Source organism: Megalops cyprinoides, chromosome 10 (genome assembly GCF_013368585.1).
Source record: "Megalops cyprinoides isolate fMegCyp1 chromosome 10, fMegCyp1.pri, whole genome shotgun sequence".
Classification (NCBI taxonomy): domain Eukaryota; kingdom Metazoa; phylum Chordata; class Actinopteri; order Elopiformes; family Megalopidae; genus Megalops; species Megalops cyprinoides.
Genome location: NC_050592.1, coordinates 28,978,970 through 29,051,058, shown reverse-complemented (window position 1 = coordinate 29,051,058; position 72,089 = coordinate 28,978,970). Strand labels below are relative to the sequence as shown.

The 72,089-nt window shown below is 42.8% G+C and overlaps 2 protein-coding genes across 2 annotated transcripts; one reads left to right on the top strand and one right to left on the bottom strand.

Moving 5' to 3' along the window:
• Positions 1-10,508: 10,508 nt before the first annotated feature.
• Positions 10,509-11,679, bottom strand: LOC118785048 (beta-2 adrenergic receptor). Its single transcript, XM_036539573.1, has one exon. It carries the CDS (start codon positions 11,677-11,679, stop codon positions 10,672-10,674), a length of 1,008 nt encoding a protein of 335 aa, XP_036395466.1. The 3' UTR covers positions 10,509-10,671.
• An 11,023-nt stretch (positions 11,680-22,702) lies between these two features.
• On the top strand, positions 22,703-42,519 carry plekhf2 (pleckstrin homology domain containing, family F (with FYVE domain) member 2). The gene is made up of 2 exons (XM_036537884.1): positions 22,703-22,839; positions 41,666-42,519. Exon 2 carries the CDS (start codon positions 41,679-41,681, stop codon positions 42,429-42,431), a length of 753 nt encoding a protein of 250 aa, XP_036393777.1. The 5' UTR covers positions 22,703-22,839; positions 41,666-41,678; the 3' UTR covers positions 42,432-42,519.
• The last annotated feature ends 29,570 nt before the right edge of the window (positions 42,520-72,089 follow it).

The window sequence follows — 72,089 nt, the reverse complement described above, 5'->3', positions numbered from 1 at the left end:
ATGCAAATAAAAGTTTCATTTGACAGATTAAGCAGCCTACACTAGTATCGCTTTCAGGCGGGCCAGGTGCCACGAGATACTTCTGCACAATGCTGTTTGGGTCTGGACCCTACAGAGCAGCTCCTCTGTTGTTTCTATTATGTACAGCCTCTTAAACCATCTCGCTCCTTTCTTCCATCTCAGCGAGCAGCAGAATTAATCAGCCAGCGCTGCTGAGGAGGGCAAGCCAGAACACAGGCAACTGAGGAGACTACACACAGAGTCACGGTGTGGGAGTGTGTTTGCTGAAGCAGCGGACAGCTCCACGCCCACAGTAAACACTCAGCCGGTATTATGGAAAGTTAATTAGCCCTCTCTTCCACTTAGGGAGACAGGCCAAATCTGCCGTGTGACACAGAAAACAGCTTTTAGTAACCTTTAATGGGGATGGAGTGGAGATGTGCTCTTCCTTGGACGAAAGGCCCCGCTGAATAATATTTACCAGCCTCCCTTTGAGACAGGGTGAGGGCCTCAGCCCTGTGGGATGCTGAGGTCTTATACGTACCTGATTCAGGACTGGGGAGTGTGTGTGTGTGTGTGTTGATACAGTGTTTAATGACCACAAACAAGGACACACGTGACAGCGAGGTGCAGGAACGCTCTCTGCCGCACGCCGGGGCAGCGGATGGAAACAAAGATGAGTGATGTGAAATTGAAAAACACCGTCACCTGCCAAATGCAATAATCCATTTTGCTGTCACTCAATACAGCCCCCCGACACCCCCCGAGTCATCTGACTCCATTCCAAAATACAAATAATCCAGGTCCTAAATGGCTTCTCACCATCTGGTTGCCATGGAGCCCATTTCTCAGCATGTGGATTTCATAACAGGGAACGTTAATGAAGATTTTACCTGGAAAAAAGGTTAATGTTTGCTTGACTGCCTTTTCAGCATGACATGCATTTGTAAAAAAAAATTGTAAGGCCAGGCAGGAAAGAAAGAAAGAAGGTAACATTTACCAGAGGCTTACTGAGGTTCAAGCCTTGATGCTACATCCAGAAATAAGGGAGATAATAGCATGCTCTTTATGCTAGAAGGGATCCCCATCAGAGCTCAAGCACCTATATGATGATAACTCTAGAATGGTCAAAATTGCAGAAAATCAGTGAGACAGATGCATATTGCTACTGGAATGATAAACCTTTCAGTTCATCATTAAGTTCAGTTAATTATTTCAGTTCATTGTCCTTTGACATATGAAATTTCAACAGAAGGAACATTTTCATGCCCAAACATTTAATCTCATTGCCAATACAGATAAAGCAGCTAACACTGCAGATAATTTTCTCCTTCCAATTTATGTGTTTTGTATCTATGTCAAGAGCCCTGCATTTTTCAGGATGTTGGGTTGGAGCCTTGTGTGAGCAGAGACATGAACCAAACTGCAAAAGCTGCAGCCAAATCCACAGCCGGACCCTCTGGGCTGCAGCACACTGCTTTTCTGTTGTTGCGCGCAAAAAAGTTTTCCAACATGAAACGAGTCTATGCACCACGGAGGCTCGGTCCACAAGAAAGCTAAATATAAATGTTCGCCATTTACATGACACATTCTCTCAACAGTCAGATGGATTTTTAGACTGCAGCATGTATGAGTCACAGACGAGCTAGCTTGTCACACAAAGTAATGTGCTAAATGCTGCGCTGTCATTTTCTCTGTGGGTCACTCTGAAGGAGGAGGTTAAGTCTTACATGGCACATCGAGTGCATAGTCATTGCATAAGGAATATGGACCTCACATATACTAATGCTATTCAAAGCTGGAAATTTTGAGACTTTCTTCTGTTGGGAGGGGAGAGGCTTAGGGTGACTTCAGCAGTTCAGATTCAAACCAAGCAACAAGTCTGAATCTGGGATGGACTTTGTGTTCTGCCCGAACCAATGCACACATGTCACTGAGAGCTATTAATTCTCCTACACACACGAGAAGTTGGCCTGTTGGTTCCCAGCAGTGCAGAGCAGTGTCCAGGAGAGAGACAGTCAGTGAGGTGTGTTCACACCATGTTTGATCTGAATCAGAGACATCTGCCTCCACACGCCCTGAACTTTTATTCTTTATTTGGTTGAATTCTCTTGATGGAAGATTTAGCCTACGATTGAGTGCCAGTGTCTGTGTCCTGAGGGTAGTTTCAGGGGAAAAACCTAAACTAACCAACCTCATCCCTGACTACTACTACCTACTAAAGGACCAGCCAGTGCTTTTTCATCAGAGTACACTCAGTGCGGCCAGAAGGCCTCACAATCCTACTGCCTGAGCACTCGGTTCCACACTGAGCAAAAGAGCCCGCTTGAGAAAGCAGGATCTTACAGTGAACCAGCTGGAGACTGAAGACTGCATCCAGTAATCCTCTATGACAGATTGAGCATTACAACTAATTCATTTAAGCCCTGACAGTTTACAATGACTTTGTGTGTGTATAAAACATGAGGCGGATTCACGATCAATACTAATACTACCAGAAGTACGTATTGGTATTGTGATACTATTAATCATTAACATTGACTTTCATCTTAGCTGCATACAAAGTAATTCATTCAAAGTGATTCGGCTGTCATCCAGCGCTGTCAGACTATTAAACAAAGTAATCTTACTGACATCTGTGATCTCTGTGATCATGATTGTCAGCTGGTTCTGTGACAGCTACTCTCTAACAAAAGGAAACCCTTGATCCCATTTTTGATGTTCATCTTGCAAAAGGACAGAGTCATATTTAACTCCTATTCTCTGTACACCCCTATTAATCCCTCATCCTTCCTGCATGCCTATGAAATGCAAAACACATTCTCAGAAAGACAGAATTAGTTTGTTAGTGGAGAGTAGGGTAAGAGTATTGGAGAATCTTTGAAAGTCTATGGGAATCTGGCATGTCAAGGAGCCAGGCTGTATGATCAAACAGTAGAGACACACAACATGGTTTCACTGGGAGACTGCTTCATTTTGAGGAAGCCTTAAAGTCAGTTTAAATACCAATGTGCAATCATAGCTGGTGCTGAGTGCTTCAGTATTAATGAAGCACATGCTCCCACAGGGCTGTAGCTCATACTTGGAGTGGCATGTTCCTCTAATCTCAAAATTAGAATGATGTTTCACATGTCGAAGTGTTACTTGCTAAACTTGTACGTGTCAAAGTGTGCCCTAACGCGGTTGCGGGCTGTCCTCAGATCATCTGCGGATGAGCAGAAGTGAGGTGGCAAGGCCTTCACATCAAGTCAAGGTACATCTCGAAACGCCTCCTTTGGAGTTTTAGCCAAAAGCAGAAGACACCCTCGCTTTTGCAGGCGTGGGAGACGGGGTGGTTACCCAAGCTGATGAAATGCAATGTAACGAAAGTAGCTCTTCAGCAAGTATGGCGATTTCCTCTTCAAGGCAGGACTTAGATGTGCAAGAATGTGCCGAACAAAGCAAGCGCGTGTGAATGTCATGCCACTGAACCGCATATTAAAATCCAAACTGTCCCGCTTTCCATTCATAAACCAAAACATGTTCACTACAAGCTGCAGGAACACCCGCCCCCCCACACACACACACATTGCGCTTTATAGTATAAAGATGTACTGTGAAATCATAGCTCTATTTACAGCATGAACATGCCTCTGACGGGCAGGGAGGTGTCTTTTAAGTATTAGAACTGATCATTATTACCGCTGAACATCTAAAAAAATCAACCTGTCAGCGATAATCACACCCCGGTACTCAAATGAAAACTATTAATGTGTCTAAACAAAATTTTTACTGGCTGCCTCAAATGAGCTGCATCGTGGATTTTCTTTGCCAGTGAGCCCAGCCAACCATTTGCATGTCACTTTCTCAGAAAATTTGCATTTGAAGATTTAGCTTCATAGCCCACACTGATGAGTATATTGCTGTTGTGAACCTTATTGGTCGTACAGTATCGGCTCATTGATGATGACTGTTTTTGTAGCTTGGCTGGTGAAATTAGTTGTCAGGTGCCCTCAGTGCAAATTGAGCTGGAACGATGCCCAGTGACCTGCTTTTTAATGCCTTAAGTTTGATTCTCAGGTCCTCCCATCACTGTCTCTGGTTCTAAGGTGAGCTATCTAGCCTTCCGCATCCTCAGTGAAACTGGTGGCCACGACTATTTCACGACTATTTGAAACGCAAGGCAATCGCACAGGTGACACTGGAGATTTTCCTTAAACTGAAAAAGAGCGCTTCTGTTTTTTTTTTTTTTTTTTTGGAGAATCAGCCATGGTTTCACATGTAAAGCCTCCCCACCCCCCTGTGTGTACAACGCCTGCAGAGCTGTGTATTACTTCCTCATGTAGCAGCGGGCTCTCCGTCTGTGGCCGTGATCAACCAAAACATAGAGTGAGCACAGTAAACACAAACAGGTGCTAATTAAGGAGTACCATTCGGAGGTGTTAAATACAAGGAAGCGGTACAGGTTCTCTGTAAAATGCTTTTCATTAAAAGGAGGGAGAAGAAAAAAAAAGCAACTGTGAATAATTGGCAGCAGATGCACCCATTATGTTTTCCAGTCTTTTTTTTTTCGAGTGTATTTGAAAAACTGTTCATGCCAGTTAAAACGATGTTTCACATCCGTCCTTGTGTGAAATTACAGCATGATTGTGCCTATGAAAAGAACATGCTAGTGACCTTGATGTAAGGCTATGCTTTCATGGACGCCTGGCTTCACAACGAACATGATGATCAGATAACACAAGATATACTGTATATATATAACACAAGATCTATCTTATCTGTCTTATCTTGTTATATATCTTGTTGCTCAGCAAAGCGACAATAAAATGATAATAATGACAAAATGACAACATTGTCTATCCAAAAAATTCTTTATTCTCAGCAACACAGTGTATTTCCTTTCCAGGGGTTAAAGTATGTGTAGTGTATTGTCTTGCCACAGTTAAGGGGTTAAGGGGTTACGGTGTGCTTTGTTGCTCTGTTGCTAGTTCCCCCCTCCCGTATGTACAGGTAATGCTTCCCATTCAAGATCAATTCTGCTTTATGATTGGATAATTCTGCTCAGCAAGAATGAAAGGTCTGAGAAATCCAGAATCTCCACTTGCCAATGAGCCAATTGTACAAAATGTAAAATAAGGGACTCCGGCAGTGTTTATGGGTGGGAGTGACACTTTTGGGGGGATGGGGGTTATATGTATGACCTTTGACCTTCACCACTGAATGCATAAATGTCACTATTGCAAAAATAAATCAAGTCTTTGTTTTACCACAGCCTCCTCCAGCTTCAGGTCTTCTGCCTGAATTGTCCACTGCTTTCTCCATGACCTCCATTATGATGTCAGACACAGTGCGGAGGGTCACAATCAAAAGTCAGTCCATCCCAGCGCAGCACCTCCTTGTCTGTACTTTTCCATGGCAACGTTTGAGTCAAGTGCCTGTGACTCAAACGTCTGTCACATTACAAGCTGACAGCAACCTTTTGCTTTGGTTACATCATTTTCTATAACATTACAGTGTTTCATAAGGCTCACAAGGTCATTTACCGCTACCTCAGAGAGAAGGAACATCTCAGTGGCATTTGAGTGGCAGCGCACACTGCCATTGCACTCAAATCTCCATTAACAATAACTACTTATGTAAAATTAGACTTGCCGCTTAACTTGAGTGGCTTTAGTAAATATCCAGCATGTTTGATGAATAAAATGTCAGACTTAATTTCTACTGTACATAAACATTCACAAACAGTATGTATTTTAGGAGCAAGTTGACTAAATATAAAATAACTTCTGACATTCTGAAATAATGGACCCATGCATGGCCTTTACCTGCATAACCATTAATTGTCCCACGGCTAGAAAAAGGGCATGAACGTGTTTGAGAAGAGCAATGAAGACAAAACACCTGGAATGTCTAGCACATGAATGCACACAAGAATAGAAGCTGTACGGGAGGGTGGCAGCTGTGATTTGAAGAGCACCTTTTCATAATCTGGTCTGTGATGCATGTCCCAGTTTCTGCGGTACTTTCTGTTCTCACACATCTCCACTCTGATCTTTATACCACCTTTGATGCCTTATACAGTGAACAAATATGCATGTATTCTCTCTCTCCCTCTTTTTTTTTGCTGTTTTTTGTACCCCCATTGGGGCAAATCTCAAACCCAGCTCCACCCGTACATTCCCAGCATCTCCAAACCTCCCAGTGCAGCGCTATGACATCGGGGCAGGGCATTTTGATATTAGCGCTTTGAGGCCGTCGGGCCGAATCTGAAGGCGGCGCATCACCCCTGCCACATGTGTCTCACCTGCCTGCAGCTTGTCCATGTTCTGATCCACTCTGTGAGATGCACAACGCTCAGGCCCTGCTGGGGATGTGACTTTCAACATCTTGCATCCCTCTGCCACTAGTTTCAACCCCCGGGGCAGCGGTGTGGTGTAATGGTAAAGGATCAGGGCTCGTAACAGAAAGGTTGTCGGTTCCATTCTTTGCTGTTGTACCCTTGAGAAAGGTGCTCAACCCACAACCTCAGTGAATATCCAGCTGAATAAATGGATAAAATTCTTATTCATGTAAGTCGCTCTGGAAAAGAGCTTCTGTTAAATGCCGATGTAATATAACGTAACCCTGCCAGCTCGGCCCCCTCATTACCATCACATCCCTCTTTATATGTAACACTGTGTGTTCCAACACAAGGGTTCTTCACAACGCTGTACGCTGTTGCTGAGCAGCCACCCAGAATTTTAACTTAAGGGCCCGCAACCATTCTCATTTTTGAAGATTTTAAATGTCTGATGATTCATGTGAAATCAAGGGGTCGTTTCTTTTCTCAAGGGAGCCTTCGGTTTTGGGGTTTGATAAACTCACAGAATTGATAACCTCATAAAGTAGAAACCTTTAACTAGAGGAACAGTACCGGTTCGAAGGATTTGAGAAGCAGCTGTTTGTCACTGTTAACAGCATGCATGGTGAATATTGATTGTCCAAAACAATACACAGCAGAACACCCTGTTTGGAGGAATATAATATTGGCATTCAGCACTGCAGCACAGGCCTAATGAACAAAAAACAATGCTTTCATCACTTTGTGTTTGACAAAACGGAAACAAAATGCAGGGAAATTAGTGGTGGATGCCTTTCAGTGCTTTCACCCTTTGAATCATTTTAAGTAAGATCACAATTTGACTGTGCTGAGGGAGAGCTGAGTACAATAGGCAACTGATTATGCCACAGAGAACTCTGAATGTATGTGTGTGTGTGTTTTAAAAATGAATAAATTTCATCTGTCCCTCATACATGTTTCCCAGCAATTTATGTGTAGATATCCCAGCAATATCACGTCATCTGGATATCCCAGCAAATCTCGTCTGCGCAGGAACGTGGCAGGGACATTTTCCGTAGGGTTCCCCTTGTTGCCTCAGGTCTTGGTTTATGAGGGTCCTGCTTCGAAAGGCAGATGTTGCGGTTTTGGGGGTTACACACATCAATCCCGCGTTAAGCGTGCGGAGAAGAAATAGTGGAATTAAGAAAAGCAATAGCTAGGCCATCTGCCTCGGTCGTCGCGCCCACTCTGTGGCCGCTGGCGAGGGTCGAGCCCGCGCGCCGGGAGAGCCACGTATTAGGCAGGGGCCGAAAGATTGGAGGCTCAGCGGCACATAATCCTCAAAACGAGATTAAGACGGGCTCAGAAAATTCAAACTGAAGATTACCATCAGCAACATTCGTGTTCTGATATTTCTGTGTATGTGTGTGCGCTCGCACGTGTCTGAGGATGTGTGTGTGTGTGTATGTGTGTGAGCATGCGTGCATGTGCATGTCTGCATGTGTTTATATGCATGTGCATGTGAATGTGGGGGTTTGTGTGTGTGTGTGTGTGTGTGTCTGTCTGTCTGTCTGTGTGTATGAGTGAGAGAGAACAAGAGGGAGTATGGGCTGTGAGTGTGTGCTCTTCGGCAAATACATCTTAAATCTTAAAGCTTTTGTATGAAGGCATGGTTTTGTTGGTAGGAAAAATGAAAAGCTTTATAAACATACACAGAGGTTCTGTACAGCATCTCTGCTCTTTTCCAGCTCTTTTCATGGCCCAGCGACAGGGTGTTGCACATTTAATTGGATTTGGCTACTATCTGTGAATAAATGGCAATTACACCGAACATGTGGAGCCTGTTTAAGAGAAGCAAAGATGTGACTTTAAAACTTTTAAACTTTGTTGAAATCTTCTCCAAGAGAATTTACTACTAATAAAAATCCAATACATGATGCCACCCCCAAAGTGGATCTGCTTGGAATAATAAGATGCCAGCCTGCTGATAACACTTTTAGGCTAGTTGCATGAGCTAGGGATAAAGGGATGTGTTAAAGAGAAACATACCTTCTAATTGAACTTCAGTATGCATCCTGTATAAAAAGAACTTTGCATTTGAACATCAACTTAAAACCCGGAGCGAAAAGATTTTCACAGGCCCATACATGTGTTGAGTCTTATATGTAAAGCTTAGCTGAGGAGTGAGTATTTGGTATTGTCTCTAAGAATGCACGTTTTATGGGCCTGAAGTCATCATTATCAACTGCATTGCGAGCAAACACAATGGGATGGAGTGACCAGCAGATGCACATATTTCTAGTGAACGGGATTGCCACTACATACAATACAGGAAGCAAACCATCAAAATCAAAAATAATGGTGCCGTCTCTGCCTGGGGCCATGAATCATGTGTGTTGGAGATCTTTTTAATGCACTGTAAAGGTTCCTGGCTTGAATTTGGCTAGGACCCTGTCCTTCTTTCATATAGGCCCTGGATACTCTGTATCTGTACTTTTATTACTGTTTTATTTTAAATTTACTTTTTCGTGGCTAGCACAGCAACTGGACATGTTGTTTACCTAAGATGTCTCTGAATGCTTGTGATTATTTGAACTGTTCTATATTGTATGACTGACAATATATGTAATTTTGTGATTGTATGGGTGCTGATCATAACAAAGCAAGTTTCCACAATTGTGGGCGATAAAGACTATCTATCTATCTATCAATCTATCTATCTGTCTGTCTGTCTGTCTGTCTTTCAATCTACCTATCTGTTTGTCTGTATGTCTGTCTAGCTAGCAGAAGATACTTAGATGTTTATTAGTTGGACATGTACCTGATAATTATTTTTAAGATCCTGTTGAATAGCATGATATTGCTTGAAGAGAAGTAAATTACCTTTCATTTTCATGGGCTTTGCAGATGATAGGTCTGTGTGTATTTGCGTGCTTGGTGAAAGTGGGTGTGCCTGCGGTTGTGTTTGCACTTTAAATAGGTGACATACTGGCGAAGCACGGAGGGATAAATATAATTTGGAGGCAATTTATCCTGTGTGTATTTTGATTTGAAGAGTGCCTTTTATGATTACCAGAAAGCCGTTGTTTCTCAGCGTGACAGAACAACTGAATCAATTATGCTTTGACATTCCCAGAGCAATTAGACTTTACCTTTATCATTTCCGGCCAATTTGGAGGGCGGTAAAATTTTCTGGTGTTCAGCTGAGAGGATTCCAGGTAGCTGAGGAGTATAGACAGCTGGCAGCAACTTAACAGAAATAAACTCTCCAAACTCACATAAGAACATACCAAACTCAACAAAAAGAGCTGTTGTTCAGTTGTCTCTTCATCAATAGACTCTCTTCATAAATATTTTTGTTTTCCTACAACCATACATTTCAGAATATGGTTAGATAAAACTGAAGCATATAAGTATGGCAATATTATCATGACTGTCACCCCTAAGATAGCAGTGTTGTCAGTGTCGTCTCAGTATTATCCCATGCCCTGTTTGTTCCTGGGTATGCTTTTGCAGATCTGCATCACAGAACACACTTGCTCAAAATGTATGCCTGTGTGGTTGTGTGATTTACACAACCTTGCCACCCGAATCTCCTTTTTCAAATGGATATTTTTCTGTTCGTGTCTTTGAACAGTGTTACTCATCTTGCTTGACCCTGGTATATAAGTGCAGAAGCAATAGTTCGTTCATTGCTGTAAAAGTGGTCTGTCTAATGTCCTCTGGCACTCTGTGCACATAGAAAGCACCCCCCCCCCCCCCCCCCCCCCCCACCCCCACCCCCAAACACACATAACAAACGCATTCACGTAGCAAATTGCCTGTTTTTATTAGACAGCACGCACATTTGGAACCAAGTAACATTTCTGATGTTTATGCATTAGCAATACAGACTCATAACATCAAGTCTTCGGGGAAAAAAAATCACAAACTGAAATATTCGTTCGTGGAAACCAACATTTAAATATACATGTCGTTTGACGACTGTACTGAAGCGAGTCATGTAATCGTAGCAACAAAAGGTGGTATTAATTATCTAATAATAATGTTTATTTTTCTTCTCAGTAAAGGCAATTTCACGACACCAACCGTTCAATTACTTTGTTCATGCAAATGGACGATGTGGCATTTTGCGTTCTTCCTCTTTTTTTCTCAAAAAAGAAAAAAAAAAACATTCCGAAAGCTCTGACACTTAGTAGAAGCCCTGACATTTTCCTTACTTTAATTCATGCATACTTTGTACATCTTTGTACACCTTTTTAATTTTCCCATTGCAAGAGCGATATTCAGTCCAAGCAAGGCATTCGGACGATATTCTTGGTCAAAATGTCTGTTGTTTTTGTAAACGTTAAAAAAAACTGCCACCCCAGCTATGTTTTTGATACATTCTTGATTTGTGAAGATATTAGCAGCTGCTGGGCGCGGTGTCTGAACTTCTGATCTCTTACGCTGTAAATGATCACATTCCAGCAACTGTTGGTTGTCAGTATCCAAAAAGCAAAAAATGAAAAATTGCACCATTCGTTTCCAATCACGTTTCCAACAACAAAGACGGCAATGGGAGTGAATGACGCGGTAAAGGCCAATGTCAGAGTTCCTATGGTCTTTGCAGCTTTGACGTCGGAAAAAGTAGGTCTGGTGATATTCTGACAGTCCGTTTCGGCTAAATCTTTCCTTCGTTTGGAATGCTGACGGATTGTGGAGAGCGACAAGATGTTAATAACCACTGTTGCCCCAAGCAGAGTGAAATCGAAGGCAGGAAACAACAAAAGAATGTTGCATGCTTGAGTCGGAAACTCGCTGGCTCTTAACGCGTAGTTGCACATTCTGCTGCAAGAGTTGTATTCCAAGACAATGTCATTGCTGTAAAGGATAGGAGACACTGCCAGAAAGAAACTTCCCACCCATGACAGAACGATGAGGATGGTTGTTCGTTTCCTGGTGATCACAGACTCCTTGTGCAGAGGTTTCAAAACGGCGATGCTGCGCTCAATGGTGAGGAGGAAAATAGTTGTGATGGAAACAAGAGTGCATCCAGCAAATATCGGACCGATGAAATTGCACGGGTGAAATGGGGTGGTCAGCGAGTTGTTCATTGTCCATTCTGGCTTGTAGTCAGTAATCATAAGCGACACCTCGGCATAAACGGAGAGGGGCACCACAAAGATACCCACAGCCAGGTCAGCGACCGCCAAAGAGGCTTTCAGGTAGCCCTGTGGCGTTTTGAAGTGTCTTGTACCAAGGACTACGGTGAGAGTCACCGAGTTTCCAAACAATATAGCGAAGATCAACAGGATCATGAAAACTACCATCAGTATTTTGTTGGTCAGCGTGCAGCAACACACCGTGCAGTCTGTCTGTGCGGACTCGTCCAGCATCCTTGGAGAACAGCGCGTAAATTGCAGCAGTGTTAAATAACTTGTCAAAGAATTATATTGTTTCCCTCTACCATGTTACGTAAAAGCCTCGGTAACGGATACCTTTGCTTCAGGGTAACATCGGAGCTTGGCTGCACCGCGTTCTTGTCCGTGCCAGGGAAATCACAACTTCTTTCAGTCCTGAGCGAAGAGAACCGCAAACGCATTGAAGTGGAAGTGCAACCCTATGAATCAGACGGAATATTAATACTTGAATTGTTAATGCTTCCAACATAACTTACAGTAGCGCATATTATTATATTAGCATATGAGTTATGAGTAAAATTTAGTTTTTCGAGCACCCTCCTCATTTGTAATGTTAAACTAAATTAAAGTGTTGCTATTATTGCTAGGCTACTACTAGTAGCCTCTACATTCTAACACTGATTATGATGAAAACCAATACCAATGGTAACAACACAAACAACAACAACAACAACAACAACAATAATAATAGTAATAATAATAATAATAATAGTAATAATAATAATAATAATAGTAATAATAATAATAGTAATAATAATAATAATAATAATAATAATGCCTTAGAAGGTTTAACTGACCTCATCCCGCAGCTGACATCGGACAATCATCCAGAGATCCAGCTATTCATTACAGCTCGAGGGGACTAACCACAGAACCCAGTTAATGCTGATGCACGGGTACGGTGTGCTGGCGTCTTCAGCCGAATAATTTATGTTCTTGGCAGCGCATTTCCGAGTTTTGAATTTAATTCCTTTACGAATGATCCAAAGAAGCTAGACGTGTTTCCATCAGTGTCCACAAGCTGAAAGACGCCTGACTGAACCTAACTAGCTAGCTGCGGTCGCGCTCAGCCTCAAGTCAGGACGGAATGAGCGCTACTACTGTATGAGTCAGAAGTAGCTGGCAAATCGCCCAAAGGAGTATGAAGATGGGGCTACGTAGTTTCTGGACAACGTCATGAGCTCCCCTGCAAGTTATGTGGCATGTTTTTACTCATACATTTTGCTTTGTTTGTTGTCTACAATACTGCAGCCGACAGAGGTATTTATTTAGTTGCTCACGTCATCAATTTCCAGTACACCTTGTATCAGAAGAGCCTTTATTTCAACTGCTGGACCCATTTAAGATGTGTGATGCCCCATTGTGGATAGCCAAGCTAATCATCAGTTATTTTGGCTTTAAAAGTTGCGCTTCCGTAAGACATGAGACAACGACAAACCATCTTCGCCAGTTTGATATAATACCAACCGCTTTCTTTCAAATAAGAACAGAAAATTACAGCTTGTAACAATGCATCTATCCACATTTTATAAGGGAAAGCATTAGGATGTAAATAGGCGGGGATGTAGTTCTTTGTATGACGACGTTAATTACACTACAGCAACTGTACCCTATAGCAGTTAATTTTATGGTAGCTCGCGTGGGTGGTGGGGGAGAGCTGGAGATGGAGGGCACATGGAATAGCGTGCCCAGCGGTTTCTACTCGAGGTGGACCGTCGACGATAATGACATCGGTGTGCTGGTAGTCAGGGCATCGTAATTCAGCACCATCGTTTCTTTCCCACACTCTGCTCTAGCTACGAATCAACGCTACTTAGTATCCCCGGTGTGTTTCATTAGTTATCCATATGAGCGCCAATTAGTGTTTTTGATGTCTTCCTGTTAGTGTTGAACACTTAAGGAAATACAAGTGGGACGGGGCCATCCTTCATTTATTTGATTGTTTTGACCTGTATTTATTTACGAAAGAAATAATATGTCCAAACGTGGACTCCCAAAATGTAAGGGATATATTTAAATTATATCAGATAATAATGCATATCTGAACATACTGCGGTTACTGAAAATATGTAGACATAAAATTAAAAAGGAAATGGTAATTTACCTATTTTTCAATACATGGTATACAATTTATGTGTGTAGACATAGGCCTATTTATTCTTACCAATTCTTGACTTTGCATTTTTGTATAAACTTACATATTTATGCATATAGAGCTATAGCATACTGTGGGCCACAAACTAGAGCTCAATAACTCTTTCTCCGTGTTTTTATCATACCATTTTTCAGTGTGAATGAAATGAAGGCGTCTGAGCAGGGCACCAGTTTGCTGTGGCGTTTAACGCCATGCAATGTGGACCAGAGCGTGAAGAGCTTGTTACTAGCTGGTGGGTTGATCTTTTAATCTTGGGTGCAGTATCAGTCAAATCCCACTGAATAAGTGGGCGATACTGCACGCAGAGCGTAAACTTGTGAATTTCCATGGATGAAGGTGTGTGCTTAGCAAACCGCAGGTTACCACTGAAGAATGACTGTGTCATGATTGGTGCATTTGCCAGATGCCAGGACACATGCAAAGCAAGTTAAAGGGTATTATGAAGGCGCTATGTAGCACGTACCTCTTTAACCATGTGCTATGTGTTGAACGCGTAATGTGAAGAGCTACTGAACACTACACTTACTGATAAAATTAATTACAATTTGATCATTTATCTGCATTACAGATAACAACACAACCCACAGCATATTTGAATAGCGCATTGCGTCATAATATTTTGATGTCCTACCTCGGTGTGCTAGCTTTAATTTTTTAGCTGGAATGCAAATGAAACGCATACGTTTTCCATCTTTAATATTCAATAGATATATCAAAGCATTTTCCACCAAATGAAAATGAACTTGCTCCAATTACACCAACGTCCAATTAAACAGGTCAAGAAGGCTTTCTGATTTTTTATGAGTGCACTTTTGAATAAAACACCATCTGAACCTTCTCTCGTTCCGATTGTGAATTTCTCTGTCGTCGCTATATTTTTCATAGGAAGCCTCGAATAATGGACGACGGGGGGCAAAGTGCTTGCAGATGGGAGTTCGTGTGTACATTCTTGCGGACAAATCGCGCTAAAATTATTTCAACGAGTAGACGAAGAGGTTATATCTACACATATGGACTAGCCAAAGTCAGATGTGATCAGGTGTGTCTACTCATGTCTTCCCGCGCCATATCGATGGTGTTAAGATGAGTCTTTGAGCCGGAACACTCCAGTTCTACTCCGTGCGTCACACATGTCCCTTGCAGCTCTCCAAGATACTGAATGTGGAGGAAATCATTTCCCCTCTGTATAAAAGACATAACGTATTGTACTGTAGAAGCCGCATGCTGAGAAGAAAACAGACTTCCAAATCAAATGCATTGTTTGGGCGAAAGGAATCCAGGCAATGTGCTGGATTGGAGTCATTTTCACAGAGGGGAGAATTGATGGTTCATGAGTCTGCAGGCATAATCTTAAGGTTGAAAAGGTGGTGGCAGACTGATAACCCTGTAATTGAACCAATCACATTTCTTTGAATAGGTATAACGGAAGACAATTTGAAAAAAGTTCACTGTTAACGATTCTGATATGCAAAATATATAATTCGAGAAAATACATTTATGACATCCCAAATGTAATGTTTTGGTTTGATTCAATTGACCAAGGCCAATGAGATAACCTCCTACCCGTTCAAATAGGGGCATTTTAACCAGAATGAATAGGAATACCCAAAGAATTGTTTTAAAGCAACACTACAAAATCTGGGGTTACTGTGATTGTGGTCTCTATCAACTTCAAAAATAGTTTTGACGTTTACCATTTCGTTTACCATACCCTTAACCTTGACCAAAGGCAAACTTTGACGCTTGAATTTAATGCTTAAAAAAATGTTATGCACATTTTTCCACAATTCCTATTACACTTTAAATGAACGAGCAAAGTTTGTATAAGCTTATTATTCTCTTTCTTGATTTCAATTTAGATTAATTAATTTTCTAAGTCAATGAGATAAGATAAGTAGTTTCCAAGTTTGTGGGAAATAAAAAGTCAATCTGGAAGTGTAGTAGGTATGCACTGAGCCACTTGGGGGCAGTAGAGAGTTATGGGCACTCAGTAGTAATCAGAAAAAGCAGAAAAAAGGTGAAAAAATCCACAAGGTTCCCCAAAATAGGCACACTAATAGACAAACAGAGAGAGAAAGAGAGGGGGGGAGATACAGAGAAAGAGAGAGAGAGAGACAGGGAGAGGGAGAGAGAGAGAGAGAGAGAGAGAGAGAGAAAGAGAGAGAGGGAGAGAAACCTTTGCCTTACGCAGGTCGCCGAGTGCAAGCCGAGTAAAAGCCATTCTATGTTCTTTGGCTGAGTTTGGAGGACGAAATAAACTGGCAGAAGCCCTGCACTTTAAGTGATCAAACAGGTCAGCGCATCTATGTTTTGCACCTGGAGCATCTCTACATACAGTATTTTCCTTTTTTTTGTTTAACCGAAGTCTGAATGAAAGGTCTTTGATTGATCTGTTAATGAAGAGTTTTTCTGTATTTGCACTCGATGTTGTTGCTTTTTAGTGGCACAGACATTCGTCTGATAACACATGCACTTGTTTGAAGACTTACAAAGAAAAATTATCGAGGCATGTCAAATACAAAGCAATTAAGATTTCCATCAGAGAAAAATCCGGCGTACGCTAAAGAAATCCAGGGTCATTTCACGGAGCGACTATGATCGATATTCACTTTTGCAAGACAAAGATTGTTCTCTCTTAATGTTGATTAGGAGCACCCAACAGCAGTTGACCAACACAGCCTGTCTTTTAAAAACATCCATTACGGGCTCTCCAGGATGACAATAAGCCAGAAAGCTATTTTTAAGTTTATTGCCAGGGAAATGTTAATGCGAAAGGCAATCTCAGTCAATCAGGCTGTTTCAGGCTGACAACACTATTTCCATTGCTCATTCAAATGCTCGCTACCCTCGCTGCTTAGAGCAGTGCATACACGATGCATTAACATGGGACACAAACCAGGGTGTAGCTATAGTGAAGATAACGATAATTTTTCCCTTGTTATTCGATTTGCCCAATGGGGAGAGAAGCACATAAGGGTGCTTAAGATTTTTTTCCCAGCAGTGCGGAAAAGTACAGAGACAACATATCAGAAGACCACTTTTTAATTGTGCTTACATATTGTCTTTAAGGATTCATGACATACATAACAAGACATGCAGACCTACATGAAAATACAGCCAAACAACAACGGCAACAAAGACAAATCTAACTAATTACACGTATAATAATGCAGCACAAGAATACAAGAAGATTAAAAAAAGATAACTAAAAATATATTTTTCATTCATTCTTTAAGTGATTCATTGTTCTGTCTATCAACCTTTGCTTTCTGTGTTTGGGGGGGCGCTGACAGTTGACAACAGTAGATGCCATTTATTTTCACCAGTGATGTCTTCCTGAACCCCCCAGGGTCTGTCCAACCAAAGAAATCCATTTCTCTGCCAGATATCTGTAGTGTAATTTTGTGATTCACTGTCCTTCGTTTCGTACAGATTAGAACATTTCCAGATAGTAGGGGGTTGAGTAGCCAACCTCACCACAGTAAAATACATTCTATTAAACACTAGGCACAAGACAAACTAAGATTAGAGAGACATCACACACACAAACACTGAGAGAGATTCTGAAAGAGAGCGCATGGCAACATTCACAGCAGATGCTCTTGCACATATTGCTTAGCAATAATCTAAGTCTCACAATGGCATCGCTTCAGGGAGCGCAAAATTACCAAACAATGGCAAGGCACGTGTTTTCATAATTGAAAAAGGCAGCCATCGCACCGTGAGGCATGTGGTGCCGGATTGCTACACTTTCACTGGAGGCTCTGCCAACACAGGCTGATCCTGAGGGATGAGGAGTCCTTCCATCTGTGGAAAACACCCCCCCCCCCCCCCGCCCCCCTGATTCATTTATTCTTAATAGATATATTTTCAAGTTTCCAATTCAGGCTTTTAAATGAAACATATTCTAAATGTTAAGGTTTGTTCCATAGATTTGTTGTTATACATGTTATGAAATACATATACGTTATAGTATTTTTTTTGTCTGTTAGTAGTTTTCCTTTTACGCACAATCACCTTTTTAGAAAAAATTACTTTGATCGAATTAAATATACCTATTTTATGTTAAGTGCACACACTTACAATTTCATACTGCCCATCCACTATTGTGATATACTGTATCTGGATATTCCCCAGCGCTACAATCCAGGATCTAAGCTTGTCATCTTCTGGTGCCTGGGCCAGCTGTTTAACCAGTGTACCACACTGCAACCATTTTGTTGCTCTAGCATCCATTGAGTCAGGACACCCACTGCTACTGGGGCCTCATACCACACCAATCTACTAATTTTTAAACAGGAACAGAAGTCTTTTGAAGGCTGAGTGAAGATGTGAATTCCTTTTGATCATGAAACATTTCTGTCAAAGCAACTTGATTCTCAGAGGTTTTTTTTCCCCCCAAAAGCCTATCTCTCAGCTTCTCACAAGTAAGAAATTGTCCCTAGAGGTGTGAAAACTATTCATATTATTCATACTTCACATTTTTTTGTTTCTGCTATTTCATCTCTTTATATGTAAGCATTTCAGAAGATACATAAAATGGGGAAAAAAATCAAACAAGCTATTAAATTAAATTAATGTGGGTATACCCTTTTGTACCAGGAATTACCAACACACTGTGTTAAAACCCAATGTACGTCAGATATCCTTCCACATTTTGACAGTGACATTAGGATCTGATCAACAGACAGGAAACAGTCACTAATAATGCACACTGTCAGATCCTTTCCACTGACAGCTTTCAGGCCCTTGGGAAATGGAAAAAAACCTTGTGGCTCTGATGATTTAAATTAACAGCAAAACACTGCAAAATGGGGGAAACAAGAGTGGTGTTGAAGCTGAGTGGGAACCCAAAGAGTCTAGAATTGATTGGCAAACGGGGCACTGCTGTTATACCCTCAAACTAAAGCACCCAGGCAAATGTTTTGTAAATGGATGATTTGTAAACTATGTAATTCACTCTTGATAAGAATATCTGCTAAGATAATGCATGTAATGTGTACACACAAACTACACTGAAACTACACAAGTGAATGAAGATCTAGTCTTTCTTTGTGTCTGCCCCAAGGGTCTGATGTCACACTTTACTAGCATATCAATGAATACAATCAAACGTTTGTGATGGAAGACAACGACATTCTTTCTGATACATTCATGTGGATATTGACTTTGTATGTTCAGGAAATTCATATTTATTGAATAATTTTAATGTATGTGGAAAAAAAACACAAAACACTATACCATTGTCATATGTCATAACTGTGTTACAAAAAAATAATATTCCCGCTAAAACGCAGCATTTACTAAAACTAAGGCCCATGTGAAAACTGACCTAAATGCAAATTGCTGTTAACTTTGAAAAAGAAAATAGGTTAAGTGTTCCATTTTACTGTTACTTGCCTTTTCTCACTCATTTCTGTGACCGCCAAACTCATAATCTTGAGTAAGAAAAAAATGCAACACTCACTTAATTTTGCCATTCAAAGGTAAAGACAGACCCCACAGCAGTCAGAATGAATCGTGCCCTCAGGAACTGAAAGAGAGATCTTTGCAGCACAATGCCTTTGACTCTGTGTGTCCACGGTGTACCTTCCCCCGGCACAAACTGGCTTCAAAGAGAAAAAACATGGTGGTTGATGCACATTTTGGAGTAATTGCACCCATTCAGCATCACGTGTGATGGGAGCGTTGCTTGAATGCAGGGACGGCAATTTTACCGGGCATTCGTAGAGGCATTTGTGCGATAAAGCACATCAATGTGGTCATCACAGTGCAGCAAGCTGAGGATGGGAAGACTCCCGAGAAGCAGCCGCGAGCGCTAGCCCTCCTACCGGGACGGAGGCATGTTTGTGGTGTCACACGGAAAGCGCGATAAAACGCAGGAGGGGAGGAGAGTCTTATTTGCACGCTGGCACAGGTGGGAGAAAAACAGCATTCTGAGACGAGAGATGAGTAACTACGCAGGCTTGAGGTTTACAAATGCCCGCCTAAAAAAGTTACAATGAGAAACTTCACACGAAACACGAACAGGATCCCGGGAAGGGAATGTGAACAAATGTGCAGATGTTACGACGATATCCTGTGCCTTAATCTAAATTCTAAACAGTGCTTGCGTAGGGACGGTAAGTATATACATGTAGTTACAGCCACAAAGGAGAGGGAAATCTAGGTATTTGCCAGTTTGGGTCCTCTTCCAGGGAGCTCTCTGACTGATTGCAAGGTACATTAGTTTAACACTGGCTGCTGTGTGGAAAAGGGTTTTTGTTACCCGTAATGAGCTGCTGGCATCTATTCAGCACAATCCTTCCTCATATTTTGGTGTGAAGGACTTGGAATGCAGTCCTTTTTGAAGGGCTTCTGGCACCCATTGCTTCCTCTAGACCGAACTCACACTTCTAAACAGAGTCGGGTCACGTGATTCAAAGGGTTACTAAAAAAAAAAGTAGCTTTGCATGACACTTTCTTCCCTCAAGATGCCTTCATTCTCTCGATTCTGTGCTCTCGGCTGTCACTGTGCTGGGATACGAGGCTTGGAGTGGGGATGGGAACTTGGATTGTGGAGCATTGGCAGCAGTGTGTTGGCGTTTCATTCAATTAAATTGGAGTGTATGGGAACGCTGGGTGTGAGCATCAGCTGCATTGGAAAAAAAACAAAACAAAACAGAACAACATTCTCACAGTGTGAAGAAGTTACTTTGGGCCCCTAGTCTATTCATGGCTGTTACCTAAATTCATCCAGTGCCAGAGAGGCCATCTCCTGATTATATGGGCTCTTCCCACTCTCTTTAGAACAACATTCCTTATTTAAAGGATTTACCACAGGGGGATTAGAACAACAAGGCTGAGACATGACTTATCCTCTTATCTCAGTGGAGAAAGGCAAGAGAGCAAATGGAAGGAACCAGTCTGGGCTTGGTAAATGCAAAGATCTTCTCCCTGCTCTTCCAATGGGTTCATTAGTAGTTTGGAAAATGCAGTCACCCCTTGACAAATTAATGCCATGTTACTTGCATTGTTCTGTGCTGGGGCTCCAGCATAGACTGTAGATCCCTGAGAGAAATTGTGTATTTGACCTTGTTTGACTGTTTTAAATGTAGGAATGATACCTATGAATTAGTAATATGATTTTATATGTTATGTGCTTCATGGCTTATGTTTCCTCACAGGTTGCCCTGAAACTGTAAATGTTTGGGTTTGAAGTGCAAGGCTTGTGTTTCTAAGATCACTTAAATATCTAAACATGAAACAATTCCATTATCTTTTACCCTAATCACATTTAGATCACCACAGCAACTTCTGCCCCTTTACTGGAATTACAGGCAGCAAAACAGGTTTGCCAGGTATTGTGGGAACACTCTTGCCTGTAGAAATGTAAATTTTGTGTATCCATTTGCAACAGGCTACAGACAACAGGGTGGTTAGGCAAGGAAATGTGGACAGTCTTCCAAGCAAGTTGGTTTTGAATGGCTGCCGACCACATCTGCCCCCCCCCCCCCCCCCCCCCCCCATTTAAACATGAAGAAACATGTTAGGCAATGACCCAGTAGCCTTTAGCTGTGGAGCCAATCAAAGAGCATGGAGGTGTGACCTGAGGCACATTTGAGCTTCTGTACAAACTGAACAATGTAGAAGAAATGGCACAATGCTTTGTACATTTAAAAAAGAAGTGAAACAACTAATAACTGTGTAGAAATCAACCAAAGCAACCACAAATTTCCACGTCTTATGCAGCCACTCAAATGCAAACAGGAGCGTATGTTGTTTTAAATTATACAGTTAAACAGATTTCTCTTTGGTTAAAAATAACTTGCACTGCTACTTTCATTATTGCTGTTGTTTGCAGAAGGTGAAGTGTGAACAAATTTGATCTAAACATTTTTATTCACCCTGGACTGTGAAAATAAGACCAAAAACCTGCTTCAGGAAAAAATGTCTTAGTCCTGTGATGAAAGGAAATGAAATGGTAATTAATTACTGAGAATCGCCAGAGGTGGTTCAAAAGTATAGGCTCTGGGCTGTTGAGTAGCAGCCATTGTTTCAGGCCCTGCTCACATCCACCCAAGCACTGAAAAGTCCCATTACACTGAATTGTGTTTTCTACTAGATTTCTTCCTGTTAGATGGGTGAGATGACATCACTTTGTAAGGTGGTACGATAGTTAACTTAACCAAAAGAGAAGTGATCTGATCAAAAGCCAACCAAGATGGGCCATGCACATTGAGTGAGACTGCAGCAGACAATGTCTTTTTCAGAAGCAGATGGCATAACCCAAAAGGAGAATTTATTGAACTCAGTCTGTAGTCACCTTTAAGACATTGCCATTGTCTTCCTGATCTGAGCCTAACATATGCTAAGTTTTCCTTGTACCCATGTCTGCTCACCATCCAATACCCGTGGACATTCCTCCTGTCAGTCTATTTACTACAATTAAAAAAGGGTTTTATGTCATTATTTCCTGTATTTGTACTGAGATGTATCACTCTTCTCATAAATTGCACTAACAGGTTTCAGTAAAGCTGATCTCAAACAGCTCAGAGCCTTCCTGATAAATGAAAGTTGTTATTCTGGTTCCTCAGCAAGTTTACACTGTGGTGGACTTCAGACCTTCAGAGAGAAATCAAGAGCAACAACAACAATTGCGAGTGGATTTCACATGATACCATCACAAAAAAATCACTAACATTGTCTGTGTGCCTGAATTTCCTAAACTTAACACAAACTTTACGTTTGTCACAAGATATTTTTGTTACAATGGTTTCTCTTGCAACAACTACAGCTCTACATAACAGTCATAATAAGATAATTACTGTAATTATTCATATTTCAAAATGTGTTTTTCCTTTGATCACAAACGAGGAGGACTGGCTAGGATGGTAGCTACCCAGCTATTTCACTGGAACACACATGAACCGGAATGCCAAGCCCCAGATCAGATCCCGCTTAGGTCCGCTGAGCAGGAACGTTCCTGCTCGCCCTGCTCTGCGCGCACTCCTGGGCGCGTTCATGTCGAAGTGACGCTCCAGTCTCGCTGCGCGAAGCCATATTGTTATTGCTTGGAAAGTACGGAGCGAAGTCCTGGCTGGGCTGGAAGAATTAGCGAGCTAAGTTTGTGGGAGGGGTGACTGCCACTGAGTTTGGAATTTCACTAGAAGTAGTTGGACACAAGTTAGTTGGAAGTTGCTGGCCAAAGTCCAAGTCCGGTAGGTGTCTATTTTTTTAAATAAGCGATGGCTACATGGACAGTTCTCATATAGCTAGCTAGCCAGGCACCCAGCTAGCCAGCTAACCCACAGTTAGCCTGCTGGCAAGTCAGTAACTAGCTGCACTTGAAAATGCTGCTAAGCTAACTCGTCGAGAGGGAAGACTGGTTAAGTTGGTTTTGCCCAAGAAATCAGTTCAAAAGTATCTGTACCCGACCATAACATAACGTAACAGTGTCAGTTGGGCAAAGAGTATATAGAGGAGCCTGCTAGTTGGGTAACTTAATAGCGAGCCGCATAGCTTGCTAGCTTACTCCTGATATGTTATTAGCCATGAAATCCCATTGATCTGGAGCGGGGGATCGTTGCGGTTTGGCTTGACGCTTGTTCCACTTCAGTGCATGTAGCACACCAGCTAACTGCAGGTCACTGAGTGCTATTTAACACTTAATCAAACGGATAGATAGACTGTCAACAAGTGTGCTGACTGTCCGTCAAAGCCCAAACAAGGAGTGATTTATTCCGAGAGTTTAAAATGTTTCTTTTGGCTTGCGTTAAAGGAGGTGAGCGTTAAAGGTGCTGTTTTCCGAAATGCAAGTCAGCTAGTCTTAGCTAGCGAGCCTGGTCATGTGAGTCGCCCTCCCTGTGCGTTAGCTGTCTGACGGCTCAACGTTACGTCAATATTTTAACTCTTAATGAAAGTCTGAATTCCAAAATAAGTACGTTGTTACCTGGAAAAGTACGTAGCTACAGTTTATAACATCGTGTAGCTAAGAAGCGAAGTGTCTTGTTTTTAGTAAGCTATCAAGCTAGTCGTCGTTAGGCCGAAATTTCTGTAGCTGCGGGGAGCAGCTCTGGTTTCTCACTTGACTAGTTTCAGAGGTCTGATGATTCTGTCTTTCTCTGTGTATATTTTGGGCTAAGCGTGCGATGCATATATTACCCATCTGGTCAGTTAGCTATGTTAACTTCTCTATTTGTATCCTGTTGTCGTACGCTTTTGGTCGCAACAAATATGTCTACGAAGCGCAGTGTACAGTAACAATTTAAACTTGTGACCATACGGAACAGGTTATGTGGACTTGCTGAAGAATCATTTACAGTAACCCACATCTAATCTACACACATACGAGTAAGGAGACATGGTACAGTATAACTGTAACGCACGGTGCCGTAGTCTGCGACTTTATTATGCTCTTTAGACTATATTAGACTTTATTGTACTCTTACCGTACAACTCTCTCAGGATAAGAGTTTCTGTTGTATGACTACCTGTGCTGTAAATGAGTGGGCCATCAACCTGTGCATGCAGCGATATTGTCAGTTTTGTTGAGAAATTAGTGTTTACGTGATATTTTGTCCTAAGGGTGTAACTGGCCCAATGGTAATGCCCCCGTATATCCGCGTTTATGGCCCATGCTGTAGCGTGTGAGAGAAATCTAAACTTCAGAGGAGACTCAAGATGCAGGTGGATTACAGAATAGGGGATGTGGAATTACGTCTGGGTGCCGCAGTGCATGTTAACCCCCAGGCTATGATTCACCTGATCATATACTGTATGTTTACTGAAAGCAGCTATTTCTCTGTTCAGTATCTGCTTTAATTTCGATTTGAAGTGGCATAGAACACATTTTCCTCTCTGACAAACCTTAAATGATGTCATAAGTCAAGTTAATATACCACCTGCCTTGTGCATTTATTCTTAATTACCCATAAATGGCGAGTGGGGTAAGCATGCTTAATTATAGCTGTCAGACACTGTGATCGTCTCTTGTGTACGAGCCCTAATCGCATAGGCTTTGTGTAATCACTCACTGTAGCAGAGGCTGGGATACAGCGTGGAAAATTTTTCCTCTGCTCATTAGACAGAGTCTTTCAGTGACTTTGTATTGCTGCATTTATATGGAACTTCACATTGTGGAATGTGGATTTTGCATCTTTGCAGTAGATCAAGGTCAGTCTTGAGCCTTTTGAGCGTTCTTTGGATATGCTCGTACAGTGTAGTGGTGACAGTAAGACTTACACCAAAAGCCCTAATGGACTGTAGCAAATTGGATTTACAAGGCAGTCATCACGCTAGCCTTTAGAAATGATAATTCTGCGCTTGTCCTTGACCTGCAGTTAAAAAAACGGTTGGTTGTTCTTCGTTTTGTGAATGTGTACCAGCAGGCTGCTGCTAATTGTAATAACTGCTGCCTACCCCCCCACCTTGAAATGAAGACGTGCAGAAAATGCAGAAGTCACTAATAACTTGCTGAGGAGAGAAAGAAAATCCCATGGCTGAGGTTTTCTCTGTCCTTGCTCTGGAGACCCCTGCACTCGCCTGCTTTCACTCCATCTGAGCCCATAATAAGGTTTGCTTGAGCTGTTAATTGAATACCAAGATGGATTAGACATCATCTGAGTGTTGTCTGCCTCGTTACTTTTTCAGAAGAAAAAGCAAAGCTAAACATAATTATATCCTTTGAGGTATAGGGGTGTCCTTAAGTATATAAAATCACATGTGTTCCTTTATTTTTCCTGTAGTTTGTGCGCCTTTTGGAATGCAGTTGAGAATGTAATTGCCTTTGAGAAGTCACCATCCTGTGACGGCAGGGGTTAAAGGGAAGCCGGCAATTTTGTAAACAGAGTAGTGTTCATAAACACCGTTGCGTCTGCTTCTTTGATTCTCTTTATTAGCAAGGCGCTTTTCTTTGTGGGGTGGGGTTGAAGCAACAAATGATCCAGTAATGGATTACAAGTTGCCTGAGTGAGGTCTGTGCAGGGAGGTGCTGTAGTCAAATTGTTGTAATCCAGTACATTTAATCCAATGTGCCTGTGTTTATAAGTGGATATGGATTAAAGGGACTGTGATATTTCCTGCGTTGCAATGATTAGGCTACTCCAGAAAGGAAATCTCCCAGCACATTGTGCAATGTAGGCTTTGCTGTTTGGTGTACAACAGGTTATCTCTCCCATTGAAGTGTCACAGTGTAATTACCAGTGTTGTTTTTTGCAGTAACTATTTTTGGCATAGGTTTTTTCTCCTCTTGTAACCGTTATGAAATTGTATCACTTCTGTATTTTTTCACATCTTTAATTAGTGGGGTTATTGCACCTTGCTGTCTTCAGCCAACAGCCTTCTTACCTCCTGTGTTTTTAGAAAGCACAGGCTCTCTGGATCATTTGTTTTCCTTTACATCTTTTCACTTTATGAAGAGGCCATTTGCCCTTGAGATGATCTTTCATGTGGGTGTTTATTTCCTGGATTATGTTCTTTGGTAAAGAACTTTGCACTTCCTTTGAGGTGAAAGTGTGATTGCGATTGGTGTCTGTTCGCTGCTAGCCTTCATGTCAGCGGAGATCTGGAATTTTTTTGTTTTGTGTGCCTCTGAATGAGAGAAGCAGATGTCTGCTGCGTACATTCCTTTCTGTTACTTTGTCTGATTCCTTTTGGCATAACCAGCTTTGCTCTGCTCAAAGGCAGCCTAGGAAGCCTAGCCCTGTATAGTACTTTGTTGGAGGGATCCCCTGTGCTTAGTAGTTCATCTGTATGTGGCAACATGTAAATGTGTGTGTGCCAATCTACAGGAAAGCTTGTTTGTTATGGTTTTACTGTTGTTGCCGGAGGCCCCCATGGCCGTCTTGGTGTCGATTAGGCAAGACCTTCAGAAGATAATAGTGCTTTAACAAACCTTGTTAGTGCCCCTGCCAAGACCAATAGGGTCGTTATTGGAGGCAGATCAGGGAAGGGTCCATGTAAAATAAGTGTATTGTTTTTTTCTGTAATTTCAGGGTACAATGCTGAAGGATCATTTTACATTATTTATATCTCAAAAGCAAAAAAAGAGAAGAAAACCCACTCAACATATGATTTGCTTAAATACTGGCATTGGGGCAACATATTTTCATTTAATTAATAATGCTAATATCTTGAAATATTTTTAAAAAATCACATTCAAAAAGACTTTAAAAAAAGGCTGGGTAGGCATAAACATTCCCAAAATAACTTTTATCAATAAATAAAAAGCATAGCCTATAACAGGGGTCTCCAACACGTCGCTCGTGAGCTGCCAGTAGCTCGCTGCCAGTAGCTCGCTGCCAGTAGCTCGCTGCCAGTAGCTCGCTACCTGTTTTTGAGTAGCTCGCCAAAAGGTTCAAAGATTATGTACAAAAAAATCCGACAACAAATAAATGACCCCTAGAAACCTCTTCCCATTTCAGTCCAATCAAATCCACAGATGTCCCACCCCCCTCCAACACAAAATGATATCAGCTGTCAGTCAAGTTAGGCTACTGTCAAGTTTGCCAACACGTCGTCACATCAGTTACCCTGTAGGCTAGTAGCTACTGAGGTAGCTACTGAGCTAAATGCATGGAGTTTGGTGGTGTTAGCAAGCCAGTTTATCTTATAAAATAGCCAGATTTATGATGAAAGAAAGTGTCCAGGCCAAAAAAAAACATGCTATTTCCATGAGGAATGGGAACGTGAGTCCGCCCCCCACGAATGTGAAGGACAAGTGTGTGTGCCTCATCTGCGGTACCAGCGTTTCAGTCGGTAAAAGATGCAACGTTCAGCGCCGCTTCAGGGACATTCTAAAACTCTTAACGTGAAAAGGCTTAACGTGGCTTAATGTTCCAAAACAGCGGTCAATGACTACCAAATTTCTCTCTGACATGTCTTGCCATAAACACTTCCACCTGTCAAAAAATCAAAACCAAAATCCTATGAGTATGGATCCCTTTAGACCGGGGTTTGAGGCCGGGTGGGGTGACTGCTCTCACCCTTTGCTACAGTGAGCTTGACACATTAAAATTTGAAACATATGGATACAGAACATACATTTGACATGCTATTGATATGAATTTAAAATGCTTTTGATCCAAAATGTGAGTTTTGGATATTGACATTTGATACATGTATGTACAAAAAGTAGCTTAATTCAGCTGGTTAATGTGAGTGTTTTGATACGTTATGTGAATAAGTGTGATTAATATAAGACGTGAGTAGCTCTCTGCCACGTTCATTTTTTCAAAATAGCTCTCAGATGAAAAAAGGCTGGAGACCCCTGGCCTATATTTTACACACTTACGCATGTTTGGCCTGAGTTTCAGTAGTCTTCACAGGAGAAGAACATCTCAGCTCTTGTGTTGTGCTCAGAATGGGTATTAAGTGCTGTGCTGTTGTGAAGAGACAGTCAGGCCTGCATGTCTCGACCCCACGCACCTGCTTTCAGCTTTATTGAAGGCACAGAGCTCCTTTAAGCTCTGGGTGAGAAAGTATACAGAATGAGAGTGTGCAGTCAGTGAAGCAGAACAGCCCCAGGCAGCTCAATCTGGCTCAGATTCAGTGCGCCCGTCTCGGGCATGAACTGATTGTCGTTCCATTAGCGTTGAGAAATTCTTATTTAGTTTCACATTGCGCATACGCGTTGCTGATGCCTGTTCTCTGTTGCACACTCGGTTTGATTTTAACTGACTGTGAGTGGTGAAGCAATTCACAAGAGTCAGACTATGTCCTGTGTAGAAATTGCAGTGTAGTTGTGCACAAGTGTAATTCTGCAGAGGTTAGTCATCCTTCATTCACTTGCCTATCCACGCGTGCGTAGAACCGGCCCACACTAGAGGGTTTCTGCTCATGACTACACTCTAGTAGGTTCTTCCACCTGTAAAATGTGCTCTCGTAAATTCCTTTGGTAAGAGTGGCATTTCACATATTTTTCCTGTTGCCAGAGTGTACTGTTCTCCTTTCATGCAAGTCTGTTGATGATTATTAATAATAATGTAGGCTAATTAAGCTTTTTGTCAGACTCTTTGTACCAACATTGGTATTACTGAGAATCCAAGAACATACAGACTGATTTAAATGCCTTAGAAAAATGGTGCACATTTCCATGAATTGGGCATTCACATGATAATTTTAATTCAGACCAAAAACAATATTTCAATACTTTGTTCAGTAGCCTGCTGTGCTTTCTGTTTTCAGTGAGCAAAGTCTGATTCAAATACAGGTATTCACAGTAATTTAGGCCAGTGGTTGGTCTGAATGAATATTGATCAAATCAAGCAAATGGGGATAAAATGTTTGGAATAATGTGAACTCCAACTTGTATGTGTGTGGCCTTATAATTGTGAAATAACTGTTTTTTTTTTTCCTTTCTAACAGTAAACTGCTACCTTTACCAAACCACTACTCATATAGTTGTTCCTTTACATCTGTGTTCGGTATGGTTATTATACCCTTCTGTCTTAAGCAATCAGCCTTCCTTCCTACTGTGTTTGGAGAATGCTTCATAGATTAGCAGTGTTCTTCTTTAGGACCTGGCAGGAGGTACAGTGTCAGATCATATTGGCAGTGCTTTTGACACTAGTAGTACATTATCTACTTGCCATCCAGTCTGTGCTAAAGCTAGCTACAGTAATTCAAACCAAATAGTTAATTTCCTGTTTAGCACTGCAGCTTTTATCTGACTCTATCTACTGTGTTTATCTACTCTATCAAAGATAAAAGAGGATGAATCACCATGTAAGGTACACTGGTGTACAAAATGTACAATCATTATAGAAAGAATTGAGGAAAAAACATCTTATTGAATTTCTTGTACTTTAATATACTTGGTATAATGTATGTGTTTTCTGATCTCTGGAGAGGCTGTACTTGCTTCGATCAGCTTTTACTCTTCAATGACAGTATGTGTTAATAGTATTCTTATTATTTATTTTATGTAAAAAACAAAAAGATTAAACTTGGTGCTGGCACCATGACTGGAGTAGCCAATCAAATGTGGTACTTGTTGAATTTGTAAGCATGGTAAGCGAATACTTAACTAACCCTTACATTCATCCTTAGGGTTGGAGGACTGCAGTTTAACATTACATTGTGACTATCTTTACCCATTTCTTATGGGTAAAGATTTCTCACTGTAATTTGGCCCCTTTAAGTTTGGCCATGTAATATATATATTTTTTTTTGTCCGCCGCTGTCGCAGAATGCACTTTATCTCTCGAGACAGAATCTATAAGGTATTATTTCATTCCGTCAGGCTTGTGCTGTGAGCTTTGCTTTCCATGTGTGGGCTCAGTCTGGCATTGCGCAGGTGTGCGTATTACTTCAGAATAAAACCACCTCTGCACAGCCTGAGAATTTTCTGTGTGGCTTCACTCTTTCAGAGGATGCAGATTAATAAACTAACGTGTGGAAGTCTGATGTGCCCTTTTGCCATGCAAATGGGTTCAGTTCAGTGTTTGTCTATTTTATTAATTGTTGAAGGCTTCCTTGTGTAGATGGTTCAGATGTGAGACAAAAAAGCCTCTGCGCACTTTTCTCTGTGATTTTTCTAAACCTTTAGTTGAAGGATCTTCATAAGAGCATCAAATACTTACAAAGGTTGCCTTTTATATAAACAGCCAACACCTGTGTGCAATCAAGCAATCAGAAACTGGCAAACAGCAGTAATTTAAAAAAAAAATGTGATGAACAAGTTAAAGGTTAGTGTCATGAATCGTAAAGCATTTAGTGTCTTGCACTGCAGAAAAGCTCACGATGTGAAATCTTAACAGATTACTAAACCTTATGTTCCTACGTTTCCTGTAATGAGAATGCCTGATTGGTCATTGCCCTGTTTGTCACATGTACGTTCTGGGCCGGCGTGGCAAAAGATGGAAAAAGGTAATGTTTGGCAACTATGTTTGGACTATGGCTCAGCTAATCCTCTCACGAGGGTGAAGAATGAATGTCATCTTTGATTTATTAGGCTGAACTGAAATAATGTGATACTTTCCATGTGCCATGTTTCTGATTTGTGGCAAGGCTAAATCAGGACATCCAGCCATGTCATTTTTCCTTTATAAACTGTTGCTGAAAATAAACATCAGAACTGGTAGAATTCTTCCAAAGAGCATCAAGCTACATATTCTTAGTCTTTATTTTGGGGGTTATTAATAGAATATTAGATATTTTGGGCATTCTGCTTATCTTACGTATGAGGTGAACATTAAGATTCAGACTGATGTAGCTATGATAATGTCTTGGACTCTTTTTGTCCCATGAACCGTGCCTCGTTTAGTTGGGTCTGATGACTTCCAGTTAGTGCCGGTGGGAGAGTCAAAAGTCACTTTCACTGCTGGCGGTAAGCGCACGGTGGAAGCACCGATGGGCTGTGGCAGGAGGCAGTGACACAGTGACAGGGACAGCTGCTCCAAGTGGAGCAGAGTTTAGTGTGGCTGCCCACGTGCTGACTAGATGCGAGCAAGGGACAGGATGGCGAAATGAGTAATGGCAACTGATCCTGTTCCTCTGAGCTGGTGCGAGGGAACTCCACAGCCCGTCAGATCCCCCCACTACTCAGCCCCTGGCCCCCGGGGTGCGGTGTGCGGGCTGTCACTCCAGCCCAGAGCCTGTCTCTGCTACCGCTGTGCTCACTCTTGATCAAAGCAGTTTTGCCGGGCTCCCCTGTTCCGAGTGCTTGCGGCTTTATAAAGTCGGAAGACCTGCCTGATTGCACCCCCCAGGAGCTCTGGGGCCAGTGTAGTGACTCCACTGTACAATGTTTGCACTGGTGCACTTTGTGGAAATGGTCAGTGTGCTGTTTGCTTAGAGGCGGTCTGCCTGCAGGGTGCTGTATGCACTCTCTCGAAGTCTGCCTTCCCCCGTGATTGAGGCTGTGGGCTGTATTAATCTCCATAATCATAGGTTATGATTGTGAAACCTGAGCCTCGCCCACTGTCTCGTGTTTGAGAATCTCATTCCTTGCCTCCACACGTTCATCATCAGTCCTTTGGTCCCACGTGCTGCGTGCTAATGCTACACTGAATGGAGATGCATGCGAGACACCCCAGCATGCCTCTGCTGTGTGAAAGATGCAAACATGGACGCAACCCCCTTTGGTTTCCTTTTAAGCTGACAAAAGATGCGTCTTCTGTCAAGTTAAACTGTTAAGGCAAATTAATGTGGGACACGGTTAAGTGAAGAATCCCGCTTCTCTTTTATTGTGACTGCTCACGCCTCCTTTAAGGCATATCGGCTTTTTATCTGCACATGGCACACTCTCTGCTCGTCAGGCTTATTACTCATCCTAATAACCCAGTTTTCTTCTGCTTAGTTTTAGAATGTGAGTCTTAAATCATGCAGATTCTTGTATTAATATTTACATCTGATATATAGTTTTTGAGTTTTGCTTATTGACACACCAGTACCAGAAAATGCACAGCATCTTGTATGGTTTTCAGTATGATGGCTGATATATAGGCGGTGACTTACAGTAAATGAATATGCCAATTTCCATGCACATGCCTATAAGGTCCTGTTAGTCTCATTTACATGGGTGAGTGTATCACTGCTTCAGCTGAAGTTGTTGTGAACTTGTGTGAGACCTGTCAGGCTGCAGATGTTGATTTCAGTTTCACAACTTGTAATGTGGAAGTACCATTTTTTTTTTTTACACACACACACACACACACACACACACACACACACACACACACACACACACACACACACACACACACACACCCCTGGTAATCCACTTATTACTTCAAATGGCCCCAGGCTTGGCTTGTTGGACAAGCCAGGGTAGTGTGCTAAGCCTGTCAGCACACGGGGTAAAGCATTAGCAAGTAAAACGTTTGTTAGTCCTAAATTAAGAGAGGGAGCAAGAAATGGAAAGAGAAAACAGATAGTTAAAGTCAGTTTATTTTTGTGTGCTTGCATCACCACATCTTTTTAGAACCTGTGCAACAACATACAAAGTGGTTTCTCGTAGATTGTGATCTTGACAGAATGTGATATTTTTTTTCTGTTAATATCTTAAATGCCAAAAGCAAGCGCATATCTCTTCCTGTGAATGTCAGCCCCTGTCTAGGTTAGCGAGCTAGACAGGAAGTTTTATGCATTCAGGTTTGATTTGAATTTAGATTTTTTTAAACTGAAGTCTTCTCAGGCAGTGGGGCTTAGTGCTTTCAGCTACCTTTGTCACTCTCAGTGTAGGTGAGTTTTGTATATCTTGTGGGATGCAAATTTAATGCCGTTTCTGTTATTCCAGTGACTTTGACTTGATTCCTCAATATGTGGGTGGTTGCTACAAATAAACCTGTGGGCACCACTTCACACATCTTGGTTCTTCCGCCGCTCTCTTGCTCTCTGAAGCTGTCGCCACTGACTCAAGTTTTATCTAATCACTTATTTATGCTCTGAGCTGAGACTTTGCTCTGCTTTCACTGCCTTTTCGACCCACTGCACAAGGTTTTGCAGATGGCGAGATACGGGACCGTGTTTATCTGCTTCTGAACGCGAACGTTTTTTCGTTTCACAGAAGCCACCGTTTATTTTTATCCAGTAACTGTTCAGTGATGCTTTGGTGATATCACCGGCTCGTGATTACAGTAGCCAGACAGGTAACTTTACCCAGGTGATACCAGAAAGATTGTGATGTCACCCAGGCCTGATCAAGTGTGATTGGCTGAAATGATGTCATTCGTGGCTTCAGTGGAATGAGTATAGCTGGGTGTCAGACTTATGTAACTTGTACTTATTTATGTCTTTATCTCACAGCTATGCTTATCCATTCATGGCTTTTTTTGCTTTCTTGTATCCTTAAGATGTATAGCTGCATGTTTTTAAAAAGTGCAGCTGTGTTTTCTTCAACAGAAGTTAATATGCAAAGGTCCTGATTTTCTTTGCTAGTAAGAGAAGAGTTAGTTTCATCTGATTTTTTTAAAAAGACTAGATGTCTTTCCAAGACAACAAAGACAACAGTATCTTCACATTAAAGAGAATTTTGTGTATAGAGATCATTGGGGGGTGGGGTGGCCAGAATTCATCATAACTTTTGAGAAAACTAAAGTTGCCATGCAAAAATATTTTTACTGTGTAATGGAAGGTGTCTTGAGTCCAGACTTGCAGCTGTGTAAATAATGTTTGTGCTTACAAATTAAAGTGGCTTCATATTAATTAGAGTAAAAGTGATTTGTGATTTTAATCAAAACTTTTGCAACTGATGTTCACAAACTTGTTTATAGCAATCGGGTGACACAATCAGTTATGTCATTGAAGAAGTTCTGATACTGTTGGCACTTCCTTCTGTTGGCGCCGAGGGCACTTCCATCCTATGAAATACCAGCAGGCTACCCTGCACACTTGTAACATCTCCTGTTGTCATCTAGTTATGCCTTGCAACATTGTGTGAAGCCCATAGCCGGCTCACCCACACATCGGTTTCGTGCCTCACCAGAGGCTTTGCAATAACCGACAATCTGGGAGAGCGGTTGGTATTTTTAGGCGCCTCGTATTACAGTCTCAGCTTAATGTCCATTTGCATGTGGGCTCGTTTACTGTTCTAAGGGCTGAGGGCTTGAACGATTCTTTTCAAAAATGGGCCGTTGAAGCATGCATTTCTAGAGTGTTTGAAAGGAAAAAAAGAGCTGATGTTTTTTAGATGGCACTGGCAAACAGATTGTCCTGCAGCCTCATTCTGCTGCTGTTTGAGAGTGGCTAGACAGATGATGAACCCGGAGGACGAGGACGAGGACATAGTCATTAATTAACCATAAGTGTAGCCCGAGCTGCCTGTGCGCTCTTTAGACAGCCAGCAGTCAGAGGCCAGCCAGTGTGTCTGCAAGGCTGAGCTTTTGCTTGCCTCCCTACTAGGGCTGGGCCATATAGCTGTCGCGATATACTGTATATCGAATAGCTATTTTTAGTGCAATAACGGCGATCCCCGGTATGTGGGGATCCAGTTTTCTGAGGTCATGTGAAATGCTTCCGGCTATAAACACATGGCTACAAAGATAAAGAGCGAAAACATATGCTATGTGTTTTTCAAAGCTCATAGGTAAGTTAACCAGCGTATAGATACAAGCAGTGGCGGCTGGTGAGCTGGAAACAGGGGAAGCGGAAACACTACCTTTAAATCAATCATTACTTTCAGGTTGTTCCCCTTTATCTTCCTTGATTAACAATAAAACAATGAATTCACAGAATAATCAACACCAATCGCGTAATTAGAATAAATGATTATGCTTCAGAAACAGCGCAGATTGTCTGAAATTTTTGTTGAAAGTTACAGCATGAGATTGTTTAATTAACAAGGATGGCAGTTTGAACAATTAAGTGGCAAGTAATCCCAAAGCTTTCTCTTTAATGTTTATAGCTTTCTTGTGTTACAAAATTCAAATTACAAAACAGAGCTAAATTTAGTTAAATTGATTTAAATTACTGAGAATAAACTCTTAGGTTAGGTTGAGTGCAATGAACAATAACGTTTGGAACACAGACCTCACAAAAGCTGTGATGTGTCTTGAGCATTTAATGTAATTTAAATCGATAAATGCCATCCTTGTTAATTAAACAATCTCACACTGTAGCTTTCGCAAGCGCACAAACCACAGACAATCTGCGCTGTTTCGCGAGTGTAATCGTTTACTCTATTTACACGATTGGTGTCAATTATTCTGTGAATTGTTTGTTTTCTTGTTAATCAAGAAGGATGAAGGGGAACAGGTTGAAAGTAAAGTTTCCCCTGTTTCCAGCCCACCAGCCGCCACTGGATACACGTGATATTTTTCTGCTCCTGAAGCATTTCACTGAACTCTGGAGGTGTGCTCCCGCATCAGCTATGACTAAAGGGGAAAAAAAAAAAAAACACGGAAGAAACCTAACGCCACATAACGCCACTTTTCTGTTATGGTAAAAGCTGGAAGCCATAACAATGTCAGTAGCAGTGTGTGTTTGAGCTAGTTTCACATGGCTGTTTTCACAATGGCATGTAGATTGGCAGTCCGGTCAGGATTACTGTAGAGTTCCCTGGAGGTGCATTGATGAAGGTGTGGGATGTGAGGCCGGCCACTAGCACATTAAGACTGGCCTGATATCAGATGGGTGGCGTAACCCGATCCCACCCTGCAGGTAGCAGCCTGCTAAGCGTCACCCTGTGAGCAGCACCTGTGGCCCTGACACAGCGAGCATCATCTGCTCAGCACCAGGCCCATTTTGTCTGACAGCAACACCTGTCAGCCTGAACCCCCCCCCGAATGCATCAGAAAGCATTGTTCCAAAAAAGAGTCAGCCTCTCTGCTTTTGTTTGCTCAAGTGTGGCACATGGCGCATTCGGGGGTGTCAACTTTCCCACCACATGTGGCCGTGGAGGAGTGGAGGAGTGGAGGAGTGGAGGAGTGGAGGAGTGGAGGAGTGGAGGGGGGGCTACCTACTGGGGTCTGGCTCTTGGCATGACCTGAAAGGTCGCCAGCTGTCTCAAGCCGCAGCCTGCGTTGGAGACAGCGCCGCTGTGCAGTCCCTTTGGTGGTGGAGGAAGCGGAGGAAGCGGGTGTTCCTCTGGCCTGGCCGGGACCGCGAGGCCAGCGCGTGCCTGAGAGAGCGCCACTCTGTGTGTCCCCGGCCAACACCCATCTGGGATTCCAGTGCGCTGAGCCGGCGCCAAGTCCGCCTCGTCTCTGGGGCGACCGAGACCGCAGCGACTCGCGATGACTCGCGGGAACGTGGGAACGGGGGCGCCCCCTGTCTTTCCGGGAGCAGCCCCTGCGCCCTTTGCCGCCCCGCACAGCGTCTCCTTCAGCCCGCGGGCGCGCGGGACCCCGCCCCCCCCCCCCCCCCCTCCCCGGCGCCCCTGCGCTACGACCCTGCTTCTTCATGCGGGAGGAATCGCTGCCGGTTATGGAAGGAGCTTGTCACGCCGCCACGCCAAGTGTGAACACACCTTGCAGAGTGTGATTCATCAGGGAAAATCTGAGAGCAGCTCTGTGGCAGAGGGGACGCTCGGTGTGAAAGCTGCAGCCCCTCTGCCCTCTGCAGCCGTCGCCGGTGCTTACACGCGGCCTCTCGCGTGCCAGACTGCACCTCTCAGGGCAAGAGCTTTAAACGGCATAGTCCTCTGATGGAGTGCGTAGAGAAATTATTACTTTAAAATGCAGGCAAACACCTCTTACCGTCTGATTGCGTCCCCCTCTCCCCACAAATTCTGGTGCACCTGTGTTAGAAGGCGGCGGCAATTACAAACGCATTTTCCCAACCTCCCTTCGTTAACTTCACTCAATTATGAAACATTCAGCTGCTAATTATGAAATTAAACTTGAGCTCCTGTAGGAGAACCTTGTGGCAGTGAAAAAGGATCCACAGCAGGAAGGGAAGCAAGCCTTCACAGCCAGTTAACATAAAAGACAGCACTGGAGGCTTTTTCCTCCTCAGCTTTCTGTCACTAAATGTTTCCCCAAGAGCACATGGTGGATGGAACTTGGATCAAACGAATCGGTCATGGAACATTCGAGGCATGCTCTCCCCTCGCCTTCATTATGTTTACCCCCCTCCCCCCGGTAAAGATGTGTGCTTTCAGAAAAAAAATCATTATTTTCATTACTCGAGCCTTGCTATCGAGATTGTAGGTCTTATTTGTACAGCAGTGGTAAATGATTGTTTGAAAGCACGACTCATATTGCGCATGTAGCGGTTGTATGGTTCTCGGAAATCCACTTGTTGCAGCATGGTTTTAGACTCTCTGAGGACTTAGTTGAAATGTGAGCCAGGATGTTTCCTGGAAACTATTAATCTGTGATTATGTCACTCTGCCTGTGAGCACACTCTGGACTATGTGCTTAAACAAAAAAGTGTCATCAGTGTCCTTAGGCACCTGTTTAGAGCATAGCTGGTTTGATTATAAGAGCAGGGTACAGGAGAGGACAGCCTGAGAATCAGCCAGAATCAGCCTGGCTGTGAGGTTCTGATAGCAGTCATACTAACTGTTAAAGTGTCTTGAGAATGCACATTCTACATCATATTGGTACAGTGTGGTAAATAATCATGGAATGGGGGAGGGAGCAGGTAGATGTGACAGCTATTTTTGGGGGGGAACATACTGAAATGGGTTAGCGTGCACCTCTGTGTTTTATTGAAAAAGGTTCTGCCACTTCACTGCAGAATTCTGTGTTTGTTGAAATGACCTTTCTGGATTTTGTCTGGTGGTTCCTGCTGGTTCACTGCAGAATTCTGCCTTTGGTCAGAAGGACCTCTGCATTTCGTTTGGATTGTCCCGCTGGTTCAGTGTACAGTTCTAGCAGCAAAGCAGATGATGGAGAAGGCAGTGGAAAACAGCAGCAGTAGCTGGTCTCTCCACACTTTCTAGAGGGAAGGGTCAGACTTAATGACACATCTCCCGCTCTCTGAAATGGTGACTAACATGGGTTTGGTGAGAGGCTCAAAGTGCTGAGGCTTCTCAGAAAAAGGACAGAGCAGTAATATGCTCGGCAGAAACACTCTAATGAAGGTTTATAGCTGGTGTTCACTCTGTAAACAGGGCCCTGCCTTGAAGCATTTCTGTCCCTTAGTCAGGTAGTCTCTTTCCAGAAGTGACACACCTTTTTTCGGATAACTATCCCACCCACAAACAAGCTGATACAGGACTGGAGCTGTTACTTTTCCCTTAAAACTGATTCAGCATGTTTGCATAATCAGATGAAACTCAGAAGGTGCTTGGATTTAGGTACCCACCCTTTAGAAATCTGCTTTGTAAGGTACGCTGACATGTTATTTGGTGCGTACGTCTAACCTCTTCCTCAAAGATGTTCAAGCGCTCCCCCTCCTCACTGTGAAAGTCTTATTAATGCAAAGCTGAAGTGGTAACTGTGAGGGGAATTACTGATAACTCAGAGAGTGCCTCGCTGAGGTGCCCTTTGCCTCGACTGACAGAGTGTTGCTGCGATGCTTCACTTCGACAGAGTGGGTGATATGTTACCTTGTGGTCTGCCTCTGATCCAGGCGTTGTGGGTGTGCGGCTTATTAGTGACGGTTAATGTCGGCACAAACATCTGCAGTCTTAACTTGCTACAGAAGGCCGCAGCTGTGTGTTCTTTTTGTAAGTCTGCGCCTATTAATTTATTTGTTCCAGGGTATTTTTTGAAATCTCTTATCAATATGCACTAGTTTGCTTGATTTAATGTTGCATCATTCTTGCTTGAAGAGTCTTTCCCCTGTTCCCTTTCCTCTTTCTCTCTGTCTCTCTCTCTGTCTCTCTCTCTGTCTCTCTGTCTCTCTTTCTCTCTCTCTCTCTGTCTCTCTCTCTCTCTCTCTCTCTCTGTCTCTCTCTCTCTCTCTCTCTCTCTCTCTCTCTCTCTGGCTGGACTGATGGGATCTGACATCAGGGGACAGAGTCGGCAGGTCGTTGTGGCTGGCACACTTCATTGGAGATTCATTGGCAATATCTCACTTGTTTGACCTCTTTCCAGACACCTCCAATGTGTTAAAATGGGTCAGGTCTCCTGTGTCCCTCTGTATCTATATTTTCTGTTAAGTGAATCCTTTGCTGGTTGATGGCAAGATTTCATATATATTTCTAAGTTTGTTCTCCAGCTTCACAGCAGAGCCCGTGCTGAAGCCTGAATATAGCTCCTCAGTTAGCCTAATTAAAATAATTACTGCCTCCAGAGCGGATGGGGGGAATTTTGTGACGACATCCCCTCTCCAGGATGAGAGATTTCCAAACATCAGCAATCAGTTAATGACTAGACTGGCGCACACAAGTCTCTGTACTTTCAGACACCGCAAGATACCAGGGAAAAGGAGGACACTAAGAGTGGGCTGCGTAAATGTCAAGATCCGTCCACGTGGGCGCTTTGCTTTCTTTTCTTTGCTCTTGTTTTTTTGCTGCCGGCTGCCACTGTTCCCAGCCAGCCTTTTTTTTTTTTTTTTACAAGCTTTGATTAGGATGCCTCTAGACAGCGTAGTCATGAGAGGCGCCAGTCTGAATTCAGAATACCGGTCACAGGTATAAAGCGGCGTTACATTACATTACATTATAGGCATTTAGCAGACGCTTTTATCCAGAGTGACTTACATCAGTTACAGTTTTTTTTTTTTTACAATATTATCCATTTATGCAGCTGGATATTTTACTGAGGCAATTGTGGGTTACGTACCTTGCCCAAGGGTACAGTAGCAATCGAACTGAACGTGGGAGTCAAACTAGTGACATTTTGGTTACGAGTCCTACTCCTTAACCACGATGCTACGCTGCTGCCCCTGCGTTAGAGCAGCTCTGGCTTTTACCAAGGTTTTGCCAAGCTTTCATGCAGGCATTAAAACCGCCGCTGTGCTCTCTTGGCCTCTGCGGGCTCTCCTCTGAGGAAGCAGTGAGGTTTGTGCTGTAACCTTGCGCAGGCGAGAAGCGCGTGTCTGAAAGCGAAAGGCACGCCGAGCCTCGATGAGCTGCAGCTGAGAGGAGGTCTAATGGAGACGGATATGTCTTGCTTTGCCAACACAACGGTTACCAGTGACGGGGGTGGGGGTGGAGGGGGGCTGCTCAGACTCTGCAGCCTGAAAGCGCACGCTGAGGCCGGCGATGCTGTCCGCCGCCGCGGGGGCCCCCGGCGTGTGTCTGTGGAGCGGTCAGAGGGGAAATGGCTCTGCGCTCGCAGCGAAAGGAGGAAACATGCGCCTCAAATTATATTCAAGTGCACTCACTCAAGTGGGCTCGCATGCCTGCAGGTCGCTGCTGACACTGTGTGTGTGTGTGTGTGTGTGTGTGTGTGTGTGTGTGTGTGTGTGTGTACACGTATACATGTATATATTATATATATTTTTACATTTCACAGTGGAGAACATACAGTGGATGGGTCCATGTTGGGTTAACTGACAGTGACAGGCTGTTTTAGGAATCAAACACTTTTCACCAGGTATCGAGTCAGAGCGGAGGTCTCGGTTCAGGGGAAATGGGTTTTGCATTGTAGTGAAAGGTGGCCCCTAGCTATAGCTGTAGCAACTACACTGAGCAGACGCCCCAAGGGCGCTTTTGAACAGTGAATACTATGCGATGTGATGTAGGCCTACTGCTCCGGGGGGGAGCTGCCTCGTTTCCCCCTCCAGTAGCTGTGGTTATCCATTGGTAGAGCGTAGTGTACAAGGCCACCAACTGCTTTTCAAAAGCATCATATGTGGGCCTGTTTTGTTTACAAGGACAACTAAAATAAAAATGTAGCCTGTGAGGAGGAAAAACTACCTGGAAAAGTTTGTTACATAACCTTGTTTAAGAGCTTTATCGACTGTGCATTGCAAAATTATTTCTGCCTAAAAATGAGAGAGCCAGCTGAGATGGAGGCAAACTACTGTACCCTCTCTGGACAAAAAGACATACTTTATTAGTCTGTTTGGCTTTGAGATTGTGTGATTGTGTTAGTGTTCAATTCTGCTGGCTTTCTAACTTTGAGTATACTACCTGCCGCTATCAGCACCCCATTCACTTTGTACAGAAAGATTTTTCCCCTTGTAGTACTTCTGCCTGAATCAACTGAAATCTGCAACAAATGACAAATGGAATGGTATATCAATAAGCCAATGTAAATGGCATATTTCAGCAAAACAAATAAACAAGGCAGCCCTAACCAGACTGTTCAAACTGCAAGTATTTACAGTTGCTGTGTCTGAAAGCGAGTTGTGCTGTGTAGATCAATACTTCTCAGTGAGTTTTGTAGGCCTCCTTTTAACATTGACAACATGTTAGGGAATTGTGTTTGGTGGTGATGGTAGCTGCAGTGATGATGTAAGGGTGAGTGATTGCAAACAGTAAACCCAGGAAATGCATAGCACCCCCCCCCACAAGTCTTGTTTCCATTTGCATGTATTTGGTTGTTTAAAATGAAGCTCTTTTTGTTTTTCATGGGCTCACATGTTCAGTAGTAGAGATTCATCAAGGAGGGTTATTTGTATTTATGTATGTTAAAAGTCTCAGGCCAAAAGCCAGTGAGAGAATTACGCTTTACATTTCAGACAGACAGACAGGCCTGCTGTCTGTGCTCCAGCACAGAGCACAGAGATTGACCTTTGGCTTCCCCCCTCCCCCTCTGCCCTCAGGTGACGGTGAAAGATGGTGGACCGCTTGGCTAACAGCGAGGCCAACTCCAAGCGCATAGCGGTGGTGGAGGGCTGCTTCGGCACGGCGGGCCAGCCGCTGGCCATCCCCGGCCGCGTGCTCATCGGCGAGGGCATCCTCACCAAGCTGTGCCGCAAGAAGCCCAAGGCGCGGCAGTTCTTCCTCTTCAACGACATCCTGGTGTACGGCAACATCGTCATCCAGAAGAAGAAGTACAACAAGCAGCACATCATCCCGCTGGAGAGCGTCACCATCGACACGGTGGAGGACGAGGGCGACCTGCGCAACGGCTGGCTCATCAAGACGCCCACCAAGTCCTTCGCCGTCTACGCCGCCACGGCCACCGAGAAGTCCGAGTGGATGAGCCACATCAACAAGTGCGTGTCGGACCTGCTGGAGAAGAGCGGCAAGTCGCCCAGCAGCGAGCACGCCGCCGTCTGGGTGCCCGACTCGGAGGCCACCGTCTGCATGCGCTGCCAGAAGATCAAGTTCACGCCCGTCAGCCGCCGGCACCACTGCCGCAAGTGCGGCTTCGTGGTGTGCGGGCCCTGCTCGGAGAAGAAGTTCCTGCTGCCCAGCCAGTCGTCCAAGCCGGTGCGCGTCTGCGAGTTCTGCTACGAGCAGCTCTCCGCCGGGACGCTGGGCGGGGGCCTGGCGGTGCGCTCGGACTCCTACAGCCGCTCCCCGTCCAAGTTCCCCAGCAACAACGTGTCGGACGACGAGGACGAGGACGACAGCAGTGACTGAGGGGTGTCCCATCCTCCGTTCCCCCTCCCCCCCCCCCGTTAGGAATATTAATATAGGAGTGTTTCCTCGTGGGTTTTTTTTGTTTTTGGCTAGCAGGGCTTGAAATTGGCAAAGGGTTCAAAGGGTCCGAGTGGGATCGTACCTTCCTTGAAGACAGCCTCAGAGTGAAACCTTACATTACAAACCTACCTGAATCTGCATATGGTGGAGTTTCTGAGGCATCCTCTCATGCCCAACTGGGAATCGTAACGCGTCAGAGTGATGCCCAGCAGAAAAGCAAACGCTATTTCCCAGACCGCCCTGCTCTTAAAGTCAGCGCGCTTCCTAGCTTCCCTCTCAGGGCTGTCCCACAACTCCGCCTCACTACAGCTGCACAAAAAGCAACAGGCGCTGCCTCTGCTGATTTCAAGCTCTGAAGAGGGCTGCTCTTATAGTGGAGATTTTTTTTTTTTGTTTTAACTCGATTGTTTTGAACTTAATTCTCTTATTTTCCTAGCCATATATTTTTCTACCAATGAACCTTAAGTAAAGCTTGTGCCTGCCTCGATGCTGATACTTCTGCAGGGATATGATCACTGGCATCGGTTTACCCAGACGGGACATTTTTTCTACTGTAAAGCTTTCAGGTGAGCTTAGGTGCGTTTGTCTCTCTGTTTTCTGCCCTTTACACTTCCGTGTTAAAATCAGACGCATTCTATACGAGATTAATCCTTCAGTGACAAATCAAATCAAACGAATATGCAAAAATGTGGCAGATGAAACTATCAGTCGTCTTTGCAATGTGTAACAGTGTATTGTATGCATATCGGTCGTCTCTTTCTGATTACTGCTTATGACAAATCAAACAGAGGCTTGAAATGGCATGGTGAAGCTGTAAAGGTTTGTGCAGTGTAAAACGCAGACAGTCTGTTGCCTGCAAAGAAAACTGAAAAGGCCTTAACCCCCCCCCCACACAGTGCCTTCTTAGGATCGATACAGTCCTTCATGAAATGCTATGTAGGTTGTGTGTAGGATGACTGAGAAATAAATGCTGTTTTACTTTAAGCTTGCAGAGGAAGGGACTCGTGGACAACACTGCGACTGGAATCACCCTGTTGTGTACAATCCGTCGGCCCAAAGCGCGCCTGTCTGGCGTGGGTTGGGTCAGCGTGCCCTGTATACCCGAGCTTCACATAACGACATGAAATATTAGAGCTTTATTTTTTACTGTGGACCTTTTTTTAAAATAAAAATAGTAGATTTGATACTAAAAGTATAAGATATTTTCCATACTATTGTATTTGTTGAAAACCACATTTCGGGAATAGAAATAGTCCCAGGGAAATTGTAGTGCTGTGTGCTGGCCAACGGCGCCAGCCTGAAATCAGAATTAAGTTCAACCCTAAGGTTTGTCCTGACCTCACAGTTAACAGAAAGAGGGAAACATTGAATGACACTCATTTTCACTTCGGCCAGTCAGGAGTTCAAACCTATGTAAAAGAGCCCCTCACCTAGAAATGTAACACAATAGGCAATGAATCTGGTAAAAGAAAGCTTTGTGCATAGACCCATAGAGTGATTACAAAGGGCAGTGTTACAGTGCCGCTCTTGATTGGTGAGATAAACACACATTACATGTTACTTGCGGAAAATAAATAGCAAAGCAGCAAAGAGATCTTTCAACTGTGTGGGTCTTGCCAGCATCTCATTATCACTAGGGCCTGACAGGCGCAAGATCCATCCCTGTTCTCAGCTATCTATTTTACACTCTTATGTAATGGTTTAGTCCATATTAACAGAAGGGGGTGGACATCAGCGTAACGTAAGGTTATGAAGCTTGCGAGATCTGGAGTTCACATCTCAAAGGAGTACTTACTGTATTGTTTTCCGTGTCACTATCTCAGTGAACTACATAGGGCTGCGGTCTCTGCGACGCTCGGCCGCAGCAGCAATTCTAAAACAGGCAGCGGAGGTTCCTCTAAGTCGAGGTGACATTCCCATGGGTCTTGCGACAGGAAGCTGGCCCTGCGAGCGAAAAAAAAGGGAAGTGGTCTCCACCCCTCCACACCACTCTTTACATTTGAATCACACTTCGAGTGCACTAACACTTTCAGGTTCGGTGCTGAGCAGAACAGATTTGAGCCCGTCAATCACGGCGGCTGTCTGCGCGAGTCCTGACCGCGCTGCTTAAAACGCAGACAGCTCCACGGCTGCGATACCGTCATTAAACCCAAGCGCGCGTGCTCCTCTAATACCTTTGAAATCTGACTCAGGCGTAAACGGCTGTACAGCTTGACTGTTAAACAAATGCCTGTAAGCACAAGTTCATGTGGATGTGTGGATCTTTTGTGAAGTTTGTGTTTTAGTGTGTTTCTTCAAGTGACAAGAACTGACATTAAGTCAGATTTTTGAGGCAATTTGATTTTGGCTTTTTTTTTTAACCTGAATGCTGTAATATTATTGATTATTGTAGTCTATATGAATCATTTGAATCCCTTAAGCAGTGCTGATTTGGTAAAATATATGGTTTTCTAAAATTTTGGAATTTTGAAAAATGTTTGACTGTCCCCCATTGTTTATTTTGGATAAATTGATAGCCATCACATGAATTTTCACTGTTCATGCAAGAATACTCTAAATATTTTTGGGGATTTGTTGTTGTTGTGTTTAAATGAGTATCTTTGCTATAATGCAAATTCATGACAATTGCTTTCAGTTGTATTTTTGGTGTCCATCTTGGCAATGCACATGAGAATTTAGTGGCACATTTATTCTTTTCAGTTCTCAGTCCTGAAATTCAGTTTGTCCCTGACGTGGTTTTCAAAGGTGTTAATTTCCGTGTTTTTGAAGTGATTGTTCTGTTTTAATCCTGCCGATTTGTAAATTTTGTACAGTATCTTTTTTTTTTTTTTTTTGCTGGCAGCGTTTGGTTTTTAGATGTAGGTTTGACTCTGTGACGTATCCTCAGCAAACAGCCTCGTCTGCCTCTGGATTTACAGACGACACTTGTGCCCGCCCTGTTTCAGGGGCTGGGCCGGAACTGTGAGCGATGTCACAGGAAACCCCCGAGACGGACGGAGTGCCTTCCCCGTTCACCACCACACCTCGGGACCAAGAGGATCTACACCGGTCTACGCTGAAAGGACCAAACTTGGTCAGCGCGGTCTGTGCCGAGGGCTTGTTCCTTGCTCAGCAGAAGGAGCTAAATCATGCACAAAAATGTGAGGGAATCCTGAGATTAAAAAAAAAAAAAGAATATAAATTACCAAACTGTATTTTAGTTTTTTTTTTTTTTTTTTTTTTTGGATTGATTGAACCTCTCAACTCCTGTAATTTATAATTGTCTTCCTTTGTCATGGGTGGTGTTTTGTGTTTTCCTTTTTCTTGATTTGCGTCATTTTGTCTTTTTAATTGTCGTTTAAAACACTTTGAAAAGGGCTTAAACCAGAATGTAACCCAGCGTATTCTTGTTAGTTACTAATTTTCTCAGAAAATATATATTGTATTGCTTAAGTTTCATGTGTCTTTTTCTTCTCTGGCTGATAGTTATTCCAAAACATCTTATCTTACAGCTGTTCGCTTGCATATCCTCAATGAGCAGCTAGGCAGTGGCTAAAAAAATGACGTGTAATATAACAGGCTTTATTTGATATGATATAGATGCATAAAACGGTAACATTAAAGCCCCTTTCAGACAGGCACTGCAACCCTGAACTTATGTACAGTAGACATTACCCGGAGGAGCTGTATGTGAGAACACACATGTCCAAATCAGTTGGACCGGACATTAAACGGACTTTACCCTGCCAGCTCCCTAGTACAAAGTCCGTGTAATGTCCGATTGAGTCCATCTGTGAATAGAGCAGGTCATTGTCCGGAGAATTCACAGCGAGCGAGTGGGCGTGTTGATGACATTTCTATCATGCGACTGATGCGAAACCGAAAGAATACAAACATCTGCTTTGTACTCTTTTCTGCTTGCCTGTGTAATGCTTTCCACTCTTTCGTTGATATTGCGGATACGTCCAAATACATCATAACGGATGAGTCGGTAGCCTTGTCCGCCATCTTCGATGTGCGGTAAACAAAACACTGCATTCTCCGGACATTGAGTTCATATGAGAAAACGGCTTAAGACTTGCAGAAGCAAACCCTTGTTGCTATGGGAGTGGCCCACAACATACGCTGTGACCCCTAACCAGTACTACACACAATCAGCAGTGTGATTCAGCACTTACTGTAATCCTGCAGTAAGCCCAGCTGGCAAATTCACCTTCAGCTTGTTTCAGCTTGGCAGAGAAACTGGCTTTTGTTGGAGCAGTGGTAAAGGCAGTCCCGTGCCAGCAACCCCCCCCCCCCCCCCAGCTAACCCCATACACAAGAACTGAAAATCTACATAAACAGTGAGGTTTTTTTAAATACAACAGGTAGGAATTCGGATGTCCCCAGAGAGTGTATTGGATGTTAGACGGGCGGGCGTTATGTCAGTGTGTGCGGCCTGTGTCCCGCTGGGGAGTGAGACTGGCTGAGGCAGAAGTGGTGGCGTGATGGGACTGGGGACGTTGGCCAGCACGCTGTGGTGACACGGGGGTCACCTTGTGGATGGCAGCTCCAAAGAGGCTAGCCACCAGGCCCTGCATCAGGGCTTAATCTGTTTGTGTGACAGCTTATCACAGTTTAGTCTGTTTAGAGTAGCACCATGCTCACAGCGCGGGAGCATGACAAATCCTCTGTGATGGGTTAAAGACTGGGTGGGATGTTCGTCATTGTGCGGCTGTCAGGGGCATGGTCTACTGTCTTTAAGGTGTGGCAATGCAGCACACAATGGCTTCCCCCCTGCTCTGTCCTATGGGCGGCAGGCATCTCAGATCTGCCTGTTGCACGGATGGGCTGTTGCGTGTTCTGAAAAGCCTGGGATTTGCTCCTCATTATCATAGCAGATCTGCTCTAATACTGGACCTTAATCTGCTAAAACCCGTCTAGAGGACACTTTCCACTATCAGTCCTGAAGTTTACAAATGACAATGTGATGTTTCCATCACAGCCAAAAACAAACGCTAATGTGTCAAGGTCTTCACAGACCTGTGCTCAGGTCCCAGGGCACAGGTGAAATATGAAAAACTGGTGAGTGAGATTGTGTCCATTTAGGAGAAACGAATGCATTTCCTTGTGCTGCTTGTTTGTAATTATAGATATGAGAAGGAGAGTCCAAGTGAACATTCAGAGTCATTGTGGAATTTAATCTGCAGGACTCTGTTTCTTCTAAGCATGACAACCGTGTCTGTGGTGTGATCAGTGTTATGTACTGACATGATTTGACTTGTAGCTATTTGTTCATGATGCCAAATTCTGAAGCTGCCCAATGAATCATTGGATTATGCCATAAAAAGTTGAAAGTTTTAATGTGATGAGGTCTTTGTGGAAGTTTAATACTTCAGTACCTCCATGTAAATTCACAGATCACGTATTTGACCATACTAAATGATTTTATTCACTTTCGAAATTCGGGCTTATCTACTTTAACAAGGAGATGTTGAATGTAGATCAGACAATAAATTTTAATATGAGGTAGTTGGTATTCCATTAATACAGTTCAAAAGGGCTCTAAAGCAAGAATTTTGCGTTTTGGAACTGAAAAGTGTGATTGAAGAATTCTGTACTCGCTTATGCCTTAAAGTTTAATTAGTGCCATTTATTTTTCATACTTCAAAAAATCGCCCCCTGTGACTTTTTTTGTTCTCATTGATTTTTAGTTGCTTAAATAGATCTTCCATTGTCGCTTTTTATGTATTGAATTACAGTAATTAATTTATTCTTGTGTGAAGGCAGTAGTTGACATTTGTTGCCCCCTTGCAGTTTAATCTTCAACATTGGTCTAGTTAGCATTCAGCAAGGAGATTTTTGATATTTGTTCCACTGCCAAAGGTTGCCAGCAGAATAATATCATTTCACTGGAACATTTTAATCTGAGCCTTATCTTTTCGCAAAAAACCTTGAGACTGCCCCCTAATCTGTGTGAATGTCCTTCCAGCTACCCGCCCCCCCCCCCCCCCGCCCCCCCGAGCCTCTCTTCAATCAGATCAATATCTCCCACTAAGTTTCTCTGCCCCTGGTTTCACCAGGGTAATCCCTGCTGGTGCAGGGAGACGGGAAGAAGAAGTTTTAAGAAAATTGGGAAAATATATGGACATCGATTAAGGGGAAATTAGACATCCGCTGTGATTATGCACCCAGCCTGTGTTCAGAGCTCTGCAGGAGCGAAGCTCCACTTTGGGCTGGGTGACCGGCTCTGCAGAGCTGGCCTGCCACTCTGACTGGAAGGTGCACCATGCCTTTGTGTGTGTGTGCGCCTGCACGTCGTTATTTTAGTGGGTTTCGGTTAAGCGGTACCTCTCACAACGCGCACACAGAGAATAGCTGCCGTAGCAGATGTTAATAACTAAATGTGAGGGAAAAGCGAAAGAGCACCACCTGCTGCCTATAATCCAGCCGCCTGTCTGCAGGGACATGCACTGCGCCAGCACTTCAAAGCACACCAGGATTGACTCATGGGAGATTCCACTCAGTGTCTGTCCTGATAGAGTGAGGAAGTAGGACCAGCTCCTTTGTCTAGTTCATTTATGTCTTATAGGGCTGCAGTATAAATATGTCTACATGTTACCTTGTCCTGGCAGGTCAGTGACAATCGTGGTCTCACCGTGCGAGGGATTAGGAGATATAAGTTCCAGTGAGTTTTGTTCTTGTGTCCACTGTCTTCACCCCTATGTTCTTTGTAATCTCCATGTGAAGCAGCTTGTTGGTGTTGCACTCTAAAAAAAGAAGTGAGACATCATGGAGACGTTTCACAGGGAACTGTGGACTTTCACAAGCCGATTATCATTTCTCAGTGTTCCGCAACAAAACCATGTTCAGCCAGCTTTGAAGTTCCAGAAAAGGACATAAAAAGACACTGATAGTGTATTGATGGGAAATTAAGTCGATTGACTTGAAATATCAAAGTGTTGCATGAACAGGATTATAAAGGAAGAAGCCATAATGTAAGTAAGTGGATGTTTAGCTCCTGGAAAATGGTCTCATAAAGGAAATAACTGAATTTGTGAGTTTATGGACTGTTTTGATGTAGGTGCCCACATCAAAACAGCTACTATGTTTTTTTATATCTTGTTTGATCATTTTTTATCATTTTGATCATAAGCCTTTTTGAAATAGGATTTGTTCCACTATAAATGAGATTGGATGTACTGAGCTTATCCACTTGAAAACCGCAGACGCTCTGTCTGCTTGAATGGATGTGGCTGTCCACGAAAAAGAAAAGCTGACAAAAGAGACATGATTCCTTTCCACCGGCAGGCCAGCTCCTTTTCACTAACTTATCGTGGGTACAGTGGTTCTGCCATTTGTAAAGCAGTGCTAGGGTTGCCACTCTGTTCCCTGATGAACACCAAGTGTTATCACTGATTAGAAGCTACTTGGTGAGTGTCTGGCAAGCTGAGAGCTGAATTACCTGCTGCTGTGCGAGTTGGAAGCTCCTTCACCGTGGCACTGTTTGTCAGGCACATTTTGAATGGATTCCTAGCTAACCTGCTGATAAAGCACAGACCCAATCATGGTAAGAGCCCAAAAATGGAGGAGTAATTGAATGAATGGAAACTGCTAAACACAGCTGAGAATTCAGTGGTTAACGCAATCAAATTTTACGCCGTTGCACACCATGGACATTTAGATTAGAAGTGAGCTCTTCACATAGGATATATTCCATTGGGGATTGTGATGGGGGGGAGAAATGTGATTCATTATGGGAAAACTGGAAAATTCATAACCTGGAAAATACCTGACTCACTCCTACAACTCAACAGGAAAATGGTGTGATACTAAAAATGAAAAAATACTGTACTTTTCCTGATGAGAAAGCACCTTCTGTGAGAAGGCAAGGAAAGCTCATCTTGCACAGGACAAGCACTTTGCAAGATAAAAAACAAAGTAGCCTCCTAGTAGAGAGCAGGACTCAGCCTATCTAGATGGAGGTCTTATGAATCATCTTACAGCTGGGAAAAGGCCAGGAAAGCAGGGAGTAATAACAAGCTGTGGTCAGGGTAAGGTCACACACAGGACTGCATGGGGTGGAAAAGACTGACCAATGAGACGGCACTCTCAGGCATCTGCAGTGGAAAATGCAGTGCTTTTCCCCAATGCCGGGTAGTAACAGTGCACTCTAAAGTGGGGTCCCACAGGGTCAGAGATGTTTCTGGTTTTAGCTCTATCTTGAGCTCTCAATGACTGAACTTGGAGTTACTATGTTAAATCAATGCAGGTGATTCATTTTGAGTGCCTCCATAATTTAGCAGACAAGTTCATTGTATTATAATTATGGGGTGAAGTGCCTGGATGGAACAAAGCCAGAGATGGATGCACCATGACCAGTGTTGTGTACCCAATGTGCTGCAGGCTCTCCTTAGCCATAGGCAGTGTTATTCTGTATTGTCGTCCCTGAAAGGCACTGATGGAAGTGAATTCACTAATGCTTGAAAGGGGTGTTGTGTGGAACGCATTAGGCCTTTGTGTAGAGAGTGTGCGCCACAGATTTGCTGTTACGGTCCTATTCTTTGCACCCTAGACATAGCAGTCTGACACAGCTCTCATTCTCCCATAAGGAAGTAGGAGGGTGGAGGAAAGTGCAATGTTTTCAGCGGTCACGAGCAACGGAAAGGAGCGATGCTCGGCAAAACGCTTCACTGTTTCCTGCCCGTATGCTTTCACAGCTAATGGCAAATGTGTGGAAAGGAAAACTTGGCAGAGCAGCGGTCAGATTTGTGTGGGAGTTCCTGTCTGTTCAGTTGCCATGACAAAATCCATCTTGCGGGCTTCCCTTCACGTTCCTCTCCAAAGCCTCTGCACTTTTTCAAAACATTAGAGAAGCCTTTGAAGATGTCACTCAAAGTGCCACATACTCTGAAAAGGTGGAATTTGTTACGCCATCAAAGAGAATTGAATTCTGTATCCTCTGAACAGTGCAAATGCAGTTAGAGGCCAGTTGGAAATCTCTCTGTCTCTCTCAGTGTCTTTACTATACAAAATAATCCTTCACAAATGTAATTATTTTATTTTGTCGACAACAACTGATGGCTGACAATTATTCATTTACATTTACATTTATTTATTTAGCAGACGCTTTTATCCAAAGCGACTTACAAAAGTGCATACAGCAAGTATAGCGACAGTACGGGGACAGGATGTGTACAGTTCCACAATGAGACAGTTCTCAGCTGAGAGCAGCGTCTGTTTGAGGACACAGTACTATTAGATTTGTACAATTACAGCCTATAGGGCAACTAATACGATACACTAAGATTCAAAGATTATTTGCCATGAACAATATAAATTTATAATAACGGTGTCTTTGATAGTAATTACACAATACCATCTTCCTGGTGTGATGATGAGAAATCAATGTCAGATGATGTACCTTGTCCAGTTTTAAATGACACCACCTTTCACAATCTCCACTTTGTTTATGACTGGGCTGGATTTTCTTTTTTTGTAGGTGACTGCTGTGGGTGGTTATTTCCCCATACGTATAAATACTTTCTTCTGAAGATCCAGTTTTCAAAGCTTGACTCTTCAGCAGAGAAAGCTAAATGATATTGACAGGAACTTGCTCAAGGATGTGTGTCTTATACCAGTACAATAAAGAGATAGACATTGAAAAAAATTCAGCAAACCCAGCAAGGACACTGGGCATTAAATCAATAGTGAGCGACTCACAGAAGAACACATTGATAATGGAGGGAAACAGTGAACTTTGAAAACAAAAATGTGGATGAGAAAATTGTGTCTTGATTAAATAGACTTTAGAGAGCTCTTAAGCCGTGACCACAGGCCAGCCTCAATCATTATGTGAAAAGCTTTTTTCAACTATTACTTAAAAGTATTCTCTACAACTATTGTTTTAAAGGAACTGATTGTGGCTCTGACACAAATTAATTATTCATCCACTGTGTAAATGGATGGATATCTTATTCAACCAGAAATACGTATTAATATTAGCAAGTTAAATATTTATGTATGTCATTACTTGCATGTGCATGCAGAACTAAAGCACCGATACACGCATGTAAGAGCCTTTGGGACCTGTCATCTCTTAGACATCTGAGACGCATTGAGAATACAGACGCTGTAGCTGCACAATGAAATATTTGATGGAAAAGGCTGTGTGGTAATGATTTGCCCGGTTCATATCAGTATTGTCTAGCGCGTGTGTCGTGTACAACTCGGCTCTCTGCAGGAACTGACAAAGAATTCATCAAAGTGCACGAGATGGGGGAAAATTTATTTTACCCGACCCCCCGTCGCTCAGGGGAAATGGGCCGACACATTAGTTTCATTTCCCTCTTACATGCTGTGGTCTCTAGTTTGCTTTCGATATCGAGCCGCCGTGTCTAAAGCTATTCGGCTGAGGGCTCTGTCTAAAACTCGTGCAGCAACCCGTCCCCCAGATACCTACCTGCAGTCCAGGCCAAATACGTTAAAAGATTGACTTTGAAGTAGAAACAAGTGCTGTAGTTGTTTGCGCAGGTCCATCAACTGTCGCGGGTACTGGAATGACTCAGGCCCGAGCAACTGTCACCCACCCAAGCACCTCGCTTTGATAGAACAGCCACCAGACGTGACGACAGGCCACACCCTGACCACAGACGGGCTGCAGACGTGGCCTGTCGCTCTCCCCCCCAGGTGCGCCCCCCCTACCGGATGGTTTGTGCGGCTTTCCTGTTCTGACCAAAGTGTTATAACTAACCAGGCTCCAGAGGCATAGTTAAAACTACTGGAAAGCCCCCTCAGTCAGAATCAAACCGGTCTCAAAAAAGATTCGAGAGCATCAAGTGCCGCTTCCCAGACAAACTGACAGTAATTTACTCAGCAGTCCGCATTTAACATGCAGATCCCAGCAGAGCCTGGGATTCAACTGAGGCTTTCCAGAAAGAGTCAGTATGCGGATGAAAATGAACCTTGCAGGGGGTTTTTATGTACGAAGGACATGCCCAATACAGCCTTTATACAGCTGATTTATTCATGCTTGCTTTACCCAACAAACCTGCCCAGGGTCGACATAAAATATTTTAACATTTCCCCGACCGCTTGAGTATCACTTCAGTATTCTGTTTATAAAATCGAATACACATAAATAGCATTTTTAAAAGTAAATGTGAAAAGGAAAAAAAATCATAAGTAAATAAAGACTCTCGCCACCCTCAGCACTCATTTGAATGAGAAGTAAACAGCGTAAAGCTGTCAATGCTTGTTGTAGTATGAAACACAGCGCCGTTAGTTACAATGGAATTTTCCCCTCTGTAAATTGGTTTCTGACTGGCATTATTTGAATGAATCACTGCAGTTGACTATGTGGAAAAAGTGCCATAGAAATGACCTTGTGTCATCTTCTCTGCTTGTGTTTGCAGCCATCCCCGATCTGCGTTTTTCATTCCATTTATATTTAATACATTTTGATTTAAGAGATAAAACGGAACTGTGTGAAAAGGAGTTGGAATTTCTCATTCCATGGGCAAGTTTCATGCCATAAATCCCTTTTCATTTCAGGGATCTACTGTGAGGTATAAGAGAAAAGGAACAAAGACGTACAAAACACCAAAAAAATGTAATTTTTTAAGAGTGCATCTTCACCATTCCTATGATCCAAGGACGTGGGGATGTCTGCTCAGTTTTTCACTTCATTCGCCCTCAGATCACAGGACCACAGGTGAAAAGTTTCAGTTCTTAAACACGCATACACATAACAGCAACAACGATATATTTCTTCTCTCTTATTTATTTGGGAACATAATCTATGCACTATGTTGCAAATCTGTTTATACCCCCAGAATGTAACGGTTGGAAATAAATTTCATTATAATACTACAAAACTTAAAGTTCTAATGGTCTAATCATAGTATCGAGTTGCTGGTCTGGTCCTACAACCACAACTCCACAGTGTCGCAGAATTACAATTTACACTCCACAGGGCAACAAGAACATTAATTCCCCGTCCGGAGGATCAGATCATGCTCAAATCATTCCTCAGTGTTTGAGGAGCAGGTAATTCTATTTTTTTTCACCCCCTAAAATTTTTCACAATGAATATACTTCATAACGAACACAAGAGGAACTTCATTTCCATTACAGTTCAGATGAAGAATAGCATGGCAGAGCTCACTCCGTGAGCTTGATAACCAGAACGGTTATATTTACACATTCCTTTCACTTTTATACGCTATTTCAGCACCGTCGCTAGGAAGATGAAAATTGGGACGTGAACAAGAACTTTTCTAATCCCACTAGTCACTGAATATTTTAGTGTGACACGAAAAATGAATATTCATTTCATATTCAACCCCCTGAGCACTCCATACTGTATCTCCCCAACATGGGGACTAGCCCGTCTGAGAAACATATCTCTAAAAACCTTGCTACAGAAACCGATAATCCAAAAGCCAAGATATGATTTGCATTTTTAACTGTCTGAATGAGGCAGACTCTAGTACCGGTGTGATTTAACTTCCCTTAATTTTCCTCAACTATTTTCCACCGGCATACAAAAACCCACTTCTTTCGGTTATGTCAATAGGTATTAATGTTCAGAAGTCTCCACGGTAGCCCCTTTAACCCCTTTAAAAGTTTTAAATATTACCAAATACCTGCTTTTACGCAGGCTAACAAGATTTCGCATCACAGTTCTCTCTTCATAAATAATATCATTGAGACCTGGAGGTATTTTTAACTCGGGTGTTGGCAACAGAAACACATTTTGATCGTGGCTTTTGATAACAAAGCGCTTTGTACTGAGAGGTGATACAACTCATGCCCGAATAACGGTCAGCATCCACCTGAGCGGTGCACAGCAGGACAGTTTTGTGACAAAATACACACTAATAAGATAATCGCATTATCACCAGAGAAGTGATAACTGTGAAACAAACGAATAATAAAACAGAGTAAAAGCAGAAAAACAACATCAAACGACCCAAGCCTACAATGCTATGTGCAAGCTGATTTTACGTATCTATTCATGTGTATCTTCTGATTTATGAGGTATATTTCAAACTGAATGAGTTTAAGATCACCATCGATCAGTCATTTTACAATCGTCCTCTGTTTATAGGTTTTTTTTTTGGAATTTCATTTCAGGCTAGTTATCCAATTTGCTGGTCAGCTGAATGAATGTGACAGGTGTGTTGACAGGTAATTATGAGGAGAAAGATCTCTGAATGCAGGCGAAAATGGGGGAGAGGTTCAGATGCTTCAATATGAGAAAGAGGTGGGAAACTGCTTCCTTAATAATTGAAGTCTCTGGGTTTTGTTTCCTGTGACTTCTTTTAGATTAGTACCATTAATATGGTGTTACTACAAACACCATAATACCATATGATATTAATAATATAACTAGTTGCTGTTGTGTGGTTTAATGTAAGGTGCATCAGCTGGCACTGTCATATCTCTATTGAATAATGAAATGTAAATGGCACTATGCAATAGAATTCGTCCAGGGCACCAGGATTATTACTCCTTTTTAGTTATTAGATTGTATGTATTGTATTAGAGGTGTATTACAGGAATTTAGAGGCGCTCTGGATGTGTGTGTGAGAATATTAAAATAGGAATTAATTTTCTAGCTGGTAGGGAACAGAGTGTTCATAACTACCCAAGTGATAGGCTATATGCTCCCATGAGCTTCACAGTTTCACAAGACTGTAGGAGCCCTGCTGTAAATGGAGTGAAAACGTTCTTTAAGCCGAGTGATATTGTACTTAACTTAAATACCGTACTGTTGTGACACCATGATTGACAGCCATCATCATAGCTGTTTGACAAATGCTTGCCTTCTAATTACTGTTTCCCCCGTCGCCTTTGTGAACCATGTTACCATATGGGATCCCTTGTTTATGGCAACCAACATTTCAATTTGTAAGAAGAATTGCTAACGCGGAATGTCGTAAGAATCCGAAAAGCCACTTCAAGGAGGTATGCTTTGAAGACACCACAGGGAGCGGGAGTTTGTGGGTCGAGCGACTTCAAGGTGTTCTGGAGGATTACCCTGACAGTGACGGCATGTTGTATACCTGCTTATCTGTTGCAGCATAGCATGTTCCTTCCCTCAGCACAGCACACATAATACTCAGGAAGGCTTTGGATACAGGATGCAATGCTGGCTGAGAGAGTGGTCAGGAACACAGTGTTCATATGGGGTGAACTACATTGAACTGTGACACAAGGGCTTGTTTCCAGCTGGGGTGAATGACAGAGTTGAAGTTACCCCTGTTTGGGGGTAAGGAGCCCTGAGCCAAACAGGGCTGGGAAAAAGTGGACAGGGGTTCAAACAGGAAAGCCTCCTTACTACGTTTTCCTATCAAAAATGTAGGTATATTGTTGTGAAGATAGCCTGGCGGCTTAAATTAAAACAGTAGAACATTTAGAATTACTTTGATTTGTTAGATTTGGGATGATAACAGACAACACAACTGGACATCCAGCTGGCCATTTTAAATGCATTTACTGGTTAAGTGTTCATACGGTGCTCACTCTACATATACACTGTGTACATCTTTTATTGGTGATGATTTCAGTGAGTGAATTTTTTTACTTTATACTCATGTTACCATCCAAAACTACATTCCCCAAATGCTTGGTAAAATTGAGTGCAGTGATGCCCGTTTGATCATGATTTTAGGTCGCTCTCCTCTATTCTCTTGCTTTTTCTGATGCCTCTGCCCGCATATCAGTGCGTTCAACCCTCATTCACTTGGGCCTTGGATTCATAGCTTGGCGGTGACATGCCATGAGCCCAATGACTATGCTGCATACTGCTGCTTGCTCCCCCTTGTGGACAACCAGGCTGTACTGGTACTGCATCGCGTTACACCTTATCAGTATAAGCAAACAGATTTATGATGAGAGAGAGAGGCTGGGGAATGAGAATGAGAGGGAGAAAGAAATATTTATGCACATTAACAACATAATATTTGGCTTAATCCCTTATTAATGTAGGCTTTGTGAAAATGTTTGATTTCTAGCAAACACTCAGTATGCTTCTAACATTGCATCCAAGGGAAAACACAACGGCGTTCGTTTTTCAGGAATGCATAATTACATAATTATGTAATACATACACAAACACAAATGAAAACTTCACATAATCAAGTGTGGCCTTTGAACAGAAACGTTGATTCTACACAAATTTTCCTAACAATAAATTATGGGAAAACTGATTGAAAAGTTGATTTCTTTGTAAGACTATGATTAAGGTTTATAAAATTCATCCTAATTACACGAGTCTTCTGGTCGCCAAACTACAGCTGTCACGCTGAGATGTTTTTATATTTCCGCTGTAATGTAATTACTCTTGTCTCACCATGGTGTTTTGGAGACAGAAGCTTCTCATTTCCTCCTCTGCTTTCTCCCCTGAGAGTGAGATCCAGGCTCTGAAAGTGCAGCTGCAATGGCTGGTCCAAGTAGGGCTTATGTTTGTTTTGAAAAACGAAGGTGAATTTAGCGCCATGTGTTTCAGTTACGAGGCTGGGGAGCAGAAGTGAGCTCGTTTCCAACTGAGAGCAGCATTTCTTGCAGGAACATCAGGAAGCCACAAGACACATGCTTTGGGTGCTTATGGTTATGAGCAAATGAATACGGTAATCTGCAAAACTGAGATCCATGCTGCCCCTCCCTCCTTCCTCCCATCAGCGCTGCTCCCGTGGTTACGACTGACACTAATCCTAACCACGTGCTGAAATGATGCTACAGGTAGCAAGGTATGACCACATGGTGAACGAATGCATCAACAAGGCGATTACTAAAGGTCAAACCTTCTTTCTTGAGGAACCTGAAGGATATCCCCTAGTCTCATTGCTGACATTTGACTGGAACATGACATCCCTCAAAAAATTGATTAGAGAGAGATGAGAGATTAAAGATGATTGGTCAAGCACTGTGTATGATATGTCACTGCGAAGTCCTCCTGCAGTGAAAAGGGCAAAGTATGTCAGACAGACAGCATATGTCAATGTTATATAATGAAAGCCTAATAAAATCTAAGGCTACATATAACAAAATGCAAACCGGCACAAATCCACTGTTGTGATAAAGGTGATACCCATTACACCACTAGATGGCAACAATACATCAAGGTCAGAGTTCATGAATGTTATTCAGTAGATTCCAAACATTGCAGTCACACTTTTTGTAATCACAGGGTTTTGTAGAACCCACCCTTCCCCTACCACCAAAGAAGAAGAAGAAGAAGAAGAAGAAAAAACATATCATTTATACATTTCATGTCAGTAGGGCAACATCTCGTTGACCTGTTAAGACTTCATGGAAGAACAGAATAATTTAAGAACAGAACCATAGATTTCTTCTGACATTCTATGCAAATCTTAATAAAAACAATATGTAAATCTTTCGATTCATCTGCCAACTGGCTTTGACCATGTCAATAATTCATAAAGAGAATTACCTTTCCTTTGTGCCTTTTGCCTGACCTGTTTTGATGTTTATGAAATATTTATGGGGCTGTCATCAAATATACTGTAGCCATCTACATTTGCATTTGATTGCTTGGCAGACACTCTTATCCAGATGTAAAGCTTGATAAAGGCAATATGTAAATATTTTGATTAATCTGCCAACTGGCTTTGACCATGTCAATCATTCACAAACAGAATAACATTTCCTTTGTGCCTTTTACCTGACATGGTTTTTTTCATATTTATGAAACGTTTATGGAGCTGTCATCAAATATACTGCAGCCATCTACATTTACATTTACTTGCTTGGTAGACACTCGTATCCAGAGTGACCTGCATAGGTTTCTTACCTTTACCCATTTACATAGCTGAATATTCACTGAGGCGATTCTGGGTTAAGTACCTTGCCAAAGGATACAGCAGCAGTGCCCCAGCAGGGAAACTGAACCAGCAAGCTTTGGGTTATGAGCCCTGCTCCGCCCCAATACACAATGCAGCCACGTCTGTGCTCCAGAGAGCAAAGCCTGTGTCCCACTTTAACTTTCAATCAATTGTGTGAATCTACCATGATTAAAACAGCTTAAAACTTTGCTGTGGTGTCACATCAAGAGACAACACACAATGTCTCATATTCTTATATCTGTGCATACAATGATGATGAAAAAATGTAGAAACGTCCATTCCAGGTATAAGTGGTAGCTCTGTTCAGCAGACATTATCTTCTTATATTGTTCAAAAGGCCATAGCAATTTGTGCTTCAGTAATCACCAGCCTATCAATGGTAGGATGACAGTCTTTCTTTTTCTGTAGAAGAATTGGCTGATTTTAATGCCTCTGACATTAGCTTTTTGAATACCTCTTGCTGTGTTATTGACTCTACCCAGCCAGATCGCTTGCCTGGTATTTAAGCAAGTTTCAGCTGAGCAAAATTACAATATTGAATGTTTGCAGAAAGGTAGCTCTGAAAAAATTACACTAACACTTTTTCCTGCATGGGTGCCTGGCTTGATTTTCTCAACATGTCAACATGTCTCAACATATCAATCTTATCAATAGCTGGTGTGTAACCACTCACCATGCTGAATTTAAAGTATCCAGGATTAGGAATTAGGCATACTGTAATAGTATATCAGGGTGAAAATGTGTTATGTCATCTGTATTACTTTGCAATTCAAATAGAAGACTGTACAGTTTTCATCAGGAACAAACCATGTATAATCAACAACCATCTATGAAATGTTTTTCTTACAAACCCCTGTTACTATATTCATTATACACAGACTCTGAGCACTTAAACATTCATCAGCCATCAAAGCTGTTCAGCCGTCTCCTCGTTTCTCTGAAACATTCATAGTGGGAATGTAAACACAGATTAGGGCAGGAACACAAATAAATTTGGGGAGTTACATCCCAGCAGCCAAATGCCACTAACACACTGTAAATACAATGACTTTTAATGAAAAATTCACTTTAATTTTCCCGTACACACCCATATCATTTAATTACTCCCCCCCAATCAACCCTGTCTTTTATTTATATAGCTCCACTGAAGGGAAGCAATCCCATAGCATGACTCTTACCAGGCTGGTGTAAATCACCTTTTAATGTCCACCATAACCAACAGGGGGCAGCAGCACGGAGCTGTCCTGAGCAGGCTGTGGGGAGAAGGAGCTGGGCAGCATGCTGATAGCTGACATCCGCTGGGGGTCAAAGCACAGCACAGGGATTTACAGAACTCAGAGAACAGCACAGGGATTTACAGAGCTCGGAGAACAGCACAGAGATTTACAGAGCTCAGAGTACAGGACAGGGATTTACAGAGCTCAGAGTACAGGACAGGGATTTACAGAGCTCAGCGCACAGCACAGGGTTTTACAGAGCTCAGAGAACAGCACAGAGATTTACAGAGCTCAGAGTACAGGACAGGGATTTACAGAGCTCAGAGAACAGCACAGGGATTTACAGAGCTCAGAGCACAGCATAGGGATTTAAAGAGCTCAGAGCACAGCACAGGGATTTACAGAGCTCAGAGCACAGCACAGGGATTTACAGAGCTCAGAGAACAGCACAGGGATTTACAGAACTCCAGCCCTGGGGGTAAAGCACAGCTATAGTCAGGAGCATAGGGCCCTGATACTGCAGGTGACCTCAGGGTATAAAGAGAAATTTCTAAAGAATGTTCTGACGTCTCTTGATTCAGGGGTGCAGCACAGCAATTGAACACAGAGCTAACAGACATGAGCACCCACTACTGTTCTCCACACCTGCTAATCAGTGCTGAAGAACAGCTCCATTCCCCAGTCTCTAGGGCCTCCCAGCCCTGCTGAGCACACAAGCTGTAAGACACAGCCCTAATGTGGGCCTCCACGGATAATGGATGGGTACTTACTAGCTCCCTCTCTTCATCCTCTTGGTCTTTGGTGACATATTTAAGGGCCACCTGAGGACAGCAAGAGGAACATGAGAGAGGTGCGGTGCAATGTTCCCACGTTTTAGACAGTGTAATTACACAATCATTGAACAAATCAGTCACAGATTTGGCATGTGGTGTATGGATTAGGCAGATCACGCAATTACCGATTTATGCCACACCATTGCATAACAACATACTTTCTGAAAAGAGACAGAGGACTAATTATGCCTTCATTTATAATAACAGGCTAACCTTACGATAATGCACTGTAATAAAAAAAAGACATTGTGAGAGGGTGCGAAAAATGGGGCAGAAAGGAATCAACTGAGAAAAAGTCTAAAATGTGGTAAGACAAACCATGAGAGAGAAGGAGAAAGAGAGGGAGGAAGGGAGAGTATTGAGTATTCTCAAGCGGAACCAGTACAGTTAAAACTAAAATCTAATGACGGGGCCTGGTGCCTTTGCAGCTGGAGGGCTCTGCTGCAGAGGATTAGTGGAAAGACTGAAACTCATTACAGTCAGAGTTCCAGATGATACGTTGACTACAGAGGAACCATACCCTGAGTGGAAAACAGCTTGTGGGCTTCAATCGCTTAGTGATGCTTGTTGATGGAAAAAAAAAAAACAGGCTTTAGGTGTGACTTTGTAAGGTTGGAACGTGGGTGCCTTGTGGTAACCAAGGTTACTGAGAGATAAAGTTGTGTGTGTGTTGGGCAGGGTCATGGGTGGGGGGGGGGTTTCAGGGCCAGTATTGGGGTGCATCTCTCCACATGCTTCACCACCAAAACTGTGGGTCATGCCACAGACCAAAGTGATTATGTGTAGTGGTTCCAAACCAAGAACCACTTTTAAGACTGGAACCGTGTGTCAGAGACTGGTGGAATGGAGGCACGAGCATGCTGTGTGTGTGTGTGTGTGTGTGTGTGTGACAGGCTGTTTGTAGACACAGAGTGAACAGTAATGCCAGAGTAATGCTCTCTTTGAGTACCATGTCTCCAAGGGCTCTGCAATACATAGCAGGCAGGCATCAGTCCCTGAGAACACGCTGGCCCGACCTTACCCCTGGGTAAGAGACTGAGACACACAGGGGTAGGGTAACATATTAAATCACAATACCAAAATACTGCTGTTTCCCTAACACTCACAATCCCTGGGTCTCAAACAGAATCAGTCAAAAGAGAACAGTCTGCACTCTAATGCTATCTATGTATAACATGCTAAAAAACAAACTCTACCACTTCTAAGCTTCTATCATGATTTACAACAAAGGCCAGAGGTGACCCACATGTTCAATAAAATGATCGTATGAGCTGCCAAAGGACCAAAGATTGGTCCGATATGGATCAGATGGATCTGGTAGACCTCTTGTCTGTGGCTAACAAAATAGATGTTATTTCTCTGACTGTCCACAAGGGGGAGAAGTGCAGAGCAAGCTAATGATGGAAATAAAGACAGGTAATGAGAGGTCAAATAATAGCAGAAGTGATAAATCAGCCACCATTCAAACCCTAAGGAAGCCAAATGAAGACACAATGAAGATGAATGGAAGTATATTTTAAAGATTGCAAAGATTTTAAAAGATATCCATAGTCGAAGCTGCCCACACACCTTCTCTGAATCATGCTGGGCATGCTGTATTGTCAGTAGCGAGTATGGCCCCCAGGCACAAATGAGTGAAGCGATGGAATCTGTAGCAGACAGCATCACTCTCATCATCACCTCTCCATGTAACCACGGCTGGTTTGGCCTCAAAGTTGTGGAGGCCTGATGAGTTTGGAAGAAAACACATGTGGAGAGAGGCACACCTTCTACCAGTGTGTCTTCAATTTCAAATTCTACTATTCTTAGTTTTATCATGGCTCTGTTTCAAACACAGTGATTTACTTGTTTGAAGCCCCACTACATAGTTTTTTCCACAAAGCTTAAAATATGCACATTTCCATGTTAATGTAGACAATGTACCACATCTATTGTACTCTCCGTTGAAAAATGTCGTTCCATTACTGGAACAAAAGTAGTTCATCTCACTCTGTCACAATGACTAATTAGATGGAAACAAATGGTCACACAAGCAAAAAGTAGGTTCCCAAGCCTTCTTATTCTTATATAAAAAGCTTATATACATCACTCAAAACAATGAATGTGAAAACATGAAAGGGTTACAAAGAGGAGATAAGTGCTTCTTCAAGAAATATTGCCCCTTCAGTCAACAACAAAAAAGGTTTTTGATGAACATCAAAACTTTATTCCATTGTCCAAAGGTGTTTTTATCCTGCTTTAGGTGAAAACCTCTTAGTGTCAGTACGGAAGTCAAACCCCGCCTCACCCTTTTTGGTTTGGGGCTGCCAGCTTGAATGGCTTTGATATATCCTCTGACCTAAATTAAGCCTTCTGTTGAGGCCTCTCTGAGCTGCTTTAATCATCCTGTTCAGTGTCTGATATGCAGTTCAGTTTTGCATTTAGTATGGGATCTGTGACACCCCTCTGTGAACAGCGTACATTTGGTGGTTGTGGTATAAAACTGGGTGTGACGTGAGTAACTACTGCTCGTCAAAACTGGACACAATGTATGCCTGGATAGAACTTTGCAGTAATGGAGCACTTTAACTAACCAATCTACGAGAGGGGCTACAGCACAAAGATGTAATACAATACAATGTGAAGGATGTTGCTCAAATTGCCTGCTGATTGGAGTGGAGTGGCCATTCTGGACAGAGCAATTCTCATTTAGACTGCAGGAGTAAACATGTTTAACTCTAGATCCGGTGAAGCAAGGAGGCGAGCTCTCGTGAAGCAGCAGCAACCTGTAAGTGACGTATACTCTAAGGGGTGAACTCCAAAAAACGAATGAATGTAAATCTGTGTCCACTCCCCCAGCTGCCCTGCAACATTATGTTACATTACATGCATTTAGCAGATGCTCTCATCCAGAGTGACTTCCAGCACAATAGAACAGAAGTGTATCCATTCAAGTTGAATGAGCAACAGTGTCAGACCAGGCTAACAACACTCCCAGACCAGTGAGTGTGAGCATAACACTATTCAAGCCCTACCACAGGCTAACTTGTGACTGGGCAACAGAAGTCAAGTATGCTATGATATATCAGCCACTAGAACAAAGAATCCAAAATACATCACAATACTACATATAAAATAAACATCAAATACTAGAGGTAGCAGGTGGTAGGGGGTGGGGATTGAGGTGGAACCGAGATGCAGTCTGAAGAGGTGGGTCTTCAGCCTACATCAGAAGATGGCCAGTGATTCTGCAGTCCTGACCTCCCTGGGGAGTTCATTCCACCACTCAGGGACCAGTAGAGTACAGACACTGGTGCCCTTCATTTTTTATAAAGGTCTGACAGTACAGGCTGCAAACGCAGTCATTTAATGATACTGATTATTATAATTTAAACTAAAATGTAGAGTTTATATGCATAAACCATAATCTCTAAGGCACAAAAGGGTCCACAGCGCCCATGATGTTGGCACCTCAGCGACAGCCCGAGCGAGTATGATCATTAATATGCCAGGGAGAAGGGAGGAGACCTGGCACGCGCTTCCCCGGAGATGAAGGCTCAAAGGGCTGGGGGATTTAGTGGAATTCCAGTGCCATGCTTGGGTGACTCCTTCACAGTAATCTTACTGCGGTGGGCTACGCAGGGCATTGTTGAGTTCAGAAAGCTGGCTACCGACCGAGAGCTAATCTGCCTTGCTTTCTTTTCACAAAACAGATTTTCCAGCCAACTTGGTTGTGGCATTTTCATACAAAGGAGCACTTGCTGCTTTCTTGAGGCTTTCTTGTTACTTTCGTTCGTTCATTCATTCATTCATTCATTCACCCAGTCAGTCAGTCAGTCATTTCGACAGGCTGTCAATCGCTCAGTCAGACAGTCAGTGTGTTTGCATTAAAAACCAAAGCCCCTCAGATAGTTCTAATTTGCAATGCATTTTATTGTGTCATTGTTACCTACTGTGGAGAATGTGTGGTCAGTTGCTGAATTATTAACGGTTTAAGAAAGTATGTTGATTTTATTTTAATCAGAAGCTTGTCAAAATTGAAAATGGATTTTAAAATTCATGAGGCTGATTTCTGTTTGTCCAGCCTTGGAGATTAATTGGGAGGTGATAGGATTCAGATGACTCAATTTGAAATAACCATTTCTGAATGTCGCTATGATGATAATTCATCCACTCTTTACAATCAGACAAACGTCTCAGCTGTGGCAGAATTTATTTTACTTTCTAAATTGCACCTCCGGCTTGTTTAGCAATTTGACTGGACCCTTACATCTGAGAAAAATCTGAAGAAAAAAAAACATTCCTGAAAAAAACCTTTTTTTAAAAAAAAATGTTTATTTACTGTTTTGCATGTTCAAAATAACATAATACTGGCTAAATAGAAACACACACACATGCACATACACACGCAATAAAGTCCCTGGGGAGGACAGGACAGCAGAATTCTCAGGGAGTCAAGATAATCTGTGGTGTTTCTGAACATGCAACAAACAGCATCTTAAAAAAATCACAGCCGTCCCAGGTATTTGAGATCCCAAGTCTCTGAGTGTGAATGTGATTACTGCGGATTTTGCATCTGATGTTCCAATTGTCTTTCCCTGCACAGGTTTACCAATCATACAACAGCAATCTAAAAAAGCAAAAATTCCAGGAACCAATAAAGCTGTCCACACTGGTTATATACTGTGGTATTATTTGACAGCAATAGTTGATTCTAGGAAACAGAGGCAAACAGAGGCAAGTCACACATGGTGCATATCACACTCATGAAAGCAATCATTATCTGCACAAGTCAAAGCAATGGCTTAACCAAATGTGTCCCCACAGTCTCTTGATTGTATACCTCCCAGTCTCACCAGCCATCAGAATTTAGTTATGCCTCCTTTGTGTCTCTTTGTACATTTACAGGACTCTGGTGTGTGAAGAACTCTCCACTACTACAGACAACAGCAGTCTTCTTTTTGGTACCTGGTAGGGGAATTTTAAAGTAAATCTCCAAAACAAATGGCCAGGTCCATCATCTGAAGGCAGTAATTTATGGACATGTAATTGCATTATCAATAATAAAGCCTGTCTATAGTCGCTGGGGCTCCGTGTCAAGGGGAAGATAATTATGTGTCGTACATGAAAGGAATTTCAAACAAAGAATCTCCACGTTCTCCATGGATTCAGGCTGGACCAAACAGACAGAACGTACAACTAATAATGATGACACCGGCGGTCAACATGACAGTGATAACCATGGCTGTCACTCATCAGAACGTGTCCCTGAAGAGCCGTTGCAGTCAGCTCAGACCTTTACTGGGTAGATGGGCCAGGCAGGCGGTTTTATGACAAACTAATACCAGTCTGTCCGTCAATAATCCTCAGGAACACCAGTGCTAATAAAAGGTGTCTTGGATCTGAAAAAGCTGGGCTGAAATTGGCTGGAGTGCAAGCCGAGGGAGCGTGGTTGCTCACAGTCAAGGAGTCTGCATTGGTGAGTCACGCCGAGCATGTATTTACGCCGTGTGCCTGCGCTGGTCCTCCTGGCTGTGGGTGGCTCCGATCGGACCCCTCAGACAGGCAGGATCATTGTTGTGACTCAGGGGGTAAAATGCAGGAACAGCCCACAGGCCACGTCTGGGCCACTGTCGCCTTCAGGCACGGTGGAGCCGCTAATAACTGCCAGTGTATCACTGTTTGTTTGCCTTGGGTATATCCTTATAAGGGGAAAGCGCTTACAGTAGCTTTCACTTTGCATGTTGCTCACCCAACTAACCAGCTGCATGTTTGCTGAAAGAATTCAGGTGATGCTGAACTGTCAAAGGAATGAAAATAACAGGCAAAGTGCAGTTTTATGGCAGTGACCTGTCATCCTTTCTTTCACTCTGCCTTCACTCACTAACCCAGACAGTGAAATAAACATAGGCATAAATGAATATTCAATGAACCAAGGAGTACTTGGGTATTATTACCTTGATTACTCCCACGGTCTTCAAACAGACGCTTCTGTGCAATCATTTGCAATACAGTGCAATTCTGGGGACTATTCAGAAAGGAACAGACTTCCTAACATCCTAAGGCCATTGTACCTGGCATTCTGAAATGGATCTCCTCCCATGCATAGATTAACGTTTTGCTCACATGGGTGTACCTGGCAAAGGGGTAGGAGTTGAAACATGCCCCTTTCATTGCATGACACCCCAGCAATTTACAGACAAAGACAAACAAGTCCAACATTGTTTTTTTCCACTTCAGGTCATCGCCAACACTTACACAGCATTGGTGAATTCTGTCCCATCTTCATAGCAGCAGAACAGCTCCTGGCCACACAGTGTATTGAAAAGTTTACATTTTTGTCAAAACAGCCACACTTTTATTCATACTCGGATTTGTTATTGTACATCGTGGAGTTAATGTTCTGTAAATTTTTGTCATGATTGTTTCATTACCAATCAAAACAGCAAGCTCACTCCATCACAAAACTGTTTTTTGCAGGTGTAGAGAGGGTTTAGGGTCTTTGTGTTTACCAAGTAGAGATTATTTCCAAGCTAGGCAATGGCTTCCCACAGAAAGAATAGCATAAAGGGTGATGGGAGATAAAGTCCAAAGACTGAAATTGTGGAGTTTACTGAGCTTTTTCCCTTTGGTGTCATGCTGTGTCAGACCTCACAATATTTCCTCTGTTTTTTTTTCAGCCCAGAAATGGTAAATGATGTCATTATGCACTGAAATGCAGGATATTGTAAAATTTATCATATGAAAGTGAAACAGCTTGAAAATTTTTGAATTTCCCCAGTGCATGAATTGATAGCTTTTTAAATACCTTCCTCAAAGTCGCATCTGGATTTTCATCCCCAGGATCTGAAATTACAGCTGTCTTGTGTCTGTTATGCATTTTAAATAAAATAAAATTTAAATGAAAAATTCTGACATAATGAACCCATAATGGAGCCATTTAATAAGCATTTCTATTGTTTATTAAATGTGCAGACAGAATATTGACTTTGATTATATCACTTTGATTTGAATGTAGGAAATAGCTATGTGATGTAATTGGTCATTAAACAGGCACCATGTACACAGGAGATAATATCGGGTTACGCCATAAACTGTCTCATCAGATCTGTTTAAAGTACAGCATGAGAGATTAAACATTAATACCGACGTTATTGTGTCATTTCTACACTGGGTGCAGAGGGGTCTGTGAATATCAGAGGTGACATTTGCTTCAAAACAGCAGCTCATATTTTCCATTTCCTGTCTTTCCAGCGTAGACCTCTCCTGCATGATCAGTGACTGCACTGCCCTCTACAGGAAGACTGAGGCATTGCTTGCAGATGGCAAGAACGTTCTGTCTCTAAATCCCACTGAATTGAATGAAGAGGCTTGGGAAAAAGCTTCAGTTTGAAGAGGCTTTTGAATTCCCACTTCATGTGTTTCCTGTGGACTGAGACAACAGTCACAACAGATGTGTCAGGCAAGCATTAGGGCGCTGTGTTTTTCAGCATAAAGCAGTATGTTTGCTTTGTGTATGCATCATGAAAAGGGTGTCCCGGCTGAGGAAACCTAGGCCTTAAAAACCCCATCAAGTCACAGACAAAACAATGTGTTCAACGTAATGATAAATTATCTTTCTAGGCAGCATTAAAATCTTTAAAAATTAATTTTAGCCATGAAATGTACAAGCTTTGGTGACTGGGAAGGTTAAATTGTTGTAGGCTTACAAGATGTTGCTCACCATTCTGTTTGTAAGTACATGCTTTGGAAAGGGGGATTACAGGCACCACTGCTGATACTTTTATTGAACTACACCTGATGATTCTGTTACAGCCCATATGTACTATTGTATGTATGTCAGGGAGTCAGAACATTAACATGGGACGTCTCTTTGGAAATGAAACACAATTATTTTGTCTGTTTTAATGTTCATTAGGACTGTTCATGACTGTTTGTACATAGTTATGACATCATATTTGTACATTGTTAGACAATGATAGCACCAGGCTGTGGGTATTCAAAGGCCTTTTTAGAGCTGTGCAGGGGGTCAGATCTTAGTCAGAGCTGAGTGGTGAGCTAGTGTGAACACAAGGATTCCAGTAGCCAGGGCCAGTAGGGACAAAGCTGGGGAGTATACGCTTTTTTGCTTTTGTGTCATCGTCTACATAATTTTTTTTTTATTCTTCTCCTTTGCATAAATATTACACTTTCATCTGGGGCTCTGGGACTTCGCTGAGCTGCAAATAAACTACGGGTGTTTTTGGAAGATCTTCTCTGGTGCCACTTGTTACCTCCACTGCCACTACCGGTGTTTTTTTTTTTACCTTTCACTCCATCTGTTGTGATCAGGCTGGAGCTTAGTTCTGTCACACAAAAACACACTACAGGAGAAGCATTTGTCTAAGGTAAAAAAAGAACCCCTTGTTTAGTTCAAATGAGTGCCTCAGAAGCAAATATGCTTTGCAAACAATTGCTTTCTTTTCTGAGCCGGAGACAAAGGCACTGCTACGTGTCCCACTGCTGCTACAGTTGGTTTCTGCTAAATCAGTGCTGGGACTGTTCTCTCCCAAACAGACGCCCATGGATGTTTGCAGCGCCAGCAGCGAGATTCGCTGGTACCTGCAGCCTCACAGGGTAACCCTGGGGGAACAGTGTGTGCCGAATTAACAAAAAGGGGGCAGCACACCGAGGCAGGGAAAGCCGCCTCTTCAGCTCAGGCAGCGCTTTCACGGCGGCAATGAATTCCCTGCCGACGATCGGCTTCCAGCAGTCTTTTAGGCAGGTCCGCCTCCCTCCCCTCAGAGGCCAGCCTCAGCATTCTCTCCCAGAGGAGAGCAGGGGCCCGTCTGACTGACTACATCAGCGCTGCTGTTTCAGCACACTGTGTGCGCTTCCATTACACGCAGCTTAATTACACTTTCACAGTATAGTCAAACATTTGAGGGAATGTGAATATTTCACATTCTCTCATTAAAAAGGATTAAAAATTCCCATTAGCAGAATTAAAATCAATTGCGTGGCTAGGGGTTATTATACAACAGCTGAGAAAACACTGGATGGAACTGAATTAATTCATTAAGGGAGGCAGCGTGAGGGCAAAACGGCTCTGTAAAACAGTAAAGCTGTGCTCGAATCAGGTCTCCAAAATCTGTTTCAGAACTGATCGCCCATTGTGAAACCATAACATCCTTTAACAAAAAGGCTAGGTGCAGGTGTACACAGGTCCATCTGGAGGTGCTCCCCTGGCCTGGTTGTGTCCGTGAGTTTACATTGTAGGGTTATCTTCTATTGCAAGTGTATAGAAAACTAGTTCTGGACTGCTGGGAATGTTTCTGATTTTTTTTTTTACCCAGTCATTAGATAATTAGATAAGTAGATTAACAGGCTTTTTTATATTATCATGCAACATATTTTTAACACCACAATGCAAAAACACAACAACACGACCCCAAAAATGCACCAATGCACTGGACATCGTAAACTTTAAACTGCTGGTAGTTCGGACCCAGAAATGGACACTCTCCTCCCTGGCCCAATGTATCCAGGCAGGAGACAGGTCCCTACGCAGAGTGTCTGAATAAGAGTACCCATAAGGACCTATTAGCACCATGGGAGTGAGTCTGACAGCTGTCATCACCTTATTTATTTATTTTTTTTTTGTTGCTGCGGTGAGCACAAGAAGTCAGGCTCGCCTCTGGTGTGGCAGCAAACCTAGGGATAAATTATCGATTAAGAGCTTGTACATGACCAGACAGTATACAAGCAGATTACAGTATTTAAGTTTAAGTTAAGCCACTGCTCTGCACTGTGCCAGTGGATACATCTTTACAAGATGCTTATTAAAAAAGTAATGATAAGCCCTCAAAATCAGACACCTACTTTAAGGACCAGTGTCTAGAAAGGTGCAAAGAGGATGTGTCCAGTCATTACTGCTTCCCAGAGCACCACATAGGCATAATGCAGACTAAAGCTGCAATTAAAAAAAAGAGGAATAACAGGCAAACTGTACTGCTGTAAGTGCTGCTGAAATAAATAGGCAATGTTAACACAGGTGTCCATGCATTCATTACTATCTGGAAGGACTAAGACAATCAGCAAGAATGCGTTCACCCAAGAAGGGGGTCTGGGACTTGCTTCACTGCAAGGTATGCAGCCTCATTACTATGTGTTATATCCCATCGCCCAGTCCCATCTCTAACACCTCTCTCTGATGGAAGCTAGAGGCTTGTTTCCACTCACACATGTCGTGGGTAAAAAAGGAAAAAGCTGCTTGGCACAACTGCATGTTAACAGCACAATCTCTTGGAAACAAAGCTTATTATAAATGTAACACCGGACAGGCCCCGCCAGACTGACACATCATTCGCTGCGTGGGAGAAGGTGGGGCAGCTTCTCTTCTCACTTTATTCACAGTGGAGTCTTTTCTGTGCTTTTACCAGCTGGCTACAAATAAGCAAAAGTGGAAAAACACAGACAAAGAGAACTACAGATTACATAACATTACAGACCAAATGATGCAGAAGGATATGAAACTCTTTCTGCCAATGTTAGCTAGCTAGCAGTTGCACTATTTGCTAGTTAGATGTGTACCAGCAAGGGAAAGGCCGGGTGGATGTAAAGGGGTTTACAGCTGTCATCTTTCTGGAGCTAACTGCATCTCAGATTACATTAACAAAATGGAGACTGATGATGCTGGCCAATGCACCTCCCACAAACACAGCACAGGGGAAATTTTTACAGTACACAAGCCTACCCTAG

Bases quoted from the DNA above. Each gene is read 5' to 3' on its own strand.
- LOC118785048 (XM_036539573.1), bottom strand. From the start codon at position 11,679: ATGCTGGACGAGTCCGCACAGACAGACTGCACGGTGTGTTGCTGCACG.
- plekhf2 (XM_036537884.1), top strand. From the start codon at position 41,679: ATGGTGGACCGCTTGGCTAACAGCGAGGCCAACTCCAAGCGCATAGCG.